Source organism: Mangifera indica, chromosome 18, assembly GCF_011075055.1.
Source record: "Mangifera indica cultivar Alphonso chromosome 18, CATAS_Mindica_2.1, whole genome shotgun sequence".
Taxonomy (NCBI): Eukaryota; Viridiplantae; Streptophyta; class Magnoliopsida; order Sapindales; family Anacardiaceae; genus Mangifera; species Mangifera indica.
Window position 1 is genome coordinate 10596157 of NC_058154.1, and position 71612 is coordinate 10667768.

The window sequence follows — 71612 nt, forward strand, 5'->3', positions numbered from 1 at the left end:
AGCCCGGCCCATCAACACCTCTATTCAGAGACATAGCGAATTTTGCTATGCCTTACCTTGATCTAGTTAATTTAGAAGCATTAATAGCACCATTGCAAGAAGAAGAGAAAAATGATCTTTTGACAGGATTATCTGTATTTGTAGATGGAGCTATAAAATTACATGTTCCATGAAAACTCTTTAGAAGAGGAAATTTTGGGCAACTCTTCAAAAGAGGATGGATCGATGCAATGGAAATTGACGTAAAGGAAGCATTGGTGGACCGTCATATACTAGACATTGTAAAACAAACATTGTGTGTTTTAGAGACATTCTCTCAAACTTGTGTTCTCTCAAATAATTTGAAGAACTTATCAAGGTACTCTTAAATCTCTTCCAATTATATTATGATCATCTGGAGTGGTTAGGAGTAAAAAGGTTATTTGATGTGGTTTATAAAGCGTTACAACAAGGGGTTACACAGATACTTCAATTTTACATATCATGTATCGAATATCATATCGTATAATACAACTTTTAAAAAATTAAAAAAATATAATTGACACATCATCATTTTGAAAAATATCACAAACACCTTTGAAAATTTAAAATTTCTTGTTTGCATTCATACTACATCATCATTTTTCTCTAAAAGACATATCGATCTATATCGATAATATATATCATATCGTACAATACATTTCATATCATATAGTACATTCACTATATCGTATTATTTACGATATACTTCATAATATATATCATTTTTTATTGATATCATATCGTATAATATATATTATGTATTATAAAATTAACTATACAATCACCATGAACATACAAAAAACTACAATGTAATTGCCTTTCTCTAAATATTATTGAAGCAATCACAACCCAACACTTAAATCGTTCTTCATGCGAGCTCCATGACCGGGATTTCATCAACAAACCAGAAGAAGTTTTGTGCTGAACTCTCTTTCTCCTTTTCACCACATTGCAAAATATATATATAGCCCCTATAAAGCTACATTCAGATTCACGCAAAGCACTGAAGTTTGCAAAAATGGCTCCAACACAGAAATTTACCTCCACTTGTTTCTTCTTGTTGCTATGCTTGAGCTTCAGTTTTGCTCACAGGGTTCTCTTGAAGGACACCAACAATGATAAAATAAAACAAGATGGTGTTGTTGGTGGCATAAATAATGATACAGAAAAGATAGATGGTTTTGATTTGATGATGGAGAAAGCAATTGGAAATGGGTCAGCTGGAGGCATGTGTACTGTTGCAGGTAGATGTAATGAAACTGGTACCGGTTCTGGTATGGGTAATGCCTCCATAATCGAAATTGACACAGCACAGCTGAAAAATGCAGGGGAGATTCAACTACAGCCGATGCCTTAAAAACCCGGTTCAACCTGATCAAACTCGCCGTGAGGCGAGGATAGATCTCATGTTTAAGACCATCTCCAATTCAAGGAACATTTAGTTCTATAAATAATCTGTACCTCTTTTATAAGTTGAAATAAACAACCCACTCAGGTTCAGCTTTCATTTACCGCCAAAAATAATTCCAGTCTCAACATTGCACCTCATATTTTGCCACCAATTTGACTTAAATCAAAGATGGAATGATAAACAAATCTAAGAATCTATATAATTAACACTACATGTTACAATTCAGTATTTGCAAGATTGTACTTACAGCTTACATCCTATGAGTATTCTAAGGGAAAGCGGGAGAGAGGAAAATTGTTGAGTGCATTAGAATAAGCTATTTCAATCTTTTTACTTTCTCTATGCCTGCTGCTTTCCCGGTTGAGTTTAAAGCTTAAGAACACAAATATTGTATCATTCTCTTCTAGTAGGCATGGAGTATGATCTTGAAATACCTTTGGTTAGAAAATCTGGAGGTGTGTTTGTTGAAGAAATAGATGCGGAGGGTCGAAGGAGAGGTGTGCTCATTCTGTTTGATGTCTCATTTGCAACTGGGGGCATTGCAGAATCGTTGTGTGGTTGTAACTCAATTTCAATCCCGGTCCCATTGGCAGTTTCAGGTATATCGATCAATTGATGATCGCATTCCTCTAACGACATTACTGTGCTTCTGTCAGTATGTATAGTTGAATCATCGAGGAAAAGACTCTGCCTTCGCTTCCTCCTAGCTGAATTCTTCCATCCATGAATTGTCTCCCTGATTCTCTGCGGAATCAATGCCGCCTTGTAGTTTGTTCCCATCTGAAAGATTTGCCAATACGTTGTTCAACAACATTACAAAATCCATATGATAGGCTTCCAGGCAGTAGATTGAACGGAAGTTCTTGCTTATGATGCATTTTAAGGAGAACTTGCTTTCGTATTAATCTTAATACCTGTGTAACCAATGCATAGAGAGGCAGGGTGCTGTAGCTGCAGAAGAACTGCCCCGCAAGTCTGCAAGATAAGAGCATGTAATGTAAGGTCCATAACTGCTGATTTCTATAGCAAATTATGGCTGTCCAGAATCAAATCATACCCCAAAATAAGCCGTGAGTAGACCAACAAATGGTCCTGAATAAAGCATGAATTATAGCCAAACTGCCACTGCAGAAGTATCAACAAAATGACAGCTTAGTCAAAATTCACATATCTTACATCCTCGCATACTTATTTTATCAGAAAGAGGTTAAAGAGCAACGCTATGTATACTTAGTTTTGAACTTTTGAGTACTTAATTGGATACTTAAATGATGCATCTCCTGTGATTAAGTGTTGTTTCATCTTCTATTTAATATCATCTAATTACATGATAACACATCATTTAAATATCTAATTAGATACTTAAAACTGGATACACATGTATCCTAAAAATTATCTGCAACAGATCATATAATACAAATAAAATCACGGAAGAGGACATACCCAAAACCAGAAAAATGAAGCCAGCTCAAATGCATTCTGCCAAAACAAGGGTGTCAATTTCACCATGCAGATAGTAAGGAAAATGTTACAAATTAAATTACTTCAACAACCTGGAAGAGAATGAAATGAATCAAGGACAACAATAGTTCTGGCTTGTTGAACCAGAAAAGTTCATCTCTTGGTTTCAGCTTTGCTCTGGGAAAGAATCCGGTTATGCCAGCATTCTCCAATGCCAAGGTCGCAATAACATGCTGCAGCTTTGTGCCCACAAGGAGAACAAGCTGCACACATGCATACCAAATCAGAATAACAAAGCATGGGAAATCATGAAGCCATCAAAAAAGTTTTTAGCTGGGTCAATTTCTCTTTCTGAGTCATTCTAGCTAGAATAGAGGTGTGTATATTTCAATTTAAAAATTACAGTTTGGTTTGGGTTGTTAAACTTTTTAAAATAATTTTCAGTTTAGGGGATCTTCAAGCCGAATCGAACCATAAACCGTATTTTTTTAAAATACATATATATAACTATATTTGACATAATTTTCAATAAGCAATTAGGTATACAACTTGTTGGTTTATATTTATTTTGTTGTTTTCTTTAAATATATATTATACATATATTTCATAGTTATTTTACATGCTTATATTATATTCTAAAAAACAATCATTCAATTAATTTTGTTAAATAATATATTTTTATAAGTGAATAATAGGTTCAAACTGTATTTTTTCAGTTTGGTTTGAAATCTAAAATAGTTTGGTTTAGAAATTTTTCAAATTGTTTTTTTTAAATTTGGTTTTAAAAAACTCTCAAACTCCATCAAACCGAATTGTGCACACCCCTGAGCTGGAAGACTGTAAAAATATAGTCTAACTCATATACTTACAGTGATAGGAGTGATGGCAATCCAAAAATAGAGATTAGACCCTGCAGTATGGTTTAAAACCAGGTTAAAAGATGACCAAATATAATCTGATCATACAACAGAATAAGTATGATATACAATAAAATGGGAACTGCAATTTCTATATCCAGATATTACTGCAGCTCATATCTGTGGTCATACTCACAGTGACCGGCAGACCGAAGCAATTCGAAAAAAAAAAATAGCGACATAATTATCCTTATGAAGCTACAATAATTATTCAACAATTATATCAAGCATATTAGAAAATTTTCTAATGTGGGCTTAATAAAACAGTAATTGAATAATCCAACGACAGCATTAGTGTAGACTTTAAGGTTTATTATCTATATATTGTCTTGATGATCCAATGGCAGCATTAGTGTGAACCTTAAGGTTTATTATCTATATATTGCCTAGGTATTTCTCCAAAACCCACACAGCTTTACTCGTTAAAAAGTTTTCATTCAGAGAAGTTTCAAGAGCAGAAAACATGTCACATCAATACAGATAATCTTGGGAGCTCTACAACAGATTTAAATTGCAAAATGTTCCAGGTATTTTTATAACCCTAACGAATTTTAATTCAGCATTTTATAACATTTGTGTAGATCCTATAGATTATGATTGAATGATTTTATGTTTGTTCATGTATAAAATCTTACAAAGGAAATATAACAAATAATCTCATAGCCTAATTTTACATTGCTAATGCATACCTTTAACATTGAGCAGCATGAAAGCAACAACAAAACCCCACAGGGGGGCGCTGCAAGAGAATGAAACAAAGAGGCATTACTGGGAGGAAAATGTAAAAGATAGAGACTTAAGAAACACATATGTTGGTCATAATACCATACCAAAGATAATAAAAATATTTTAATGTGCTCATTACCTCACACCAACTATCCTTTGAAATTCTTCTTCCATAGAGCGAATCATATAGCTGTGAAAATCATATTTTGGACTGAGGTTGTGATTCTGACAAAAAAATTTAATACAAAAGAGTAAATATTCATAGACCAATGATGTTGCTAGTAATAAAAGTCAAAATCCATAATTCTAAAGGCATATATCGCCTGCAAGTGAGCAAACTACACACCATAATGAAGCCCTTGCGAAGAGTAAGGTAATCAGCACGAACCACTGAACGCCCCAATTGCCGGAAGAAGCAGGTCTGCAAGTCAAAAAAAAACATCAATTTCAGTAAAACTCACAATACCAATGCAAACACTTTATGTTGGACAGGGTAAGAGATGAGAAGAAAAATATATTATACTCCTCACATCCTTAAGAACGTAGTTTAATTCTGAAAGTTAATTAGATTGACTACTGTCACTGTGTATGCAAATCTGCATTCACATTACTGTGTAAATCCAAGCATGTTATTCCCCTCATTTAACCCATCAAACAAACAATTCTAACATATCTGGTTGGTAGTGAAAATCTATTTGCAGGATGCATGAAGTTTACAGAATTTAATAACACTATATGTGTCGAAGATTTCCATCTACTTCTAATATCCTAGAGGCAAATTCCTATTCTTCTTTTCTCAATCATCTCTACATGCTATACAGTTTTTTTAGCTGACTCTCAACAAGGAAAAAATTCTTAATTGTAGGCTGCCCAGTGAACCCCAAAATGTTTTCCTGCAAATGCCTCCATTTCAATTTACTGATGAAATGAGTGCAAGTAAATTAGAACTGAATACTATTGGCGGTTCAGGGTGTTAGAAAATTTCCTTACGTGATTTAACATTAATTATAATTTTAGTTTAATAAAATGAGTAATTGAATAATTTAATAATAATTAAGTGATCGATGAAGATAATACCAATACACTTAAAGTTATGGTATGTGTAGACAACAAATATGTGAATCGTAATGTTTATCGAATCTTTGATAGGGTCAATAACCTATTATATATTAGTTAGATCATTATTTAAAACCCATACAACATAGTTTTATTCATTAAAAATAGTCATTTAGAGATGCTTCAAAAGTAGAAGACTAATCACTCAATGCAAGTAATCTCGATAGTTTTATGGCGAATTACGGATTGCATTGTGTTTTAGATATTCTTATAACCCTAAAATTTTAATTCAGTATTTTATAATCTATCTGTAAATCTTATAGGACGAGGATTAAATTTTTGTGCAATTCATGTAAATGAAATCTTACACAAGACTGAAAGGATACATAATGAATATGCTACAAAATTAAACAAAGTCAAAGTAAACGAGAAGAGAACTCAAGTATGCACGTACCACCCAGATAAGTAAACCATTCCTGACAAAAGGATTTGATGTATGATATCTGACAAAGGCTGTTTGCCTACGCAATGTCAAATCTCTGATTTCTGTTCCAGAAAAGAATGTAAGTGATTAATATGATCAAGCAATGTCATATTCCAAATTCTTGTACAGTTGTAGTTATCTTAAAAAGCATAAATTAAAAACATGGGTCTCAAGCAAGCTGACTGTTTTATAGTTTACAAGCTCACCATTTAAACAATCATGCTGATCCATATGAGCCTCTTCCTCAAAAACTTTCCAACTGTGAATCTGGTCAAATAAAACATGATTGAACTGTTAATTTAAATGATAAAATAAATAAACACAAGGATTCTGATTTCCAACTTTAAGTAAACAAAGATTTGACATTTTAAAATACAATAATAAAACATAAAATCAAAACAAAACAAAGCAAAGAATATTTGCAACTGTAAATTAAAAATTCTTAGCTAGTTTCACTCTGAACATAGTACATAAATCTAACCTTCACAATTGCCAACAACATAGTTAAGCAGCTGTAAGATACATGTGTGACTGCCATGACGAAGATGAAGCGGTGCAATTGCTCAAGACCTTCATATGAAACAAATGGCTCGTGCCCCTGCAGAAAAAACAAGTTTATAATTACCATAAATTATTGTCCAATCTAAGGAGAAACATCTATAAACTTCCTTTTGTATCATCTTCATCATCGCCTTAGAACCTAAAACACTCATTTGATTTAAGGCCAAAACGAGTTTAGGTAATTCCATTGATAAAGTTTTTTTAACAATTTATTTTCACAAAGACAACTGTTGAAGGATGAATCACTGCATCTAAAGAGTTTGTGATTTTGGTTTTTATGAATAAGTCACATGCCTCTTTGCAGGTGTTCTGATTTAACCCATTCAAAATTCTCCGAAATGGATGAGGAAAAAGAAAACTCATCAACAGTTTACGGCCGTCAAAAGATATATCTTCAGTTTCTTTATCTATCTCAGCCCTGAAGCATGGAGCAAATGGACTATCATAAAACTTTGATGGAATGCAGATATTTGCTATTGTGCTTGAACTGGCCGCCAAAAGAAGTGAAATGAATCCAAGCAGCATCATCTCTGAAGATAGAAATTCACCAAATCTAAGTTTTTATAAAAGAATATTAATATAAATACCAAAGTCCTCTTACAAAGATATATATACAAGTCAATGCAACATACCTTCTTTCATTTTCTCCACAGCTGAAAGTAAAGGCTTTCGATTAGTTTTCTGCAGCCACTGCAACAGACAAATAATGCAATATCAAATAACAATGGACACAACAAATTTCCAATTTGGTAGCATTACGAGTACAACAGTGAAACAAATGCAACTATCCAAGGTTTATAATAATGGAGAAAACTTATTGAAAACCACAACTTTTCAGGATAATCCAGCCCAAAAGTATGCGTTCAACAGTAATAAATCAAACCGGAAATTTTCCAACATGAAGAAACCCAAAAGTATAACCAGCAGTTTCCAATCCAAGTAGAACAATACACAAATTCCACAGGGAAAGAAAGCGGTTAAACATTGTCATAAATTTTGACAGCCCAGATTATATCAAAAACCTAACAAACACTTCAAAATATAATTTATTATGCAACAAATAAATAAAGAAATTTATAGCGACTCTGACTCTAGTTTGACAAAACACTCTTCTAGCCTAAAAACGGTGAAGGATAGCACAAAAGTTCACAGTTCTAAAACGGAGAATTAGAACACAGAGCAAACAAAAGGAAATAAAACAAGATTCAATGATTAAACCAAATATAAACAACAAAGTAAAGCTGTAAAAATTGAAATGATCAAATTCAAGAAAGACCCTCCAGCTCCACAGAGAAGTCAACAGGTCAACAAAACAAAGCGAGCCCACTTCAGATTCTCAACAATGAAAAAATATAACAAAAAAATAACAAACTTAACCATAAACACATGGTTAAGGGATATAAATAAAACTACTTACATTGCTAAGGCGGTGGATTGAGCGCTCCACAAGCAAAGAAACAACAACAAAGATGGTCAGCACCGTAGCAACAGACCATGTTGGCGTTAAAGCCAATGAACGCATATCGTTTTTATTATCCTCTTCCATTTTAAGCAAACACTACTAAGAGAAAACACTATTTTTCCTCTAAACCCACCAAAAATTTCACTCTTTTAATACAGAACCAAGCAAGGAAGGTAGCTTTTCAAAATGAAATATGTGAGCTTGACCGCCGAAAGAAATTTGAAACGCGTTGACTGCAAGAGAAAACGCGCTAAAACGACTTCACCTATCTTCTGGGAAATTAACTTCGACCTGTGCACTATTGACTACCACTATTCACTCTTTCTCTTCTGGTCTTCAAAATATTAAACAGCCATCTGGTGCTTCCCTCAAGACAGCTCTTTTCTACAATTCTCGAACATGAACTCACGCTTATGTAAGCTTGAAGCTTTTAAACTCACATCAGCTTGGTCTCGAAACTTGGAACAAGACAGAAATGAGACTCAAAGATGAAAGGTTCTAGCTTCAAAAACAGAGCACGGTTGTTTGAAGAACATGTTGGAGAGTTTCTCTAAATTTATGTATTATTTAATTAAAAAAGACAAAAATTGAAAGCACAGTGAATCTTCACTGGAAGGGCCTCAAAGTTCATTTTTTAAAAACAAAAATACTAATTTCTGGGGCAAGGCAGAGTTGCAGAGATCTGTTTCCACTTGTTCACACATACAACGTAACTGACAAATAATAATAAAACGAAATTGACAGGGACAATGAATAACGACGTCGTTTCGAGGGATTTGTGGCCGCCAGACCGGCTGTCGTTTTGTTTGTATTCTTTTGGTAGGAAGATGCAGTGACACTGACGCACGCACTAGAATCTCACAAGATTCAAACAAACATTAATTATTAAATTTTTTTATTTTGTACAAAATTTAATATTTGAATGAAATTCAGATCCAATATTTTAATTTTAAATAACTCAAAACATTATATTCATCAAAGGTTGGGTGTAACTTTAAATTTTGTCTTCTTAATTTTAAAAAATTAAATATTTATTTATATATTAAATTTTATTATTATTATCAAAAGATAAAATTTTTATTTAGATATTTTATTTTTTAAAAAAATTATTTCTTTTTTTTATCTTAATTTTTAGAACTCACGATTTCTTTCTAACTGCATATTTTTTAAATTTAAAAACTAACTTTTCCCCCTAAATGTAGTGTTTGCAACCTTCATATTTTCCGCATTCATAGTGGCCCTCACAAATCTCAATTTCAACATTTTTTCATTTTCAACTTTCTACATATTCTAACAACCTTCTTCGGTCAACTCTTTTGCCTAAAACTATGCCTCTCTTCCCCTTCAGTGTTAGCCTAACCTCTCTTTTTGGCAGACTCTCTTTCCCTCGGTGAGATAACTTTCCTTGTTGTTGCACAACTTTCATCTGTCACCTACGAGCACATTGCATTTGTTCCTTTCTAGTAGCCACTTGCATCTCTTAATCGGCTCTTGAGATTTCTAGACGCACCTTCCTCGATGACAAAGGCAATGTATTCATCTCTAAAGACGAAAACTTTAGTGGGGAGATTATGCACATTCTAATTAAATTCTTCAATTGACTCCTTTGTTCAAGAGCCCAACCTCTCTCTCCCACAAATTCTCTTTCCCTCAACGTGACAACACTCCCTGTTGTAGTGCAACTTTTGTCCATTACTAGCAAGCACATGGCCTACGTTCCCTTCTAGTAACTACTCGCGTCTCCTCGTCAGCCCTTAAGATCTCTAAATGCATTCCCTCAATATGCCTTCATTAACAATAAAGACAATGTCTTCGTCTCCAGAGATGAAGATGTTAGGTGAGAGAGAAATGTGAAGGAGATAGACACCAATAGTATGGACTAGATAGAGGAGATGTCAGAGATGAAAAGAGAAGGTTGCCTGCGACAATCTAGAAATTGAATTTGAAGTAGGGTGAAATTGAGATTTTTTAGAAGGGTGGGAGGTGGTTGTGAATGGAAAAAATATAGAGAATGCAAAACCTACACTTGGGGGAAAAAAATCAGTTTTTAAACTTAAAAAATATGTGGTTAAAGGAAAAATATGTGGTTAAGGGGGAATTATAAATTTTCAAAACTAAGATAGAAAAGAGAAGATAAATTTTTTAATAAAATATTTAAATGACGTTTTACCCTTTACAGTAATAATAAAATTTAACAAACAGGTGAATATTTGAGTTTTTGAAAGTTAACAGATGGGACTTTAAGTATTATGTGATCGGATAATTTTAAATAAAAGATAAAGTAACACTCAATCATATTATAACACATCTTCTATATATTCAAATTATATAAAAAAAATATGTACATATAATATTGTTTAAATATATTGCTAATCAATTTTATGTATCAATTTGAAATAAATAAAAATAAAGGTCAACTGACTATCTTCCGAACAAGATTAGATCACTCTTCAAATTCTCAGCCATGATCTTTTTTTATCAATTAATTATATTTGGTTTTTTTCAGAATAATTATTTTATTTTTATGAAAATTATAAATTATTATTAATATTTAATATGAATATTAAATTATTAATATATTCTAATCAATTTAAACTTTTAAAAAATATCAAAACTTTGGTCAATTTTAAAATGATACATTTTTTTGTGATTAAAATTTTTTAATTTTTAAAAACACTCCAAAATTTTCTTAAATATTTTTTATATTTTTATTATATTAATTAAAATAAATATATTTCATTATTATAAAAAAATTAAAAATAATTTAATAATTAAAATAGAGATGATACATATCACATCACTTTAATGCTGCTGTCTAATCAAATCTTTTCTTTTTGCTGTGCCAAAAGACTTATAGTCACCCAAAGTTTAACTCATATCCAAAAGCGCGTCTGAAAGACTTTAAAAATCTAAATATCCAACTATAAATTATTAAACTGGACTAAAATTATTAATTATATAAAATAAAATTATTATTTTATCATTAATATTAAAAAATTAAGATTATATCATTTTTTCTTTTAGTTATAAAAATTAATAATTTTTTCTCATCCAAAAGTTTGAAAAATTGTATTTTCTCTTACCGAGGTTTTATTTTTCCCCGTTACACTTTTTGATGACTAATCGATTCTGACATTAATTGGTCTTCTATGTGTCTCCCTCCTTGATAGTTTCTCGACATGGAAGCCATCTAAAATCCAATAGAGATGGTTGGACGATGTCGCACAAACCGCACGTTCTTAATGGTTTGTATGTTGGTCGAACGACCCACAAACATATGTGTCATCATCTATGTGTCATCTGACTAACGTACAAACAATTAAATGATATACAGATCTATGATACATCGTTTAACCATTTCAATAAAATTTTAGATGATTTTCACATCAAAAAACCACTGAAGAGGGAAACACACAAAAAACTGGTTGACATTGAAACCGATTGGTTTCCAAAAAGTGTGATAGAAAAAATAAACCCTAATAGGAGAAAAAAGTAAAATTTTTAAACTTTTAAATAGAAAGATTTTGTTTATTTTTTAAACTAAAAAAATAAGATAAAATTTTAGGATTTTAAAATTTAATAATAAAATAATTATCTTATCTCTTATAATTAATATTTTTTTATTAAATTTAATAATTTATAAATGAATTTTTATATTTTTAAACCTTTATAACAATAGGTAAGATAATTGATTCAACCTTAGCTTGAAATAAGTCTCTTGGCCTTGACATTATGCCAGACATAGGTGACCCACTTGGCTAATTAAAGCGAGTTTTTACTTTTTACTATGTTTTTATTTTTATAATTTTATCTTTTACTGTATATTTCTGGATGATCTCCATTAAAGCCTCCTTAAACTTTAATAATTGATCTTAAATGACCCTACAACGTGACAATTGACAACAACACATTACCAACCGCTCACATGCAAAGCTTAACACGTGAATCCTCATCACAGACAGACCGACCATCATGTAAACTTATCTGAACCGTTCATTTTGAATCACCATGCCTCCAATTATTTGTCTTGTCCCTCCTCGTTCCTTTGAAAAATTTAGTGGAACGATGTCCATCAAAACATTAATTAGATAAACTTGTACATATATCAAATACAAAGTTACAATTGATTGAATGATACGATTAGTGTTGAAATTGAATTGAGGTAACTCAGTTAGAAAATTGACCCAATTCAATTTAATTTATAATTTAATTTAAATTATAATAAATAATTATTAAACGATATCGTTTTATCAATGAATTACAAATTCGAATAATAAATCTAAACTATATTCAAACCATAAACTTAAACTATAAGTTTAGGCTAAACTCAAATCATTTATATTATTGACTCATTGAACTCGAATTGAACTATTTTTCATTCAAACTGAAGTCAAATTAAAAGATGTTCAGACTCAACTCAACTCATATCCACCCTTAAATGCGATTATTTAGTTTTTCTTTCACTTCAAAATCACTTAATCAGATACTATCACACGAGATTGTATTAATTAATTTATACAATTTGTTTATATATTAATACTCTCATTAAATATCATATCAAGTGAATCAGGACTGTCGAATTGAAATACTTTATATATTCTCAATTTCACTTTAAAATCCCTTACGCAGATATTATAGGTTCTATGAATAAATTTGTATAATTTGTTTACATTCGTATTATTACATTCATCAAATATCATATCAAGTGAATCAGAGCTCTCGAATTGAAATACTCAGCGAGCATAAACAAACTCACTTGGCATACTAGCAATTCCAATTGACTGAAAATTAAATATTAAACAAGAAAAGATTATAAAACTGAATTTCCAAAATTTCTTTTCCATGTAAAAAACCCTTTTTTGAAAAAAAGATCTAAGAGTCACTTGTTGAAGGCTGACCTTCATCAGTTTCACTGTCAGAAGATGAAAGCCGGTCAGCTGTCTCATTGTCATCGTCGCTGGCTTCAGGATGATTTGTTGTCTCAACGTTCAATTCATCCTCACTGAAGAGATCCTTTTGAACAGGAACACTTTTCTGCTGCTGGGACATCATCACAGTATTGATGACTTTGAGGGCCGCAGATGCTTGATTACTATCTGAGATTGCCTCATCGGTTATCCCATATGAATTGGGTTCCTCAGAAGAATCGTCTTGTCGTGGAGGCGGCACAAAGAATGGAATCCTACCTCTCTGCCAGTCATGAAGGATCATCTTTGCTGCTGTCATTACATCAGGCTCGCCACCCTGGACACCCGTATAGAAAATATGAACTAAAGCCAGTGAATATGCTAATGGTTTTACACGATACATAATCTTCTAGTTATATTTTTTTGTGACAAAAACTTTAGGAAAAGGGAGACAGAGAAACCGGAGACTCCCTTAGATGCAATCTTAGTCAAGGGTTTAACCAAAACTTTCAGATGGTACAATCATAAATTCTGAAATCAATATCTAGATTAAGGAAGGGAAAACTACCTTCAAAAGTTTGCCAGTTGATTTGCAGAGCTGAAGTAGAAAATCATTTTCGTCTTCCCTGACAAAAGAAGCAAACAAAGGTATAGTTTTCTATATTGCAATTTGCAAGTCTTCAAAAGATTAAATCAAATGAAAATCGTAATTATGGTTCAGACAAACCAAGACCATTTACAAACTTGCAATTAGCAAACTATTACAGAGAAAACACGTTAAGAAAAGTACTGGGCCAGCTTTCGCACATATCATTACAAGGTTTAGTTTCATTACTTGCAATCAAGTTTCAACAAAATGTGTACATCTAATGCATCAAAGAAAACACAAGGAAAAGCCTTAATGCTCTAGAAGTTTCATGAAGAATGAAACAAAAATAATAATAACACCAATCATAGACAAAAGAGCAGCTTACCAGTCTGCTATTTTATATGCTCTCTTGAGGTGCTCCTTCTTGACACGTTTTAAGACTTCTCCTATGTGTTCAGCAGCATCTTCCAAGTTTGTTACACGGACCTGAAAATTGTCCAATATTAAATACCCATAACTTATACAACACGAAACACTTCAACAAAACAAGCAAGCAAACAAGGCAGACTACATATTTAATTTGATTATATTAAACAAATACAAGAAGGGACCGTACCACTCCCTTTAGTACAATATCTGTTTCAGTGTCTTTGTTCTGATAAACAACTCCAGGACAATCAATCAAGAAGATCCGTTTTGTGAGTGTTATATATTGCCACACCTTAGTCTCCCCTGGAATGGGAGCAACCTTGCATACCTTGTAAAAAGATTAATAAAGAAACAAATCTATCAGTAATAGAACCAAACAACCATCACACACATGAAATCTCCATTGAACAGAATAACAAGCTATTTCCACAACTACAAACATTAATACATCAAAAGCTTTAGAAGACTGTTACATTCTTTGTACGCAGTGTGTTGATAACTGATGACTTTCCAACATTGGGATACCCAATAAAACCAACAGATATAGCTTGCTTGTCACTCTTCAAGCGTGCAAATTGTCTCAAGACTGACAGCAGAGCACCCTGAACAAACAAATGTTAAAAATTTGGAGAGCAACAAAAAAGATGGGAAGCAACACTGTAAGGACTAACATTGAGCTACAAGCGTGCATTTGGTGCAAAGTCTTCACCCTTCAATTTCGCATTCAATTCTCAATGGGATATAGAATTGAATGCAAATTCAAAAAAGGGTGACATGATCGCCACATGGATGCTTGGAATGACAGTAATCACAGTATTCCAAGAGCTAAAAGGACATGGGAGATTCTGTTAGAATCCCAAGTGCAAGATATGAGACTTGGATCCCACATTGGAAAGTATGGGCAACTAGTGTGGGGTTTATATGGCCTTGGGCTCTCCCATCTCAATAGCTAGCTTTTGAGATGTAGTTCTCCTAAGGTTCGTATTATTTAGTATCAGAGCCATCACCATGTCTCCCAATTGCAATCGTGCGGCGCGGGTGGTGACGTCGACATTGCAGTGTTCGCCCGGAGCTAGCAGGGAGCTAGCGCACAGCCAGCCCACGTGGGCATCGGGGCTGCGGAGTGTGGTGGTATGTTAGGATCTCAAGTACAAGGTATGAGACTTGGATCCCACATTGGAAAGTATGGGCAACTAGTGTGGGGTTTATATGGTCTTGGACTCTCCCATCTCAATAGCTAGCTTTTGAGGTGTGGTTCTCCTAAGGTTCGTATCAGATTCCCATATAATAGTAGCAGTAGTGTGATTTGTCTACATCTACATTAAATTAATAGATTCAATTTACCTTGCCAAAAGACTTATTGATGCTAGCATGGAATGCTAAACTTGGATATTCCTTCGATAATACTCTAAGCCATCCTTTCGTAGCCCAAGCAGGAACAAGATCACACTGTGAGAAGAATTTTTTAAGAAAAAATAAAGGAAAAAAAATAATAATGAGAATCTCAAATGACCATGAAATTTGCAACTGACCTTGTTTAATAGAAGAATCATGTGCTTATGCTTGCAATGCTCTTTCAAATGCCTCTCTAAATGATAACATCTTGTACCTTGAGGATCTCTGGCATCCAAAACCTGCAACAGAAAATTTTTTTTAAAAAAATGAAAAAGAGGTTTCATATAAACTTGTGATCTTTTGTAGCTACAGCAGAAAAATTCTAGTTGCTCATCCATTCATCATCTGATGGATCAACTTGGGAAATATCTAATTATTTTGATTTTCTAGCTAGAACTGGTAAAGTTGTTCAAATGGGTGAACAAATATTCTCACCTACTGGTAGCAATATCTTCTACAAGATAAAATTGCACCTATTGCATATCTTGAATTCACAGAAAAAACCAAAACGACCTTCAAAGTTTAGAATCATGTCCTAAGAGATTGCAAGTTAATGCACTTATGTAACGTGCACAAATAATTTACCTTCTTTCTCTTTTTTTAAAATCATTATTTAAAAAAAAAAAAAGCAAAAGAAACACTGACCTGAACAACAACGTCTGATGAATCTATTACTTTGTACAATTCACCCCATATACGTTTACTTTGACCCTTCTCAAACATTGTATGCCGAACCAGATCCCTAAACCCATCTCCCTCATTTCCTTCTGCAGATGTACTGGCAGCATACTTCTGCTCAAAGGCATCTACAGAGTTAAAAAGACCAGCCTCATGAAGCGCAAAATAATTTAAGCTCAAACTCAAGAAAATGAAAAGAAACACCACCGTGATAGTAGCAACAATGATTTACCTTGAGATCCATCGGCTCTCTTAACTAAAGACTCATAATCTGTTGCCAATAGCTTTGGTCGCTTTCTCTTTCCTTTAGGTCCAAATGCATCTTGAAAGGGTTCAGTATCAAGAAGGTGAACTCTAGCTTGCTGCACATATAAATTAAGAAGGAAAGAAAAAAAGCAAATGATTAAAAAAACCTTTCAAACTTTGCTCTGTACACGCTAACATTAGATATTTTCTGACTGCCAACTTAAACGTACTAGCTTCTCATACATGACACGAGAACTCTTAAATCATGAACCATGAAAGATGGAAAATTATGTATAAACCACATTTAGAAAAGACAAAAAAATGCTAAAAAAACACTATAAATTAAAATCACAGAAGTAAACAAATAGTGCATATATTGCAAAGCTTTGTAAATTATAAGACAAGTTCCATCTCCTACAACATTTATACATTTCAAACACGAACAGAAAACGGGCTATGGTGTAGAAAACAAGATACCAGAAGGGCTATGATTCAGAAGGAACTTCCAGTATAAGATATTTGTACCTTCTGGTGATCGTTTAGGAGAGAAAATGGCAACTTTTTCTCCCTCAGAATGACATTATAGCTACTTGACATTCGGCTTTGGAGCTCCTCGCGAAAGAATTCAAGTTCTTTCTGATTCACAACTCGTGTATTCCCTAAACAAGGGGGAAATGGATTTTAAAACAATTCGTAATCAGCTTTCAACCAACTTAAAATCCGAAGCATTTAGGGAAGTTAGCATTGAAATTAGCATTTCGGACTGCTTTTAAAGCCATTAGAAGAGCTTTCAAACATCCAATTTTTACTGCCGAGCTGCTATGCATAAATTTGGAAGCAACTTTCGCATATGAACTGAGTGCTTTTTTTTTTTTCAGAAACCTTAAGCATCCAAAAGCACTTCGGTAAAAAGCAGTCTTTGAATGGAGAACTGACACCATAGTGTAATGGAACTTACCAAACCAACGGCGGTCGGGTTGTATGCGAGTGTTGGGCAACTCTTTAGATTGCAACTCATGCTTCAAAATCTTGCCTTTACGGTCGCGTTTTGGCCTCGAATTGTACATCTTGAGACGGCGCACCGTAGCGGCGCTACGGCTGCCGCTTTTCCCATCCGTCCGGTTCGCATCAAGCGAGTGCTTTGGCTTGCCCGACACATTCACCTTCTTCTCTTTCGTCTTCACCATTTTTGCTTACTTTTACCCACAACTTACAAAAGCTAGGGGTTTTAAGCAGAGAGATGGCACTGTTCGGGGCATCTCATTTGTATAGGGTAAAACGGTTTTGGGTCGGTTGAATTTGGCCCAATTCCTTAATTTGGACTTCAAAATGGGCTTTTCAGTTTTTATTCAATTTATCAGGTCGGGGCATATGATCCGATACTCAGGCATCGAGGCTACAAAATTCAATTTTTATATTTTAAAAAAATAATATTATGTATATAAATAAATTATACAAATTTATCTACATAGACTGAGGTGATAGTATTTTATTGGGCGATTTACTAATTTTTAAGTAAGAAAAAAAATGTGTACAATAATTTTATTCTAAAAAAATTTCTTCAATTTCTCAGTTCAAAAACTTATTCAATTTTTTTTTTATTTTACCTCTTTTATAAAAAGAATAAATTAAATCCTTTATTTTTTCTCTTCCTCTTTAAAAAAAATTAAAATTAATATTTTTATAACAAAATTCACAATTGAGAGCAAAAAAGCCATGAATTTGAGACTTTAACCAAATAAAATAAATATTGTTTAAAAGTCTTATATATAGTAATTTAATAAACAATAAATCCATGTGTATCCTCTTCTCAACCTTTTTCCTTCCATTCGGTTGGCTCTCCGTGCAATAAAGAGATTCTCTTCGTCAATACAGACAAATCATCATCGTCTCTTCTTCAATAAAAAAATTCATCTCTCTGTCGTATAAAGAATTGTCTAAACGTTCTGATCATTAGACACAACCGAATAGAAGAAAAATGGTGGGAAGAAGAAGTCATCAGAGACAGAATGATAGTCGAAAAGAAAAGAAAAAAACTTAGGTTTGGAGAGAAAATAGTCACTTTTTAAAATGTTTACGTAAAAATGAAGTTGTTAGTTTTTAAAATATAGAATATAAAATTATATATATTTTAACAAAAATTGGATAACGAATGAGTATTTTAATTTTCAAAATGTTATAAGTGTGAGTTTGTATTTACGCTAAACCTCGGATTCTAATAAGTCTTTCGGCCTTTCAAATATAAAGTAGGTGTTGAAATGGTTGTGAAATGGCTAGCAGCCATAAAACGAAGCATGCATTTTCTTTCTGTCAATTCCATTAAGGCCAGTAAAAAATCGTAGACTTTATTTACGTTTTAAGGAAGAAGAAGATTGGCCAAATACACCAATATTTGGTTGCTTGCTGAATTTATTTTGCCTGTATTATCAAAGCAAAACTGCGTTTTGTTCAAAACACGTATTTTCTTCCCAAAAAAAGGTTGGTTTCAGACAATTTTATAAAAGTTGTCTGAATTTGACATTAATTGATGTTTCACTTAGCTCCCCTAGGACATGTCTATGGGCTCGGCTGGGTCCAGCTTAGCCCATTGGGCCTATAAGTTGGGCCAAGCTTTAGATCTACATAGTGATGACCCTTTCCACATGCCCGTTGCGTTCACTTGAAAGCAACTATGCCAAACCAATCACACGCTGGTGACAGTAGCCATCAAGCATACGGATGCATCGAGTAAGGACACCCTAGCACTGCAAGATGCGAAAAAGAGCACTGTAAAACCAACGACGCCCTATCTCAAGCGCATGGATAACGTCCCTATCTGAGACCAAGTCAACTCATTTAAACAAAATTTTTAAAAAGTTTTAATTACAAAAATTTAAATATAAATTATTTTTCAATTATTAAAACTAAGAATATCTCAAACATTTTATTTATAATCTCTGTACTTGTGACAGAGAAATATCATGATTATATGATGAAAAATATTATAAGTTTATAATATAATACAAATAAGTTAATTTATATATTGTATAATTACAAATATAAATAAAATATATATATCATTTTATTTATCTACTTATCGTCAATGTCTAAATTTTTGAATTCATTTTAGATTCATTTGTAATATTTTGTGATGATAAAATTGAAATGAAAATGAAATTATAAACATAAAGAATTATTATTTGCTAATTCAAATAGTTTCCAAAAGAAAATTGATGAGAGAAAATAAAATATAATAAAAAAATTGAGATTAAAAGATTTATAAATAAAATTATAAATTGAGAAGATTTGAATTGATTTATATAAGAAAAATAAAAAAGATTAAAAATAAAAAATAAAACAACTGTTACCGACCGGACGCCAATAGCTGTTGAAGGCTTACACCATTACATATATATATATATATATGTATATATATGTATATATATATATATATATATATATATATATATATATTTATATATTTTTTTTAATTTTTAATTTTTCAAGCATGTCAAGCTAGGCTGGGTTGGTTTATACGCCTAATCAGAAAGCTTATGGGTTAGGTTTGACATGTTACAAGGTCAAGTTGGATCAAATCGAGCTTCCATTTGATTCGATCCAATTTATTTGTCTAGGTCCCCTTAAATAAGTTCTATTTGACTATTTAAGGAGAATTAAACTTTAATTCGAAACAAAAAATAATTAAAATGATATCGTTTTAATAAATACATATTAAATTAATATCATTTTAGTTAATTTGTATTGAAATTTTTTATATTCATATACTTGCTTAAATTTGAAATTATCTAACTCACAAATTTGAATTTAAATTTGAATTCACTTATATCAAACCCATTCAAAACTAATATAACTCAAACCTATATTCATCCTTGAATTAGATATCCTCAAATCTAACTGTTATTCTTTGTGGTAAAATATAATATAAGTAAATTATATTAAATGACCAAAATTAAGGGTGTTTAAGTGAAGTTGGTGTCAATTCTAAAATTTTGTCTTACACTATCATAATTTTTTTCCGATTGACTAAACGTACTGAATAAAATTAATCTCATAATTATTAAATTAAGTAAACATACTGAATAAGATTAACCTCATAATTATTAAATTAAATAGGTTAAAAATTTAATTTTAATATATTATTAAATAAAATTTAAACTTATTTTTTTATATTTAATTTTTTTTTTGTCTTTGAAACTAGAAATTTTTTTGATTTAATTGCTGCTTTAAAATCATTTTTTAGATTTATACAAATTTTCATAAATTTATTAAAAATAAAAAATTATTTATTCAGATAGATTGAGTGAAAGGACGGCTCATCTGCTGTCTATTATTATTAGTTGGGACAAGTGAGTGAGTTCACTAGAATCGATCAGATTGTCCTTCCTGCAGATCTGGAATCGAGTGAATACAATTTAATGCTCCGTATCGGAGAATCGGAAGCAAACGGAGAATGGACCGGATATTGAAAGCTGCACGAACCTCTGGTTCTCTCAACTTATCGAATCGCTCCCTCAGGCAACTATCAATCTTCATTTTCTTTTCCATTTCAGCTTATCATTCCACATAATATTCATAAACTTACTTTATCATCTTAACATGCATATTGCAAGGCAGTGAAGTGAGTTATAATGATGGAAATTTGACCTTTTATAATGTCTCCATTTTGAATCCTTTCAGTAGTTTCTAAACCTACATTAGACTTGATTATACTGTTGAATTTTATATATTAGTGGTTGAAATTTTAATGTTTATGATCTACTCATTTTTTAACTGATGTTTTTGTAATTTTTGTTTTATTTGTCAGGGATGTGCCGAATGAGGTATATCAAGGTTTGGATACTGCTGGAGAGGGTGGCAAGTGGTGGGAGGTATTTGTTACATATTCGTATGTTTTTTTGTTTTGTTTTAATATTGCTATGTGAAATAAAGGTTTTCATGCTTTGGTTTCTTTGGTTAGATTAAGTTTTGTGGTCAAATTTGATCTTTATAGAAAGGAGAGTAATGGTTGTATTGGTTATTTGTAGGCTGTGGATTTGCAGAAGCTGATATTGGCTCATAATAGTATTGAAGTATTGAGGGAGGACCTGAGAAATTTGCCTCAACTTACTGTGCTGAATGTTAGCCACAATAAACTTTCTGAACTTCCGACTGCAATAGGAGGGTGAGTTATCTTGAAGCTTGTTTAATGGTTTTACATGTTGAAAAGGCTATGCTGGATTAAATATTGGCTGAATGTCTAATGTTTGATTTCTCTTCTGTATATTGGACAGACTTCACTTTCTTAAATCCTTAGATGTTTCCTTTAACTCAATTCATAAAATACCTGAGGAGATCGGATCTGCAACTTCACTTGTCAAGTATGCAATATCCTTTTTTCCTTCCTTCGATTGGTTATCTATTTTCAGTGTAAATGATTGAAAGAAATCTAGCAGGACTCCAAAACGTTATTTCTGTATTACTACGGGTACTTTTATATGGAATTGTATACTAAAAATTCTGTTATGTAAGCTTAAAAGATATTTGATTACTTTGATAGAAACATCTGTGTAATGTGTCTTTGGGTTTCAAGAAGATTTAATATTTTGGCTTTGTTGCAAATTGAATGCTCAAACCAGTGTGTTATCACTGACCAGAAAAGGAGAGACAGTTGTTAAATGTTGAAAAATTTTGAGGACTTCTTAGGCATTGAAATTGATGTGGTGTTCTGTTAAGTTGCAATGGTATGTGGTGTTCTGTTAAGTTGCAATGGTTTTTTGTTTTAGTAACTTATAGCACTTAAAATTTTTTTTTTTCTCTGTTTATACTTTTAATCTGTTTTCAGGCCTCAAATCAATGAACATAGTGTTGGATTTTTAACATTAGTGTTTGATTGGTTCAATTTTATATGATCTCTAGGTTTGATTGTTCGAGCAATCAGCTTAAAGAACTACCAAGCTCTCTTGGAAGATGCTCAGATTTATCAGATTTCAAGGTAATGTGTATCAGGATGGAGTGATGAATGTGAGGTGATCTGATGTTAATGGGCTGTTCTATTAATTTTTTTTTATGTTGAATCTTGGTATGTAGTTAGAAATGGAAAAAATATATCATGCTTGTTTTTAAGAGTCACGGGGATACTGATGTGCTGTGTTACTTTTTTCCCAGGCATCAAACAATGTTATAACCAGCTTGCCAGAAGATCTAGCGAACTGTAAGAAATTGACAAAACTGGATTTAGAGGTATTATCGAGATCTATTTGTAGCTCCTACCTTTGTCTATCCCTTATCTTTTTCTTATTGCTAGTTAATCATGTTTTGATGTGCTTTGGGCTCAAATGTGTAATCTATGATATAAGATTATGAAGTGCTTGTTCTTTTGTATGTCAGGGGAACAAACTAACAACTTTACCTGGCAATTTGATTGCATCCTGGACCATGCTCACAGAACTCAATGCTTGTAATTAACTGCAACTTTGCTACTTTGTTATATGATTCAATAAGAACCTGTTCCTATTTTTGCACCAAAAGAAATTTTGAAATGGTTGCTACCTGTGCAGCAAAAAATTTGCTGATTGGTATTCCAGAAACCATTGGGATGCTTTCGAGGCTCATTCGTCTTGATCTTCACCAGAACAGTCAGTAAATGAAACCAATTTGCTTAACATTCATATATGAATATGTTAACTTATTTCCTTCAAACCTCCTAATAAGTCTTCATCTATGAGTTATGCAGGAATTTCTTCAATCCCAACTTCAATATCTGGCTGTAGTGCCCTTATGGAATTATATATGGGGTTATGTTCTCAACCATCATTTCAAAGACATGTTTAGATTTTTGAGGATAAGAATATTCTCTTATAAATGTTCACCCATGACATTCATTTTGCATTTGTGACCTCAAATTTTCAGGAATAACACATTGTCTACATTACCAGCAGAGATAGGGTTGCTTTCAAAGTTGGGGACATTAGACCTTCATTCAAACCAGGTATCCAGTACTTTTTTTTTTTTCTGAAATGTCTTTTTGACAACCCTAACTGCATGAGACTGGAACTGGGTGCTGATCCAACCAAGGGATTTGTCAATGGTTAAGTGTTTTGGTTGATGAACCTATGGTTAGGTATATGAATTAGGTTGAATATATGAGTCTTTGTTTCTAGATTAGAATGTGTACACAGAGAATATATAGAATTAGAAAACTAAGTGAAGGAGATTGGTAATAATAATTTTTCTAAAACTTATCGTAATAATAATTTTTCTAAAACTTGTTGTGGTAATGATTTTTCTAAAATTTATTGTGATAATGATTTAAAGTTAAATAGAATAAATACTTGTAGACTAATTTTTGACTGTTTGCGCTTGATTGCTTCTATGGTAATACTAATGTTTCAAGTGTGGGATTTCTAAACTTTCTCTTGGAATCTGAGGGAAAACCTATGAAATAAAAGATGAATCAGTAGGCAGAAGTTAATTTTTAGATCTAAAAATTTACTGATGCAACAGGTCAACTGGTTGGGGTTTTTCATTCCTAACGGTTTACCATGATTTGATTGAGTCAGTAAGATCCCATATAAAATCAAACAGAATTCTGTATTTATGCTTATGACTCTTCAAGTTTAGGAACATGCTTGACCTCATTAAGAGCTTATTGTACCCATAGTTGTTCCAGGTGCACCGTAGGCGCGCTTTGGAAAGGTTTTACTCAAGGCAATGTGGCCATCACCTTGAGTATGGTCACCCGTGATCCAAAGGCAATTGGCTTTAGCCTTTTTTTTTTTTTTGTGCCTTTGGAGAAGCTTTAGATGTCAAAAAAGCACACTTTATTATCACACAAGCCTTTAGTGATGTCTAAGATAATATTGAGGCTTATCAACAAGTTTCAAGGTTGTCATAGAAGTTGCCAAGGAGTTCTAAGGTTGCCAAAGAGGTCATTGGAGATATTATTGGAGAGATTTAAGGTTGTTGGAAAGATCATCGACGAGTTTTGAGGTTTTCGTAGAGGTCACTAGAGAGATGGTGACCAAATAATAATATTTAATATATAATTTTTTCCTTAATAAATTTTTACACCTGCCACATTAAATGCAGCCACCTACCAACTTTTTGTTTACCAATTTTTCTTCTCTTTGGCTTAACTCCTTGCTCCATTTTCTTGTTCACTCACCTTCCCTTTTAATTTTTTTAATCACCTTTGGCCCAAAGACAATGCCTTCGCCCTACTTTTTTCTCCTAGAGGATAGGACCTCTCATTGCCTTTAAGTGCTTTTTGCTTTTAACAACTATGATTTTACCAAAATCTGGTATTAATTTGTTTTCTTGTTCACTACTAATATTTTCATTTTGGAGGAAGTGTTAAGCAAACATATCTATGCAGTTGAAGGAGTATCCAGCAGAGGCATGCCAATTGCGACTTTCAGTCCTGGATCTTTCTAATAATTCATTTACTGGGTTGCCAGCTGAGCTTGGTAAGGTTAGCAAGTTAATGTAGGAATCTCTATGTTGATATTATATGTGTATAACTTACATTCATTAGCCTAACAAATAGATGACAAATTGTTTATGATTTCCATGATAAATATGTAATGAGTAATTTATTCATAATGTAGGCAAGATGACTAGTCTGCGGAAACTGTTGCTTATAGGCAATCCTTTGAGAACTCTGAGAAGGTGTGTAGCATTGTTTGTCTTTTGTTATGTTAGATATTTCTGTTAGTATCTATTTTCCCAACTGACAACTCTGAACTCCCTAGTTCATTGGTTTCTGGACCTACACCTGCTTTACTGAAGTATCTTCGAAGTAGACTTTCGGAGAGTGAAGGTATATTTGTTTTATCTAAAAGTCTCATCCTATCTATGTTGTCTTCCTCATTATCTTGATCATGCATCAACATTTTTTGCACTTTTATCTTATTTGTAGTAATTAATTTTTATTTGATTATAAGTTCAAGCCTCTTCTGCAGATTCGGAAGCCAGTACAGCTAAAGATGTGATCACCATGGCAACTCGATTGTCTATTACCTCAAAGGTATTAGTCATTGTAATTTGAGGTTTGCAAGATCCTTCTGTTTGTTATTATTTTTTTCCCTGGATTTCCTTTTTCCTAAAGCTCACTGTTATATTGTCACATGTTGTAAGCGAAATCCGAGTTGTTTTTGTGGGTTTGAGTAGAACATTATTCATGACTACGCTGGGTAAAATTAACAAAGTCAACCAAATATGACCTTTTGGGAAGATTATTATCACTTGCCACTCACCTATATCAGAGTATCTTTGGCTTTGGTTTGGTGTTCAGTGGTATAAATGGACGTGGTAGTTGGTGTAGATCCTAAATCTAATGTTGCATGGCACTAAAGAAAATATTCATTCTTTATTTGATTTTATTTTACCGCCCAGTATCATGAATTATGTTGACATCCATAGCACACTGTTCATGGTATTTGAAGCTGTGTTAAATTGGATGTAGTGGCTTATTTCACTTTGAGTATGTAATATGGCTGGGCACCCAAAGTTCCATTTAAGTTCTATTGTTGAGTTCTGCTGATTATGTGTAACATTCCTCTTCCTCCATATTTAATATAACTGTTATCTTGGTTGACAGCTCAATCTGCACTTTGCATTGAATATTTATATCTGTAAATTGAGGTTATGAATTTTATGCATCCAGGAACTTTCTTTGGAAGGGATGAATTTGAGTGCTGTCCCATCAGAAGTTTGGGAATCAGGTGAAATCATAAAACTTGATCTTTCTCGGAATTCCATTCAAGAGCTGCCACCTGAACTTTCTTCGTGTGTCTCCCTTCAGGTTATTTTTTTATCTAGTTACTGTTTTCTTTCCTTGGTATGGGTCTGAATACTGTTTCAGAGACTGCTATCTCTGTTGGTTTAGTGGAAATTTCTAGTAATTTGTAGGTTAACTCTAGAAAGCCATGATATTGTCAAACTCCTTTATTTAAGCCTTTTTTTTAGTACTATACTGTTAGGATCTTTTTCTAAGCTTTAATAATTTTTTAAAACATTATTTGTTTAGTTTTTAATATGATAGGATGGTAAAAATGCAATTGGGAAGCTGTTTTGGTTTGATGTCTAGAGTATTTGAAAATAAAAGCATCTACTTCACCATACCGATTAGATAAACTTGCAGGGCTTTTTCAATGTTTAACAAACTCCGATTCTTAATAATATAGGTGTGAGCAATTGGTTAATTCTTTTTTGTTACCAAATATTGTCTTCTTTTGTTAAAGACTAATTGTAGAGGTATTTGCACGTAGTGAAATAATTCTTTGTTTATTATCTATTGCAACATATATCTAAATTTGGTACTCAAGTCATTAAGAATCAATAACTGACAGCCGTTGGCTGGGGATTGAGTCAGGCAAGTGTTTCTATACTGTAACAAACCTTCTGATGATCTGCAACCACCACTTAATCCAAATTGATATTTATGCGGACGTGCAGACTTTAATTTTATCTCGGAACAAAATTAAAGATTGGCCTGGCACAATTTTGAAGTCACTTTCTAAACTTTCATGTTTGAAGCTGGACAATAATCCTCTGAGACAGGTAAAGTAGATCTGATTGATGATTCTTTCTTATAGCAAGTAAAACAAATGATGCAGTCAAAAAAATGTACTGGCAGGTTGCTTGATCTCTGCCTTTCTTTGCAATTTTAAATGTTCCACCAAACTTGATGGGCCTTGTAAATTACAAATTCTTATGAGACCAATCTTTCAATGAGAAATTTAGAACTGGAGCAATCGCTCTTCATATTGTGCTTATGTTTCTTCAACTCATTCAATGTTTAGGCAACTTTCACATAGAATAGGCATCTTTTTGTCAAATTGAGGACAGAACTCAAATCGATTCCTGATACTTATGCATGTAATTTGAAGCATCTTTCTTCTACTGATTTTGTTACGGTGTTGCTACTTGATATATAGATTCCGGCAGATGGATTTAAAACAGTTCCTATGCTTCAGATTTTGGATCTGAGTTATAACGTAGCTTCATTGCCAGAGAATCCAGCATTTTCAAGCTTACCGCACTTGCAGGAGCTTTTCCTGAGGTCCGTAAGCTGCAAATTATAGCCTGTATATTTGCCATACATCTCCAATTTTTATGGTATTTATATGCTCTCATGACTTAACAGACGAGTCCAGCTTCATGAAGTTCCATCAGATATATTGAACTTACAGCAACTGCGGATCCTCAACTTGAGTCAAAATTCCCTTCAGTCTATTCCTCAGGTAACATAACTTACCTGTTCAAAGATCTTTCAACTGTTTCATTTTGTGCTTCTTAAAAGGCATCAAGAATTGGTTCTTTCAGTTCACTCAAGTCAATTTTTAGTGATTTTATTGTGTGTTATGGCCACCCCTTCAATCTATTCCTCAGGTAACATAACTTACCTGTTCAAAGATCTTTCAACTGTTTCATTTGTGCTTCTTAAAAAGCGTCAAGAATTGGTTCTTTCAGTTCACTCAAGTCATTTTTAGTGATTTTATTGTGTGTTATGACTGCATACTCTAATATTCTGTATTTTAGGCTCTGTTTTGACCGTTTATTCTTGCAAATACTTTAAGTTCATAATCCTTTTCCTGAATGATCTCTTTCTTTCTTTCCATCTTTCTTTTTGGGGTACAGAACACCATTGGAATGAAATGTTTGTTGAATTTTTTTTTCAGGGTTTCAAAAACCTTACTTCGCTTACTGAGCTTGACCTGTCTGACAATAACATTGCTGCACTTCCTCCAGAGCTGGTTAGCATATGGAATTTCTCACTTTATTTTGAATTACTGGTTATAGAAAAAAGTTGGTTGATATTATGTAAAATGGCGAGTGTCACTGCACTGACCCAGAAAGAGTGAGGGAATGTATTCACATAATGGGGCATCTGATAATAACTTGGCAAAACAGGAACTGTTATAACTGGTGTAATGCAACGATTATTGTTCTCACAACCCACATTGAAACCTTGTAATAGGAGACATGTTGCTTTATTAGTGATGGGAAGTTGATCTTCACGTCTTGCAAACTGTAATAAAATGAAAGCCATTACAGGCCCTATAAAGCCCCTGGACCTGCAATTTAAACTCTGCTTTCTTTTTCTTCTTTTTTTTTATGGGATATCAAAACACTCTGCATTCTCATATGTCAAAAGATATGGTACGGTTGGTAGTATGGCAGTTGGTTTAGTTTACTTGACTCTTTATGAGCAGTTGATTACTTGAAAGATTTTCTGTTTATGTTAATCAAACTTGAACTTATTGCCTTCTGCATCTTCTAATGTGTTAAAAACTTGTGCAATATAATTTGAAGAATATCTTGTGGTGGATTATCTGCTAGTTCACACAATATTTTGTGCATATTCTATATTGTTAAATATGCTAAATATTTCCTTGGCTCTCTCACTGTCTTTTTTCTATTTTATTCTTTCACCAGGGTTTACTTGAACCCAGCCTACAGGCTTTGAGACTTGATGGAAATCCACTGAGAAGGTACGCAACCAATCGCCTTTATATTTTATTCTGTTAGAGTGCTCATGAAAATGAGATTGTACATTTTATCTCTAGTGTCATTGGACCTTTTGATGTGTAGACCAACCTTTTATATTCAATTTATTTGTTTCATTAGAAAGATCAGAAGGAAGCAAAAACATATTGGAAAACATCATAAAGATTAATGGCCATAGTTACTGATTTCATAGAATTAATGTCCAAGTAATAGTACATGTACAAACATCGTGAATTTGTTATCATCTTTTGGTCTTTTTTGCAGCATCCGGAGGACGATTTTGGACAGAGGCACCAAAGCGATTCTCAAATACTTGAAGGACAAACTTCCAGAGCAGTAGTCTGTTCACATTTCTCTCTTCTCTTTGGTTGTTTGGGTGATTGAACTTTGATTTGAGACACACCTTATGCTTGTGTCACTTGAGTGACATATACTTGTTGGTTTCACAGGTATGCCCTCCTTTGTTCTTATTAAATCCAATCTTCTTTCCCTTCCTGGGGATTTCTGGTTTTATTTCAGACTCTTTAATTCATCACTTGATAATTATTCGGGGTGAAATCTTAATTATATGGGTTGAAATTCAGAGTTCTTTTTAATTATTTCGGGTGAAATTGGTGGGACTGGTCGTAAAAATGTTTACTAATTTGAACTTGGATTCTTGGTTCTGCTTTTCTATTCCTATTGATACTATATAATAAATTTAGAGCAATATTATATTCACGCAGTTTTAAGTATTTAATTAATTATTCAGATAATGTGTCATTATGTAATTAAGTGTTATTTTATTTTAAATTTTAAATTTCTCAATCGAGCCGCTTGACTTGGCTCGTTTCCACTCCAATGAAAAACATGATTTATGCATTAAGAAATGAAAATGTATTTTTAGGTCAAACTTGAGTGAGAAAATTTTAATCCACTAATTTCAATTATTTTTAGGCCAACTTTGTTGAGAAGGAAACTTCCAATTTTTCAAGTTTAAAAAATCCAATTTTTCACCTGATTCACCGGAGAAAGTTAAAATGTTAATTTACCTAAAGAAAATTGAAAAACATTGAGATTGTTAGAAAAAGAGAGAGGAGAAATTTCAGTGTTAATTGTCAAGGCTCATCTCACTAGGATCTGTCTGTTGCAACTCAAATTGAATCCCGTCCAGTTCCCTTTTGAATCTGTCTTCAACATAGTTATTAGTATTAGATGGTAGATGATACATATTTTATAATATAATATAATATAATATAAAATAAAACTAAGGGTGTTCAAAACCAGTTAATTGAACTGGTTTGCTAAATTTTTTAACTGAACTGAATTTTCAGTTTAAAAAATATATGATCCGAAGTCGGACCGATATAAAGATTAACTAATTTTGAATTAAATAGAAAATACTAATTAATCGAATTGATTTTTTGGTTATTCAATCTTTTAACTAAATTTTAAAAAATTATTATATTTTATTATTTTTCTAATTTTTTTGAAAAAATATTTAATATTTTATTAAATTTTTATTCAACTTTTTAAGAACTAGTTTGGTTTGATTGATCGATTTTGAAAATTAGATAAACTGGTAACTGAACCTAAAAATCAGTTTTTCTATATTTCTGAATTGGTGTAGAGCTAGTTTTTCAAATAACATATTTTTTTTATTCGGTTTTCGATTCAAAAATCAGTTCAATTCAGTAATTAGATAATTTTGAATATCCCTATATGAAATTATACGTATTTTAAGATATATTGAATTAATAAGATACAATGAATATGTCATATAATATGATATGTATCTTATGATATGACACAAATTATTGATACGAATTAATATACTTTTTTAAAGAAAATGATTATATAATAAGATTGTATATGAAAAATTTTAAAATTTTAAAGGTATTTGTAATTTTTTTCAGAACGATGGTTTATAAATTAGGTTTTTTTAATTATTTTATTAATATTTCATCAGTTTATTTTTTAAAAAAGCACATATTATATATCATATATAATACAAAAAATTAAATTTTCAATATATGAGAAGATAGGTGAGTCAATAACCTTGGTCTCCAAGGCTACCAAGTCTCTCTACCAGGACATGCTAGTTCCTTTTCGCTTTCGGTTCCAGAAATTTCAGCTTACATATACATCATCTACAGCCATTCCAGATGCATGGAGACTGTTATTTGCCTGAAGACTGTTTAATATTTTGAGCACTTTTCAAATGTTCAACCTGAAAATGCAAAAATAAGAGTGGAAATTCATAGAAAGGAGACTGAAAAGACCACGTTGATCACTGGTATTTTATCAATAAAAGAAGATCGAAAGAGGACAAATTATACTGTCGCATTGCCCTAATAACGTTCTTGTGTAACACTTAACTCATGATAAATGTTAGAGGTGAAGAATTGAGGTTTCACACTAAACAAATATAATCTCATAAGTCCAAAATTTGATTTTAAAATATTATCAAAAAAAAATTAAAATTTTATTTTTATATTTAGAATTTCTCTTTTTTGTTATTATAATTAGAGTTAGACTCGAATCGAATCTGTTTGAGTTCAAACTCGATTTGAACGAGTCTAAAACAAGTCAATCCTATACGAACTAGGTCAAGCTCTAGCTTAAGCTATTCGCTAAATTTTTCAATTAAAAATTTTTATATAAAATGATGTTATTTTAATCAATATATATTAAAACGACATCGTTTTAATAATGAAAAACGAGTCGAGTTTAAATTTGGTTTTCACAAGCTCAAGCTCAAACTTGAGCTTAGCTATATATAACCAAACTGTGCCTTGAGCTTAGCTATATATAACCAAACTGTGCTTAAACTTGATTCGATTCGAATTTAACCCTAATTATAACTACCCTTTGGGCCATACAATAGGCTATTTATGCCACAAGTTGTTAAAAATATTTGTTTGAGATATCTTGATACATCTTAATAAAACTCCTATAAAAGTTTATCCCAACCGACCAACATTGTGTATCAGACACTACAAAATTGAGATTGATGGCAAGAAATATATTGTTGCATCAATCTATTTGGCTTGTATTAAGATAGTCCATGAAACTAAATGGTCGTGACTCATAACCGTAGTTAGTAAATACAAAAATGAAAAAAAAGAGTATGCAAATTATACGGATATAATACAGTAAATAATAAAAAATATGTTTGTAAAAAACACCCCTAAAATTTTTATATTGAAAAAGTACGAAACTTGTATATACAGGTTTAATACGACACATTGTCAATAATATGTTTCTAAAAATACGACAATATCATAATTATTATAGTATTTTTCACAAATCTCTTATTAAAAATCAATATAATAATTCAAATTAAAGTGTTTAATTAACTATTAAATCTAATATAACATAATACATAATCAAAATTTTTTGTATAATAAATAACATACAAGTTAGTTGGAAAAAATAAAAAAATGAATAAGTTTAAATTTCAGATTTCAGATCATAGTAAATTTTTGTACAAGCAACGCAAAAGAAAACATAAAATTAGGACTAGGAATTAAGAAAGAAATGTTGTTGAAATTTTTTTTTTATATAACAATTATATTTTCGTAAATAATTAAAAATAAAATAGACAATAAAATAACTTACAGGTGTTTTCAGCAAACTTCGGGTGGGAAATAGTAATTTCACCTAATTTTTATTTCATAATTAATAAAAAAATTAAAAGATTCTGACACGCGCAAAATCTTCAACAGCATAAGCCACGTCACTTGACATTCCAAATCGCGAGTAGAGAACTTTTCTATACTTGCACGATTGCTCTTCTCTTTCAGTCCTTGAAACAGTCGTCTGTGACTTAACTGTCCTTTTTATTCGCCACGTGTCGCTCCATTCTCTGACAGAACACAGTGAAGAAGACAGCAAACAAACAAAACGACAAGTCGTCGAATTAACCAAACACGCTAAGAGAGCTTCTGTCACAGAAACTCACTAAAATCTACACAGATTCCTTCTTGCCTGCCAATTCAAAAATCAGCTGATAATCTCTAGACCCAAACTTTTTCAATTTGAATTCCCAATTTTTAATCTCCATTTCCGATTTTTCGGTGAAAGCAAGGACTAAAAAGCTGAGATAGGCGCCGAAAAGTTTACAATTATTGCTTTTGTTGGTAAAGTTTCGACTTTTTTGTTAATTTGAATTACTGTAAGAGCTGTATTAATATGTGATTGATTGATTTATTTATGCTGAATTTGCAGGGGAGTGGCTGAATTTGGTTGAATTTACGATAATTTTTGGGGATTCGGTTGGGAATTGCGATCGGTCTCTTCTGATGATTTGTTATTTCCGATCAGTGTGCCAATTGAGCTCAATTTTGTATAATTTTCTGCCCGCGGATGTGTTCTTTATTTGTTGTTTAAATTGCCTTAGATTTCGTCTAAAAATTTAATATTTTGACTTCTAGTTGTTGTCTGCAACTGTATTATCTTGGCCTCAAATTTATTTATTTTGGGTCTGTAACTCGTTTGAAATTTGGAGCTCATTTAAGCATATTATCTGTCAAGTTTGGAGTTTGAAGGTAAAAAGTATTAGCGGTTATTGTGTGGAGTTGAGTGAAAGTCTGTGACAAATGGCTGATCGGTTTAGGTCTGCTTCAATTGAGGAATTGCCCTCTCATTTGATTTTTGAGATTTTGATTACTGGTCGGCTTAGTGCAGTTGATCTAGTATGTCTAGAGTTGAGTTCTAAACTTTTTGGAGGGAGGGATGAGTTGTACCCCCATAAATTCCGGTCGCTGGTGGATTTTGCAGCATTTCATCTTTGTGCATCACATAGCATATATGCAGAGATGAGTTCGAAAGTACAGAAAGAGCTCTTTTATCGATGTAATGAAAATTGGAAGCATGTTTTGAGATTCTTGCAGTCTGTGGAGCATTCTTCTGGCATGGTCAAAACCTCAGCAGGCAATGTACTATTTCTTTGATATTTGCTTATGTTTTCCTGATTTAATATATATGAAGTATGAATTATTGAAGTTTATTTTATAATTTATATCCTTTTATTTTTAGGATTGAAGTTATAATTATGAAAACTCAATTAATAAAGGGGAATTTTCCGTTTATAGTCTTACATATTTGTTCCCGTTTTGTGTTAGGAAGTAACTAATAAGCTACTACTCGCTCTCAAAAACTTGTATCCTACCTTTGTGGTATTCATAATAAGGGATATTGTAATCATATTCTTGGTTAGAATAAAAGTAAAGGGAATTTATTAAGAAGGAAAAGAAGAAGAAGAAGAAAGATTGTTGAATAATCAACTTGATAATTTATCAATCCAATTACGGAAGTCGAAAACAGAAGTTGCAAAAATAGAACTACGTTATCTATTAAGAAAGTATTTTGTAGCTGTTTACTCGAAAATATATCCCACAGGTTTCAAGATAGGAGAGCCCTTTTTCTTTTTTCTAATCTTATGATCCACATCAATCAGATGTTTAATTTTTTTGTGCCTCCCCCCAAAACAAAATAAAAAAGGCCAATGAATTGAAGTTTTACCACTATTGATAGATGGTTACTGAAAGTTATAACACATTGTTACTTTTTATCAGCAGATGCAGATAACAACTGAAAGGTATCACACATTGCTGATCAGCAATTCCTCAGTTTACTCTTGTGGTTCCAATTTATGTGGTGTTCTTGGTCATGGTCCTGAAACAACACAGTGTGGAGCATTGACACGGATTAATTTTCCATATGCAGCACATGTGGTCCAAGTTTCAGCCACCCAAAATCATGCTGCTTTTGTTCTCCAGTCTGGAGAGGTTTGTAACTCATTTTTCAACCAATGTTTTTAAGGATATAGTCAACTGCGGTGGTTCCATGTGAATATTTTAAAGCATAAATTAAGTTAATTCTTTGTTGTTGTTCTTATGCTGAATTCTTTTGCTGATATTGTCTTTTGTGCTGCATTTGCTATAGTTTGACAAAGTTTGTGTCAAATAGAACCTCACTCCTATCATATGTACATCCCATTTCTGACACAGGTTTTCACATGTGGAGATAATTCATCATATTGCTGTGGTCATAGAGATACAAGCCGTCCCATATTTAGGCCTAGGCTTGTTGATGCTCTGAAGGGAGTTCCTTGCAAGCAGGTAGTGTTCATATCAGTACTGTTTTATTGTAGATGGTATTGGTTACATTTTATTACAGTTTGAAAATTGTAGATGACATGCATGTTGGTTCCGTCTTTATGTGGATTGCAGATGTTTTTTTACATTTTCTTGCTTCTCTATGTAGACTAATAAGAGAAAATGGTGGGAATTGTTAACCTATATATAGTATAATGAGTGTGTTATGTCCTTATTTAATGACCATGTTTAGGCCTTTAGGGTTTAGGGTTTAGGGTTTTTTCATTATCTTTAATTAATTCTGTATATTCTTAGCTTTGTCCTAGTGGTTGTCAGCCTGTAGGCTTGAAAAGCCACATCTTTTAATGATACATTGAAATATTTTAAGCCCTTTTTGATTTATCCTGTTGTATACCTCTTTTTTCATACTAAAGATGTGAATAGAAGCGGGACTAAATTTTTTATTATGATTTTATGGTGGATTTTAGGCCTTCCTCAGTTAGCGGCTCTCTTTCTCCCTAGAGTACAGAATTTAGTTTCTCTATTAGTTTTTTTAGGGGACATGATATTACCTAACTTGTTTTTTTCCCTCTACTAAAAGCTAGAAGTTCTTTCAGGTTGCTGCAGGGCTTAATTTTACTGTGTTCCTAACAAGACAAAGTCATGTCTACACATGTGGGTCCAACATATACGGCCAGCTTGGTCATGGTGACACTGTAGACAGGCCAACACCCAGAAGTATTACATTACTTGAGGCAGTTGGCTCTGTCGTTCAGATTGCTGCTGGTCCAAGTTATGTCCTGGCAGTAACAGGAAATGGGGAAGTTTACTCATTTGGTTCTGGTTCCAATTTCTGTCTTGGACATGGAGAACAGCATAATGAGTTCCAACCGCGTGTGATCCAGACATTTAGGAGAAAGGGCATTCATGTAGTTTGTGTCTCTGCTGGTGACGAGCATGCAGTGGCACTTGATTCCAGTGGATTTGTTAGTCTCTTCCCTGAGAATTTTCTTTTCTTTAGTTTGCTAGGATTTGGTGAATTTCTAACTTTAGTTTATGGTGGTTGCAGGTATATACTTGGGGCAAAGGTTACTGTGGTGCTCTTGGCCATGGTGATGAGATTGATAAGACTATTCCAGAACTCTTGAGCAGCCTTAAGAGCCGCCTAGCTATCCAGGTTAGGTTCATTATTCCACTATATCATTCTTGATGAAAGAGCATACCTAGTGGCTTTCCTGCATGTTGTTTATTAACCCAAATGCAATATTCTAGTGGTTATAATAGGACAAACTTAATTTCATAGGAATTAGGTCAAGAATCAGAATTATGTTTTCATTCCTTCCAGTTTCAGTGTCAAATGCGATGGGAGGGGCCTTTTTCCTTCCAGCATCAGGTTCCCTCAAAATGTGGGTTTCTCAGTCTCCACTAGTGTGTTTGATATATTCTCTTTATTTGTTACTGTTGGTCCACCTCTTTGTGCTTCCATTATCTTATCAAATATCAAGCAGACCAATGTCTGCTGCATTTATCTGACCAAGTTCTGATTCCTATATTATTAGTTCTGTGTTCTTTTAAATATCATAATTGAAGTCCTTTACCAATTTCTTGTTTTGATTATAAAATTAAACCACTGGATCAGAAAAAAGCATAGCTGTGAAAATTTTGTATAACTGTTGATCCTAGAATTGGAATCAGGTAAACATCATAATTGAACTATCCTTTACCAATATCTTATCATGATTGTAGAATAGGACTCTGGGTCAGAAAATGCATTGTTATCAGATTTTTAAAAAATCTCTATATAATTGGTTTGTTATAAAGAAGAATTCTGTCCATAGAGGAATTAGAAGATTTCCTTTAATGCCACTTTATTGAGGTCAAACTGCTTATTGCTGGCATTTTTTTTTTAATTCATTAGGTCTGTGCTAGAAAGAGGAAAACTTTTGTTCTGGTTGATAATGGTTCGGTTTATGGCTTTGGGTGGATGGGGTTTGGTAGCCTTGGGCTTACATATGATAAAGTGATGAAGCCACGGATCCTCGACAGCTTAAGAGGTCTTCATGTTTCTCAAATTAGCACTGGTCTGTACCACACTGTTGTAGTCACTCAACAAGGACGACTATTTGGTTTTGGAGATAATGAGCGAGCCCAACTCGGACTCGATGAGTTAAGAGGAAGCCTTCAACCGACTGAAATTTTTCTTCGGAAAACTGAAGACGAGGCTGATGTTGTTTCCCAGAGTGCATGACCTACATGGTATTTCTTTTACCTGTTTTCTGTAGAGTGTTAAGGTATTATTTATTTATGAACAATAATGGATGTTTTCCCTTAAGATTTCTTATAGAATTTCATGAAACTGTAACTGTGAATTCAGGGTAAATCAGTGTTGTATTGAAACAAGTTGTAGTATGCAGTAACTCTTGCTTTTAGTGGTTTTTTTGTTTAAAAAAAAAAAAAATCTGTCATACAATTTGAAAGTTTTAATACATTTCTGAAATTGCTTTTGCTGCCTCTATTTAGTATCTCTCAATCTCTCTCATTATAATGAGTGTATTTGTTACCACAATATTATCATCTATAATTTTTATTAGAAAATTTTCTAAAACGGCTATTTATGGGATAAGTCCAAACGGTTAATTAGCTGACCGTCAATTGGTTAACACCTTAATTGCTACATGAGTGAAGAGTCGAGAGTGAGTAGTGAAACACCACTTTTGAGGTCAGGGGCACTACTCCCCACACTCCACCCACTCATTGGAGAGTCGAGGCTCTGTCCATTGACCAAGCAACGAAACCCATGAATATGTTGTCATAGTGCCTAATTTCAAAGTGGTTGCCAATCCCAAAGAATTAAGTCTTATAGCTTGAATGAGCGAGAAAGGAAGGATGTTTGTAGTTGAGATATTCCATCCTTTTCGTGTCTATTTGAGAGTTATATTTTCAATTTAATCGAATTTGAATTGATCACATTAAATAGATGAAATCCTGAATCTAGTGATTAATACCACAACTTTTGTTTGAATATTTTCACTTTTACTATTCAAGCTATTGTTTAGATTGGTTGAAATTTATCCGTTGCCTAAACTATTTTACCTTTTGTGTAGGTTATAGATTGTAACTTATCCAACTATGGAAATATTGTATTTTAGGCCCACTATATTGTTACGATTGCCATTCATTAGGGCTTTCATTCTAAGGTTTAACACTTAATCATATAATGAAATATCATCTAAGTATCTAATTAGATACTCAAAATTATATATACATAACATTACTAAAAAAAGTTTGTATTGTAGGAATATTGTCTATTGGCTCTCCTTGGAACTAGGGTGGTACTGTTACCACAATCCAAATTTACTCAAAGGCTTGGACCAATCTTGTAGAAACCAACAGAAGAAAGAAACGGTAAGAGCTTCATTGCTTTATATATGCAAAGCCAGCCTGGGAATTTTTTTCTTAGAGAAAGTGAACGAAATGCCTTCTTTAATTACCCTTCTTGGGAATCACCCATCACTGAATAGAAATTTCTCATAGAAATATATAATTTGAGAAATTCAGTATGTTTATTCCTAAAGGAGCTTCATTTATTGACCAATGTTGGAATGAAGCTCCTTTCTGCATTTTCCGTAAACAACATTAGTTGAGTGTTTCCATTTTCTCGGCTGAACTCATTCTTCCCTTGCCAATAAGGTGGTTCTTTGCGTTCTCCAAGTGTAGTGACCGGTCTCACAATTACTATACCAATCATTAGGTAAATCAAGAGTTTAATCTTGAAATATTATTTTTGAACCCTTCCTTTCATTCTTGTAATCTTTCTTTTTGGTCACTCAAACTACCTTTTAAAGCTTCTTTGTATTCTTTCTTACCCATGAATTTCGTTTTTTGTCTGGTCATTGACAGTGACCAAATTCTTCAACTGAAGGGGCAACCATATCTCCCGGAACCCAATTCATTCACTGAGTTCATCTGTTTAGAGATCTTCACATGTGAAACATTCCTTTCCCATTTCTGGGTTTCTTTGTTTGAACTGGATGTCAGACCTAATGGTCATCAACAAACATAAATACACTTCAAAACAGTCTGATATTAACACCCTTCAATTGGAGGAGGCTTTTAGAATAAGCACTCCAACTTTCTGCTTCTCAAAACCTGATCAGTAAATGATCTTTTCTGCGTGAATAAGTGCTTCTCTAATAAGCATTCCAACTTTCTGCTTTTCAAAACGTGATCAGTAGAGGGTCTTTTCTGCATATGCCAATTCATGTTCTGTTTTTAGCTTAAAAGACAAAACACAAGTAGGCCTATCAGTTAAACATGTTTTTCAATGACACTGGATTTGTTTTAAAATACCCTCCAGCTGGTTTGGTAGGTACATACTTTCTGCCAGCACCAGATATTGACCCTTTGGACTCTTCTCAATCTCTGTAACAGTTTGAATGCAGCTGGACTGAATCAATTTATGATTCCAACTTGTTTGATTTCACAAACAAAGCTAGCTGTTTGAAAGACAATTTAGTGTTATAAAATATCAGAAGCAAATTCAATGTTTGTTTCAGGATCAGATTTATTTAATGTATCAGTTGGCATAACATTGAACCACTCGTTAAATTTTCTGAGCAGAGATTCTCCTTCTGGGATTATCTTCAGGAACTTTTTAAAACAGTTTCTAAACAAAAAAAATCAAAGAGTCAGTTGCCAAAAAATAAAGTTTAAACTGTATAGTAAAACTTAGTGTGATTGGTTTAATCTCCAATAATCAACCAACTTAAGTTAAGTTTCTTCGTCTTATCTTACTTTTATGCTTTAATATAGTATTTAACCAACTTCATAGAGCATAAAATACTTTCTTTTTTTAAACAAACAATTCTATTTAGCTAAGATTATTTTTTTGAGATCAAACTAATCATATCGAACAAGTAAAACTCATAACCGTTGTATTAGATAAGTAAAAGAATTTGAATTCATATCTTTTTATGTATGAAACTTTTTCATTATTACCCAAATTATCCTTTGATGACACTCAAAATAAAGTTCATTTTTTTATTATGGGGCATGCCACTACTATTTCACATGGCCATAATCATGTGTTGCAATAGGGATGGGAACAAGGAGGGGTGGGAAGGGAATCTCAATTCCCCTTTCTGTTATGGGGATGACAAGGAAAGAAAAATTCCCTCGACATCCCCTTTTTGTCTCCAGAAGAAAAAAATCTTATTTTCATAACTTTTAAATATAATATAAATATATTAAATAAAATTAAAATCGATCTCTTATTTCAAATATCATAAATATCATATATTAATCATTTTAATATCTACACTAAAAACTTAAATAAATTTAAAAAATATAAATAATCTGAAACTATAAATATATTAGTATTTTAAATAAATAATTAATATAAAAGAACTAGGATAGGAAAGGAGATGGGGGCAGCGTAAGGCAGAAATGGGACACATTTTTTCATCCTTAATTACGAAAGTTTTCTTTGTTTTTTTTTTTTATAGAATCCTCTTGTTCATAGAGTCAAAAAGATCCAAACCCATAAATTTAAAACAAAATTACCATCTTAAATAAGTAAAACTCATAACTATTATATTAAATAAGTAAAAAAAAATTAATTTCACACCTACTTGTATAGTCAACTTTCCCATTATCATCAACCGACCTCTCAAAGACAGTATCACAGAATCAAGTTCCATTTTTTATTATGGGGCAAGCCACTGCCATTTCACATGGCCATAATCAAGTGTTGAAGCCCGTAATCTCAGACAACCAACAGATGTTTGCCACGTCCCTCTTAATCTCTGTCAGATACCCAAGTTGTTGGTCAAAATTACATACAAATATAATCCAACAAACATTAGCTGTCACCATGATCCAGTCCCTACAATCATCATCACAAGGAGACAAGAAATGTAAAATCTTCTTCTGTTTCCACCAACTCTACCAGAAATATGTTAACAGGATTGGGATCAACACAAATTATCCAACTGTCAATTACATTTTCCGACCCAATGTTTGGCTTAAAGACCCTTTTTCCTCCTATAAATATTTTTTTTTTTAACTACATTTACAATAAATTAAATTATTATATTATTTTAAATTAACAAAATTATAATATCCCCTTTTTAAATATCAAATTTATGAAAACATTTCCATCTTATCAAGACTATTATTGTTGTCATCTTCAACCCTAATCATCTCCATCGCCTCTTACCATTATTGGTTTCTTCTTTTCCATCATCTTTCACCTCTCTATCATATGCACGATCAATCCCACATCACTATTATTTCTTCTTTTTCTCCACCCACCATCCATTATCTGCCGTTGGTGAAGTCTTAGTGAGATTCTCACGAGGTTTATATAGTGGCAGCAAAGGTTCTCAAAATTGTTAGAATTATTACATTTTTATGCTTAAAAAACATTAAGATAAGACTTGTAAAAAGATTTTATATAAATTTTTTTTCTAAATATACGGATAATGGAAGTAGTATTTTACTTTAAAAAAAGTATATTTAAGGTAACCAAACAGTACAAATCATGCTAACCAAACTTAGAATTCCGCAACCCAAATGATTAAAACCAAAAAGAAGCTTCATTCAAACAACTCTAGCCAATTATTTTTAATCCATCTTCTCTATCAACTTGGCTTCACTTACAGGACCCTTCAGATGATAAGCCAAAACTTCACAAACAAGCTTCCTCATCTTTCAGGCCATGCTCTCTAAACGTTCCCTGAAAACTTTCAACATATCATTAAAGGTTACAATTCCAACCAAGCTACAATCCTCCTCTATAACCCAAACATAATTCACTCTATGTGCAACTGCCTGAATCATCACTGCAACAAGAGAACTCTTTGTGTGGCAAACAATGGCTTCTGCCCGCCTCACCATTCTTGCTGAATAGCTCATTGACCTGCTAAACTTTCCTGATCTTGCTACCTTTGTCATTGATTCCTCATCTGAGGAAGAACTTGCAGTTAAATATGGCAGCAAATTGGAGTCCACATTGAATTGTTGCAACATTCCTTCTAGGCCTTTTTCTTTGAGCCTGTCTTTCACCACCCTGACAAGGTCCTCCGGGGGTCCTCCACAGTCAATATATGCCATAAGGTCCCCAGAGGAGAGTGTTATGATGGCGGCAGCCGTCGTCTCATCGCAGCAAGCAAGCGTCAAGGGTGAGATCTCACCTATCAGAATGCCATCAGTGTCAACTACGGCCACTGAGGTTTGATCAATGAGTGACTGAGAGATTGCTTCAAGGGCCATTGTGGCAGGGGAGTCATAGTCCACAGCAATGATATTACTACTGATAATGCCGAGATCATCAATGGAACGTGTCGAAATTGGAGAGAAAAGGCCAATGGAGCTGAGGATAAATCTAATTATATCTTCTTGGGTTAACCAACAGAATTCTCTGCTATTGTGGCTTGTTGGGCTGCTGGGTGAGAGCTTTTGAAGCTGTTTTCTTCTTGTGCTCAGTCTGTTCTTGATTGGCACTATCAGATTTTGTGCCCCTTCAAGGATAAGATCAATTGCTTCCAGTAAACTGCAATTAGAAACTAAAATTAAGATTAATTGAATCACAATAAACACCAAAACCAAAAAGTTAAACAATTTTTAAGTTACAAACTTGATATCAAATTGAATTCTTTCGACACATTAAATAAACATGATGAAAATACTGAAACGTTAGCAGATTTTTTCCCCTTTTTCCAGATTCAAAATGGGATTTTTTTTTTTTTCACTTTTTACCATGTTACCATTTCTTCCTGCAACAATCAAAACACAAAAATGATAACCCAATTCTTCAAGAACATGAAAGCTCTGAAACTAAACTGAAAATCAACAAAAATCCCACATTGAAAATGGCGATTTGATTACCTGCAAGATGGTTCCACATGCATAACGAGACCAGGGATCCTAGGGAGAAGCACAGAGACAGATGCCTTCAAAGCATCAGAAGGAGATAGCAAGTTTTCTTCTTTACAAAGATAACAAATCACATCCACCATACAGATTTTGCCAACGCATCGACAGAAAGAGGTAGCACCACTTTCGTGCACCTTGCTGTGGTCACAATCCCAGACGCTGATGAAGCTATCCTCGGAGTTTTTCAGCACGAAAAGAGCATCGGCAATGGAGGCGGTCACCGAAAGAGCCCTCAGCGCCGGCTTGCCGAGACAGAGGTCAGATACCACATGTGCCAAGAGGGTCACTGCCATGCAAAAACTGAGGAAAAAGTTGAGAACTTTCGAGAGAAGAGCCAAAAGGGTCTCTGGTTTTGGAGATTATGAAGAGTTTTGTTAAAGTTTTGCTTCAAAAATGGTGGCGGTGGTTGTGGCAGTAATAGCAGAGCTATGAAGATTGGTGATGATGTAAATGAGTGCAAATGAGGTTATTTATAGGAGAGTAAAACCATAAAGGTCCAATTTTTATCTCTCTTTTTTTTTTTTTTTTTTAAGATTTTGTAATATTATTATTAATAAAATTATATGTATATATTTTAAATAAATAAAATAAAAGTATAAATGATATATTATCATGTGTTTAGATTATTTTGAATTAAAGATAAAATAATATATTTATATGATAATATATTATTTATATACCTATTTTATATACTAAAAATATGCGTATATAACATTATTTTATTATTAATTTGATATATTTGGTGATGTGTTATGTCTATTAATCGTATAATAACGTATAATCATTTATTATATGTTTATTAACATATAATAACACTATTTATTATGCTTTGGGTTTTATTTTTTATTTAATTTTATAAGGATTATTAATTTATTAATTTTTAATAATTATTATTATTATGGTTTTTTTATTTTGCAAATTATTATATAAGAATAAAGTAATATTCAATCGTATAATAATATATTATTTGAGTATCTATTTTGTGCATACAAAATAATATTGCTTTTATTTAATTGTAATTTTAATTAGGGAAGAAAATTAATAAATGATTAAATTAATTAAATTGTTTAGATTTATTTTCAATAAACAAACCAATTCAAAAATGGTAATCAAATTATAACAAATCTACCATATAAATTCACTTGTTAGACATATTATGGTGTTTTATTTAAGAATAATTTTTATTTCCATCCAAGGCTCAGAGAAACATCTTTTGCCCCTAGGAATTTAAAAAATTATAAATGCCACCCAAAATTTATCTCCATCAATGGAAAGGAGTCTTAAAACAATATCAAATAGGTAAAATATCATATTACCCTTAATTGTTTCACTTTTATAGAATTATCATATTGTCCTTGATAGGATCTCCAACAATCTAGTCCAATACGAGAGTTAGAATCATATTGGGTTGGTGCATTCTTATCAGATATGATCAAATTTCACCTTTCTAGTGTAATTCTGACAGTTGTTTGATGTGTTTTGACTGTTGAAATCATATTTAAGGTTCAATCTCACTGGATAACACTTTGTCTAGTATAATTTGATTTGTATTGCATTCGAGCCATGGGAATTGTTAGAATTAAACCTTTTTGGGTGCACCTATCTAATGCATTTATAGCTGAAATTACATTCAAAGATATGCGATCATGTCAATTGCAATTGTTGGTGTGATTTTGACCAAATTGTACCTTTCCTAATGCAAGCCTCTCATCCAAAACATTTTTTTTTTTTGGAATTTTTGTAAGTGAAAATAACATTTATGTCCTTTTATTGTTGTTTCTTTCTAATAGAGTTGAGTTTTATATGATTTTTCATAGTTTCTGATTTTCAGAACTTGTTTTCCCCGTATCTGGGTTGGGAAATGTATTACTTTTTAACAAAATATATAAATTTTCTATAGCTTGTCACAAAGAGTAATACTATAAATATCCACTTTAGGTATACAACTGTATATATATATTTATATTTGTCATTACATGATTCAATATTATTTTATATTTAATTTAAAATCATCCAATCATGTAATGAAACATATAAATTGATATATATTTATGTACCAAAAGTAGGTACATATAATTTTATTATGTCACAAAACAATTAAAAGAGAATGTAGCTCCCAAAATTCATATATATATATATATATATATATATATATATATATATATATATATATATATATATATATATATAAAATAAATGGCATGACACATTGATTAAAAACTTTTACCATACATAAAATAGAATTCTACATTCTACATTGACCCAATTCAATTTACTTAATATTAACCTAAAATAATATAGCCATAATAGTGGATTGTCTAGTGGTCCTTCTTATAGTATCAGGATCTTATAACACATAATTTGTATTTTATGATATAATATAATATAGGTAAAAAATAATATATATTTTATAATATAATATATATTATCAATACTAATCAATATATTAAAAAAAAACAAAAATATGGTACGAGTATATATAAACAATTTTAAATTATTAAAAATGTGTGATATTTTTTTAAAACAATAACATATTAATTATAATATTTTATTAATTTATTTTTCAATGATATAAATATAATATATACTATATAATAAAAAGATAATTTTTAATATATAATATAATATGCGTTAAAATACAAAACTTTACCTTTGAAAAATTAAAAAATGAAACGGGAAAAGTGAAAAAGATACTTTAAATTCAACTTTTTTCAAAAAGAAAATTTTATGATATTAACAAAATTACCCTATTGTAGGGTTTTAAAGTGTGTCCATTAATTTTCTCAAATAAATCAAATGATTTTATTTTGATTGAGTGAGATTGACCAGACATTGACGAGGATTGATGATGTTGATGCAGAAAATTTTCAGCCATAAATTTTGAAACTGTTTTTCCCTTTTTTTGGGGAAAAACTAAGAACCTATGAAACATATTGGATAATTAAGTCCACTGATAAAAATAAATAAAAAAATATTTTTTAAATAATTTATATATAAAAATAATATATCATTATATAATTAAATAAATTTAAATTAAATATAAAATAATATCTAATTATATGATAATTATTATCATATTTTTTAATAAAAATTAATGACAATTTAATTTTTTCTTCTAACGGAATAAAAAATTCAATTGAAACTTGTGTAATTTATGCTTGTCATATGTTCTAAAAATAAATTCAAACTTCATCGAATTTATATTGTATTTTAGGCCTTATTTATAACTATTCAAACTTTAAAATTATTTTATTTTTTTAACCTTAAAATATCAATCAATTGTAAATATTATGGTATTGGGGTAGCTCAAAATCTCTACCAAGATTTTTTTTTTTTTATAATGTTATTTTCAAATTAGAATAAATAAAAAAATATCATCAAATTTAGAGCCTTCTTTTGTCACGTGAGAAGATTTACGGAAAGTACTCTCAAATAGTAGTTTAAATGACAAAAAAATGAGATTATATGTATAAAAAAGTATAAATCTCTTTTAATGATATATCAATATTAAACTTTTGACTTATTTGATTTAGTGATTGTAAGATCGATTATTGGACTAAGAGTTTATCCTGTTTAATATAATTGATTTGGTTTCGAAAATAATAATTTTATTCGAATGAGATTCATTGTCAAAAAAAAATCTATCGAAAGTTTGAAGAATAGTTCGCTAAGAAATCGTTTTAAAAGTTAGACTAAACTCCCTTAGTTAGTAATTTAATCTAATAAAAACTTGAGTCAAACTTAATTACTGATGTTAAATGAAAAAAATTAATCTTATAAAAATATTATTAAAAGGATTTAAATTTATAATTTTATTAATTAATATAAAAAATATATTATCAAATTAAATTTATTTTTTAATATTTATCTAAATAGTTCTCCTTTGTCGGGTCAGTACACTAAAATTATTGGCTTAAAGAGTAATTAATTTATAATTTATTGAAAACAATATTTATCTTGAATCTTTATTCATTATAATATTATAAAAAAAGAAATTGGTCATTGTTTTCGATCCCTCAATAGCGTTCAAGAAAGCATCAAATCATCTTTTTTTTTTCTTTTAATGTTTTTTTGTAAAAAGAAATTAAAAAAAAAAAAAGAGATATATAGGGGCAGGGGAGCAAAAATTTTCTTTGAATTTATACAATAAAACAGTTAAAGAATTCTGTGAAAAAAAAGAAAATTTTCTTTGTTTAGATATAAGGGTAATTTGGTCATTTCATAAAAATAAAATATTTTTATTTAAATCTGATTATTTTAGATAATTTCTTTAAAGTCCCTTAATTTTGGTCCTTTCAGATAATTTTCCTATAAGAAATGTGGTCCTACCACGTGGAGGTTGGAAGGATTCTAAGTGTAATGGCCCACAACCCGTAACACTACCCGAAACCCAAAGTACTCCGAACTGAAACACTTCCTTGCTAATCGTACGGTAACAAAATAAACTTTTCGTACACACTTGAATCGGCAGAATTATGAAAGATAATGGATAATTATCCATTGAGAAATGTTAAAGCGGCCAAAAGGTCTATTTCCCACTCCAGGATTAGCTTTAATTTTACAAGCATATTATAGGTAAAAAATTTGAATATTTATTTATTTTTAAATATAAAAATAAAATTATTATTTAATAATAATAATAATAAATATATAATTTTTTTTTATATTTTTAAGTTTTAAAAATTAATATTTTATTTTATATCTTTACTTTAAAAAGTGATTTTTTTCTTACAAATCCTTAAGTTTTTTTTTTTCACTTCTTTCTCAGGTTACCAATGATGGCTGGAGATCCTGAATTTTGCTGGACGATGCTCATCATTCATATCTCTAGACAACAAAACATCATCTTAGAATGACATACATCATCTATATCTGGAATGGATGAAGATGGTATTTAGGTGAATATTTGAATTTTTTATTTATTACACACACACGTGTGTGTGTGTATATATATATATATATGTATTTATCATGTATTTATCATTTTATCAAAACTTTGAAGGGGCAAGAGGCAATTTCCTCTTTTTAGGTGTGAGGTGACTAACAGAGCCCTTTTTCTGTTTTCCCCTAAATTCATTTTTACATATTGATTAAGTGGTAAAAGAAGATTTTATATATAAAAGAGTATGAATTTAAGTTTTTTTTATCGATATATTAAAATTAAATTATTAACTTATCTGATTTTATAATTATGATAATCAAATTCAAAATTTACCCTATTTAATATAATTGATTTATCCGTGAAAAGATAATTTAACTCAGATAAAATCTCTTATTATCAAAAAAAAAAAAATTAATTAATTTTGATTAGACTCAACTTCAATGGATAATTTGACTAGTTAAGTGTCAAGTCTTTAAATAATCTCAAACGAGTTTGGGTTCGAAACTAGGAGGCATGTAATTGGTTTGATCTCGAAGATAAAATCCAATTTGAATGAGCTTATTCGGTTTAAAAAAAAAAAAAAACTTGCTCATTATATAATTGCTATATTATGTTATATTATTCCACTGTATCAAATACATGACAACATATACATCTTCCCATAGTCATTTGCCTTATCACCCTTAATTTTCAAATCAAATTTCAAAGATTTAGTCAAATAAATATTGATACCAAAACACCTTATAAGGGTAATAAATCAATAAAAATTACTTGTATAAATAATGAAAACAAATTTATATATAAATAATGATATATTATTATATAATTAGATAATTTTAAATTAGAAATAAAATAATATACAATCTTATGATAACATGATATCATTTATGAACGAATTTGTATTTATTATTTGTGTATATAATATTATTTTAATTAGATTATTTTCCATTCAAACTGATAAAAAAGGGTGGATTTTAGTCAAGCTGAGCTCGAACATCTTTTGACTCGAGTTTGATTCGAAAAGAAAATGGTCCAACTCGAGTTTGTCAAGCCAAAATTAAATCTAGTTCGAGTTCGGTTTGAAAAAAAAATGGCTTCGCTCAGCTCTGTTCAAGTTTGACTAGATTTCTTAACTCGAATCAATGTTCAAATTCGTAGCTCAGGTTGGCTCGAATTAATTATTTGAATTTATGGCTCAGAGTCGTGACTTGAATTCATGGTTCATTAACAAAATGACTTTGTTTTATCCAAATAATATTTAAAATTTTTTATTCAAACCTAACCGATTCATAAATTTGAATTGTCAATTTGAACTATTAAATTTGAGCTAATACGAGTCGAATTAAGTCGTAAATTTGAACTATTAATTTGAGTCAAATTCTAGGCTAACCGAGCCAAATATCCCTTAGTTTAAGTTTGGTTCGAATTAAAAAAAGGCCAAATTTTTAAATTCGAATTTGGTCCAAATTTAAATAAAATAAATTTGAACTGAGTTAAATTAACTTTTGAAACTTAACCGGTTTGGATAGTATCCACTCCTACCAATAGGTGGTTGGGCTCAACCACTTAGGGTATCCGTATCTACCCTTAATTATAATTAATTAGTTCACTGGATTTGATATGATAGTAATCGGCTGAAAAAATCCTAAGGTTAAATAAGGTAATGTTGCCATTGTGAACCGTCAAATCGAGAGCAGATTTGGCCTTCCATACGTGAAGATATTGCCTCTCTTTGGTTACCGAGAAAATGATAAGAGAAGGAAGTGGTGGACAAGGGAAAATTGTCGCCAAACTGGAAAACGATCGAGAAAATAGAAAGAGTTATGTGAGAGAGAGAGAGAGACAGAGACACACACATCACGTTCTGTCTTAATCTCCATTGAAAATTGATGTTTCATCTAACTATCTTCTGTTAATTGTCTGAACTGATTAAGGTAGAATATTTTTGTGTCTATCTAATTAAATTTATAAATGGGACATTAATCCATTTATAGGAAAATAAATATTATCGATTTAGGTAATAATATTATTAAAATAATTAAAAAAAACCAAAATTTCAAATCCTTTAATTTGATAAGCTACTTCATTATGAATTTGATTAATTAGGGTTCTTTATATGACAAGCTCTTTGAGTAGAAATAAAGTAATGCGGGGGCTAACCTAAAAGTAGGGATAGATACAAACCAAACTAAGTTCGAATACCATTTGATTCAAGTTTGACTCGAATTTGTTTAGTCAATATTAAAGGTGTTTCAAGTTTAATTCAAGTTTAACTTGAATTTATAGTTTAAATTTATGGTTCGAATATATAGTTCAGATTTATAGTTTGAATTCGTGACTCATTAATAAAACAATGTCATCAAACAATTACTTAACATAATTTGAATCGAGTCACAAGTAAAGTTAAAACCGAATCAAGTCATCTATCTAGCTCGCATTCTGTTTGATTTCAAAATGAGTCGAACCTCCTAACTCGATCTCAATTCAAATTTAAACTAAATGAATTCGAATCGAGTTAAATCGAATTAAACTAGCTTTTGAGGCCAAACTAGCTCGATTCGGGTCCAACATTACCAAAGGCCAAGTTATTTCTATGAGAGTGCTAAGATGACATCCTTATACCTCCAAGAGGTAGTTTGGATAATAAAAGATGTATAAACCTCAAGAGGGAGGGTTTGAGTTTGAGATTCATTGGCGGTATACCAAAATCGAATTCTTGATTTTAACCAGTGTAATGGACTTAAGATTTTACTTATTCGATATGATTGATTCGATCTCAAATAAATGATTTGATTGTAAAAGAAAGTGTTTAGGTAGACGTACGATATTACATCACATTACTTTATTCTTGAGAGCCGAAGGATGATTACAACAAGAGGAAAAGTTCTCCCTCTATAGGGGAGAACTTATCATATTACATGTCAATCGTTAAAAAAGCAAAGCAATTTATCTAAAAAATCACACATGCTACACATTTGGGAGACCACACTTAATAATAATGCGAAAGTGGAGTGCCCAAATCCACCTAGGGAGAAAGGACTGATAAATTTGAAATACTGTCCCAGCACGTCTAATTGTTGAAAAAATGTCATTAATGTTCGTCTAGAAATCATTCGGATAATTTTGTAATAGTGTAATATCCAGACTGCAAGGCCATAATAATCTTGAAAATATTGGAATTAAGGATAGACACAGATCAGGCTGAGTCTGAAATTTTTTTAACTCAAGTTTGATTCGAACAGAAAATGATCTGACTCAAGTTATCGAGCCAAAATTAACTCTAACTCAAGTTTGGTTCAGATGAAAAATCGTTTAGTTTGATTTGGTTTGATAGTTCGAATCAATAATTTGAATTTATAACTCAGTTTGGTTAAAATTAATAGTTTCAATTTATAACTTATTGACAAAACGACATCATTTTATTTAAATAATATTTAAAATTTTTTATTTGAGTTAAACCAAACCACAGATTCAAATCATCAATTCGAACTATGAATATAAACTAAATAAAGTCACAAATTTAAATTACTGGTTTTAGCCAAACATCTCTTAAATCAAATTTGTCTTAATTTAAAAAACAAGTTAAATTTTTCTATTCAAATGTGAGTTGAACTAAATTAAATCAAACTAATTTTTGAAATTGAGTTGGCTCGAATCATATCCAACCCTAATTGAAATGATTCTTTCGACGGTCCTGCAGAGTCGAATGAGTTTGATTAGTTAGCATCTGGTGTTGAGGCGAAAGCTCCAACTTCAAGCAAATAGGTGTGGCGTCTAGGCGATGGACTGGTTGAACAATGATGGGGCCTCGATATGCCAAGTACGCACTAATGTCTTCTTAAAAGTGTCTTTGGAAAAGTTGTAGGGAACAATTCTCATGGAGCTTATAATGAGGATGGATGACATATTTCGAGTGGTATATATGGTACTATTAGATTCTACTTGAAATTGCTTCTTTTGAATTGTATGAACAAAGATTCTATGTGGTAATCATTGAATTATAGATTAAACTGATAATTCAAATTTATGATTTATCGATAAAACGAAGATAATTTCGTCTAATAACAAACAAAACGTTGTTGTTATAATAATTATTTAAAATAATTTGAATTGAGTTACAAGTCAAATTTAAATCAAATCGAGTTATTCACCTGACAAGTGAGTCAAACCAGTTTAACTTGGTATAAACAACGAACCAAATTTTCTGATTCAAATTTAATTCAAATTTAAAATAAGTGAATTTAAACCAAACCGAACCATGCTAAACCAACTTGGTTCAGGTCCAAATTAATGTAAGGCAAATAATATTGCTTGTATCTTAATGAATGCCTAGATACGGAGATATAGAAAAACACCCACGAAGAAGTTTTTATATAATATCAAATCCGATATGCTATGAGACAAAGACGAAAAAGGCAGGAAGAGATCAAGAGGGAGAGAAAACACTAACAACTGGAGAAGAGAATGTCGACAAAGAGTTGCCATGGAAACCTTAGGATGAAAATGATGATTTTTCAAACCTTGGGTGAGGGGTTGAGGGGGGAATTGATAATTTTTAACCCTAAGGAGGAAATATGATTAAATTTTTAGTTTTTTTAAATATTTTTATTAAATGACGATTTTACCTTTGATACTAACGATAAAAATTAACAGATAAATAAATATTTAAGTTTTTCAAAATTAACGGATGAAAACTTTAAAAAACACAAATCTTTGGGTGGAAATAAGTCCGTGGACCTTCTAGAAAACAATATTCTCACATGTTTTTTTTTTTAAATACTTTTCAAAGTGTTCAATAATAATTAAATTTCGAACAACTTTATATATAATATTTTCATTCATGTTAATTACTATTATATATTGCTTTTTCATGTTTAATTCATAATTATTCCCACTTGTTTTTACTTTTTAGTCACTGCATCTGTTGACCTTATGTTTTCAATATCTTAATGTCATGACACACACGACTCAAAATATAATTGTAGTTGGTGAAAATATTTTATGATTATATTAAAAAAGTATTAATTTTCCTTTTTCAATTTGATCTACATAATAATCTGTTATGTTTGACCTAGGGTTTTTTTTCTTCCTGGCCACTATCTCTATCTCTAATAATCTCCTTTTTCCACCTAAACTCTTAGTTGACTCTCTCTTTCTGTCAACAGATGGAGAGGCATTAACATAGAGATGAAAGATTCGTCTCTTCGTCTGCTGACGAAGAGACAATCTTTGTCTTTTCATTTGTCGATGAAGAGAAATGAATCTTCTTCATTTCTCTTTGTCAACGAAGAAAGATAAATTGTCCTCGTCTCTCTATCAATAGATGAAGAGACGAATCTTTCATTTTTTCGTCGATAGAGTTAGCTAAGGGTTCAAGTGTGAAGAGAAAGTTATTAGAGACAGAGATGGTGGTAAGAGAACAAAGGAAAAAAACCCTAAATGATTTGGGGTCAGCGGAAGAGGGGGAGTCGTTTTTTAAAATTGAAAAAATTTAGTTAATCTGGGAAAAAAATAATAAAATTATATATTTTTTAATATCATTATTAAAATGATATTTTTATGATGAAATTTAACAGAAGTTTAACAATAAAAAGATATTTAAGTTTTTAAAATTTTACAAACGAGAATTTGAAAATACAGTAAACCTAGGTTGAAAATAAGTCTTTTGCCCAATTATAGAATCAATCAAGCAAGATATTCCCCAAGAGAAAAATGTGCCAAATACAATAACTTGAGGAGACATTGATGACACAATTAGGTTGGCATAAAACCATAAAGTTTGAAACATCATGAGACAAGTAGGTGGAAAATTTTGACCATAATAAAAAATAATTACTTAAAATGATAACTTGCTAGTTGTTTTTTTATTATATAGTTTATTTTATTTATTTTTGGACTCATATTTACTTATTATAAAATAATGGTCAAAAGACTTTCTTTTCACCCAAGTTTGTTGCCTTCTTAAATTAGTATTAGTTAATTATTAAAAATTTCCATACTTATTAGTAGGTGATTATAATTAATATTTTTATTTGAAGATAATATAAAAAAAACTTTTAAAAAATAATATTTTAAAATTTAATTATAAAAAAATTATTAATTTTTTAAATATAAAAAAAGATAATATTTTATTATTTTTAATATATTACTAGTTAAACGATGATTTTATTACTAAAACTTAATTGGTTATATTAATATTTTTGCTAATTGAGACTTTGTCTGACGATTTTACCCTTACAGTTTAACTAATTTTGTTATTTTTTTTGTAACAGAGGATTTTTTCTTTATAATTTATGTATCAAATAAGTTAAAGTTTTACAAATATGACAGAAATTCAAATATAAACTTTTAGCTTAAAAGTGATAATCTTTTATTAGCTTTACTAACTTTTAAGATTAATAACATAAATTCTATTAATTTTAATAATTTATAAATAAATATTTAAGGTTTTAATAATTAACGAATCCAATTTTAAAATACACCCTATCTTGGGTGGGAATAAGTCCATGGCCTAAAATAAATAATAAAAAATAAATAATAATGTTATTTTGAACATAATTTCTGCCAAGAGAGAGAAAACAGAAGAATTCAAAGGGAATTTGATAACTTATAACTAAAAAACAAAAGAAGAAATTAATAAACAGCCGAAACGGCACAGTTTCCGAAAATCAGGCGCACGTAGAGGATTCCATTTACGGACAAAGTCAAAACAAAAGTCAGAAAAGCACGTGATCCAGTGCGACTGCAGGATTAAAATAGTGATGTATGAGCTGTCAGGGGCCGTAGGTAGGTGTCACTGGCAAAGTAGAAAAACGTGGTGTATGTGATGTGATGTGACGGAGGTGTGAAATGAAAAGACAGGTTGCTTATCGATGGAGTGTCGCAGACACATGAAAAAAGCTGGTCCCGGAATTGGCTTATTGAATTGAATTATTGATAATTAGTGTGATTGTCCACGTTCGTACTTATTTATATACGGCTACAGCCTCACGTGGGTGACAAGAGGCAAGGGTCAACTTGTAATTTACCAAAGTGGTTGTTGTATATATACCCATCTACAAATTATCGAATCATATGATAATATATATATAGAAATATATATATTTATATACTTAAAATAAATATACATAATTTTATTATAATTATATAACTTTTACAAATTAATTAAAAAAACCCTATTCTCTTTCTACTCGTCAATGCTCTCATTTTCTCCCTTTCTCTTTCATTGTTTTTTCTATACCCGGCAAAAATCAAATTGTCTTAATATTGTTTTTCGTTTTACTCATGTTAGTCTCTGCAAGTAGTAGGATAAAATTATATATATAATTTTTGTATATAATTTTATACATAAATAACGATATTTATTATGTGATTAAATATTATTTAATTTTTAATTTTTAATTTTTATTTATATAATAATATATCATTATTTACACACAAAAATTATACATATAACACTAGTTATAGTAAAAAAAGGTCGTAGTAAAAAGAAAAACTCATACTTTCTTGTGCTTTCCTATTTCGGAAGAATTCATTTAAAAACAAAAAAAAAATGTTTGATAGGTAAGGTTTTCTAGCACTTGATGCTACGGGTGATGTTAAGATTCGAGCATGTCAAATTCGATTAAAAAATTTTTAAGTTTAATTTGTTTGAAAGAAGTTAAAGAAGTTAAGTTTGAATTAAGTTTAAAGCTCAATTCGATATTAAAACGATATCATTTTAATATATATTAATCAAAATAACATCATTTTAATTAATTCATATCAAATTTTTTTAAACTCATGAGTTTTTTTAACCAAATGCTTAGAAAGCTCACGGTCAAATTCGAAAATATTAAACTGTTATATTTAAACTTGATTTTGTTTTAAACTCGTTCAAACTAAATTTGAATAAGTTTAACTGGAATCTAACCCTAATTGATGCAATAATTATATCATCAACATTGAAGAGAACGAAAGTACTTTATTTATTGACCGGGATCGACAAATAGAAAAATGTTAACATCCTCTCTTATAATTTTAATAAATATCTTTGTTATCCGGTATAATAGTCGAATTTTATATTATATCGTATATAAAAAATTTAATTTTGTTTATTATACAATGTGTCTTTTTAATAATAATATAAAATTTAAATATCATATCATTATATTAAAAAATAGCATAAATACTTTTTAATATTTTAAGACTTTTAGATACATTTTTATGATTTTATCATTTTTCCAAAAAAATGTGTTGATCTGTATTAATAATATATATAATATCGTATAATATATTTATTGTATTGTGTCAATTTTATATATCTTAAGATACGTATTACTTTTTATTTGTATCATATTATATGATATAATATATAGCGTGTATCATAAAATATTAATAAGTCTGTATCCAACACAACTTGTTCCCAATGAATATAACCTCCTCACATTTTCTTTTCTCTAGATTTGCTTGAAATAGAGGGGATACAAAGTGAGTATTAATAGGAGTTATGGACAAATGCTTTTGTAACCTTCTTTTGGAGTGGAGAACTAGAACTTTCAGGGATAATGTCTAGGTTCGACTCTATCCAATATAGTGATTATGAGTGAGGTTATTGTGTGCTGGAGTTTACCCGTCTAACTAATTCGAACAAGTCCCCAATTAACCAAAAAGAAAAACCTTCTTTTTGCTCCAGGACACATGAAATACATGATGCAGCTTAGGATACTTTGCCATCTTTAACTTGTAGGCCACAACACCGATTTTTTTACTGTAATCTCAAATGGTCCACATACCTCGCTGATATCTTGGGATTTCTTCGAAGTGGTGAAGACATCTGCTCGTATGGTCGCAACTTGAGATAAACATGGTCTCCGACTTTGAATTTCTTCTTAATTACTTCTTTGAACATCATAAAATTTCATCATGTGTCAATGGACTAAACTTAGTTGGCTTAGTAACTCCTTTGATAACTAGGTCTCTACCCTGCAATTTTTATAACTAGGTTAGCTGCTCTTAAAATAAAACATTTTTGACATCAAGTTAACAGAATGACCAATTATATATGGTGGTGAGGGCAAGAATGGTACAACCATTAGTCAGCTTGACAACTGAACTAAAATTATTTTCAAAATCCACGTCAGTCTACTGATGAAAACCACCCTTGGAAACTATTAGAGTTTTGTACCACTCAATAGACCATTAACTTGATGTTTAACCTGGTAAACCCAATGACAACCAACCAAAGTTTGCTAAGGAGATGAGAGAAGAAGAAGAACCTAAGGGTGCATTTGGTTGAAGGTTTTTAAAATTACCTTGGTAATCTATCTTTTATTCCCTTGTTTGGTTTGTCAGTAATAAAAGATTACAGTAATCTTCTATTATCAATGCTGACGTGACATGTAATATAAGTGGTAATCTGATTATCACCTTCACCTTAGGTATTTAAAGATTACTGGGGTAATCTTGAATTTATTATAGAAAAATTATTATGTATTAATTTTTTGAGATCAAAATAAATTTATTTTTAATTAATATGACAAATAATATAAAAAAATATTTAAAAATAATTATATTCAAGGGCATTTAAGTAAAATAATTTACTAGTAATCTTTTATTACCTTTAACCAAACACAATAATTATTTATACCTATAAAATTTTATCAAACATAGTAATCATTTATACCCAATAATCTTCTAAGTAATCTATCTTCAAGGTAATCTTTCTATTTTAGTAATCAAACATTACTCAAACCAAACGCCCCCTAAGTGTTATTTTGCATAAGAGCATCATACTCTTCACTCATCGTTTGTCGCCACTAAGGAAAGAACTGTGTTCGCTTGAAAGTGGTGGATTCATGCAATACGAGAATCAAGAGTCTTATCAGCGAGAGCATGAAGAAGCACATAAGATGAGGAATGCTGGAATTTCTTATGTGGGCATGCATTGATTATGGTTTTATTTGATTAAATCAATTTGTTAGGTATCATGTGATTATATTGTGCAGACTAATTACCTTTCATATTGTGCTTTTTTAATTTGAGTGATAAGTGTAGACTGTTATAGTCTATTAAGTTTTTAATGAGTGAATTTAATAAATTTATTATAAAAGAGTTAGATCTTCTTCCCAAAACAAACAGAAACGATATACGAACCTTATCCAAGTTATTACACTTTAGTTCTAACTATTATTAGACAGGAAAACTAATTTCACAAATTGATAATCGATCAGATTCGAAGTTGACTCGACATCAACTATAGTATAGCAGGTTTATCTAAATTCTTAAATCTTTCAATTTCAAGTATTCTATAACTTATATGTTAACTGTGGTTTAATTTGTGCATTTGCTTAATTAATTCTACAAGGAAGTCATGTTAGCATTGATGCTACAAAACTTTGGATGGAGTGGCGATGTTTCTAAAATCAATCGTCATACTTTTGTAATAATAATCTTTTAAATGTATAAAGAAAGCTCAGTATGTTTAAAATGCTCTTCATATGATTTGATGAAAGTTAAAATATCATGAAAAAACCAAAACAAACTTTCAAAGCTAAGGCTTAAATACTTCATTCATCAAAGATGAAAGATGAACGTGCATTTGTGAGGCTAAACGAAAGTACTAGGAACTCATAGGGACATTGATGAGTTTTGAATGTAATTTTTGGAACTTTATCCTTATGCATATGAATTTGGTGAAATGTATCGTTAGAGAAGAAGATGATGAGTCCCTGAAGAAGAAGGAAAAGAAGGAAGTTCGGATCTCCCCTTGTTGTTTATAACAGCAAGACGGGTACTGTCTTTGCTGCACTGGTATGTAAATGTCATGATAGAAATTGGAATTTGAAAGAGAGAGGAATCAGTAGTGAGTGACCTTATTATTAAATTGTTGCAGGGTTCCGATGGTGGAGTAAAACTCTACAGGGGCATTGCAGCTGATGGCTCTGTGGTGATTTCTGATGATTTAGAGGTCGTTAAAGCTGGCTGTGCAAAGTCATTTGCTGCTTTTCCCCTCAGTTACTGATGAAAAAACATTTGTCAGCATGATTTTTTTTTTTTTTTTTAACAATGAGAAACTCTTCTCAAGCCAGACCTCCCCTTGTTGTATTGACCATACCAAACAGGTCAGACTAATCAACCCCAAATTGTGATATGAGTTTAGGTTAAAATGAAAAATGATGAAGTGGGCCGGATACGTGTGTTGGTGGTAATGATGCAGGATTCATGTTTCACAGTGCGGGAGGATTGCTGAGCTTTGAGCATCCAATGAACAAGATCAGGGCAATGCAGAGGATTGATAGTGAAGGAGTGGTTGATGTTTACACAGCATATGAGTAGTGTAAGTCTCACATTAACCCTCATTTTTATATGAATAAAACTATATGTATAAACAATATTAAGGAACCTAGGATTCTTGTTATCCGCCAGCCTTGTCTGTCCAAATTGAAAAAGGAATGGCCTGTACCACTGTTTTTCTAAAGAAAAAATATTAACCCTTCAGGCGTTTGGTTGTAAGTTTATAAAATTACTTTGATAATCTATTTTTTATTCTCTTGTTTAGTTTGTCAACAATAAAAGATTACAGTAACATATAATATAGGTGATAATCTGATTACCATCTTTACCTTAGGTATTTAAAGATTACTAGGAAATCTTGAGTTTATTATAATTATATTATTATTTATTAATTTTTTGAGATAAAAATAAATTTATTTTTAATTAATATGACAAATAATATAAAAAATATTTAAAAATAATTATATTCAAGAATATTTAAATAAAATAATTTACTAGTAATTTTTTATTACCTTTAACAAAACACAATAATTATTTATACCTATCAAATTTTATCAAACATAATAATCATTTATACCCAGTAATCTATCTTCAAGGTAATTTTTCTATTTTGGTAATAAAATATTACCCACACCAAACGTCCCCTTAATTCTACATCAACAAGAATAAGAATCAAATTCAGATGATGCCACAATGATCAGCAGCATAGTTAATTTATATTACAAAAAGGCAATCAATCGAGGGCAATATAACAAAAATGGCAAGAAAAACTGAAAAATTTTCCATTTTATGCTTGGTACAATGTCATTTATAAGTGTAATCGATTTCTTCCATCATTGAAAAGGTCATGATAAATTTTATTCTTTCCACGTATCAGCAAATTCATCAGGCTCCAAGGGATTTGCAAGCTGGTGCATCTTTCTCCCGGTTTTAGCTTTAAACTTTCTTTGCATACTTCCCAGCCCTTTGCTTTTTCTCCAAAGCTCGAATCTGAAAATATCAAAATGAAAAGAAAATGCATTAATATCGGCAGTGATTTACATAATGTACAACAAGGTGAGATGCAGGGAGGTTGAAATATTGAACAAGAACCTTCAAACTCAGAAAATAAAAGACACCAAATGGTGTCTAGATGTAACATCTCTAAGGTGATGACCTTATACTTGAAAGAATCCCTGATACTTCGGAGTATTATTTAAACAAGTAGAAATTTAATAGATTAAATACTGAAAAATGAAAATCAGTTAACCTGATTTGGAGATACGTAAAATGGATTCTCATACAGTGTTGGGCCTCCAAAGCTGCGACCGAATATCTTGATTGGATTCAACCAAAATCTTGGACCAACCTGTGTGAGAACATTTTCCAGATTAACCCACCATACTCAAGCAAACATATTCCTCAAAGGGCATAAAGCAAGAAATACCTCGACAAGAGTTATTTTATCAAGGCCTCCACAAGCCACTTTATCTGATTCATTATGAGGAACAGTTATCTGTAAACAAAAGAAAAGAGAACAATTATACCATGAGAAACAATTTCGGAAAAAAAAGAAAGCTTCATAACTTTGAGGGATTAAGGAAACAAATTGCTAATAGCTTTTACAAAAGTTCAATCTTATCATTTTCAACATGTGGGCAAAGAAGTGGCTCATCTGAACAAGAAAAATCGACTAAAAAAACCATGTATAATCTTCAATATACAATAATATCAACCTATACACGATCATCAACAATGGAAAAAGCAAACACATGATCATAATAAGGATTAGATTTCCTGTGTTCCTTTGGAGTTCCAAATATCTAAACAAGAAAAGGAAGTGTCAGCATATATTCAGATTTATATAGAAATACCACAAAAAACTATCTCACAGATAATAACTGTATTTGACTGACAATGATTCAGAACAATTTAATAGCAGAAAATATAGATCAGTTTCACACCCATGATACAATGTTTAGTAAATTGGCTTTCACGCAGGAAGCATGCCACCAAGTGTCAAGCATCAAATGAACCATAATCAAACAGTGACCCAAAATATGAGTTAAATATTAGTCAGAAAAAACTTGGTCATACCATCCAGCTAACGAACAAGAATACAAATTTATGTTGTTGGTGAAACATGGGTATAAATTTTGGTGTTACAAAAGTTCAATCTTATCATTTTCAACATGTAGGCAAAGAAGTGGCTCATCTCAACAAGAAAAATCGACTAAAAAAACCATGTATAATCTTCAATATACAATAATACCAACCTATACACGATCATCAACAATGGAAAAAGCAAACACATGATCATAATAAGGATTAGATTTCCTGTGTTCCTTTGGAGTTCCAAATATCTAAACAAGAAAAGGAAGTGTCAGCATATATTCAGATTTATATAGAAATACCACAAAAAACTATCTCACAGATAATAACTGTATTTGACTGACAATGATTCAGAACAATTTAATAGCAGAAAATATAGATCAGTTTCACACCCATGATACAATGTTTAGTAAATTGGCTTTCATGCAGGAAGCATGCCACCAAGTGTCAAACATCAAATGAACCATGTATCAAGTGTCAAACATCAAATGAACCATGTATCAAACAGTGACCCAAAATATGAGTTAAATATTAGTCATAGAAAAAACTTGGTCATACCATCCAGCTAACGAACAAGAATACAAATTTATGTTGTTGGTGAAACATGGGTATAAATTTTGGTGAGAAAGTGTAAAAAGCATCACATTAATATGGATTTTATGTATACTGAGTGGGAGAAAAAAAAAAAAGGAAGATCACTATAATAATAGTATCAAAGGAAATTAAGTCAATTTATCCATAAGTGAACAACAATCGACAACAACCAAAGTACCTGAATGATCATCTCCTTTATAAGCTTCCAGTGAGCATCATTTTCAAAATTGGCTGAGACAGTCAAGAGAGGATGTGATCCTTTAAGATGGTTTCCAGTAAGCTTCAGTTCCCCCATGGTTTGCACTAAAATGGCAAAACAATGTTTATTGACTAGCTCACAGTTTCACATAATAAGAAGTACACAGACTAAAACATAGCTGAAAAATGGGATATGTCAAATTATCTGGAAAAGCAAGAATTTATGGCCATGATATGCAAATATTGATTATAAATGCAAGAGGTTATTCCTGTAATGCAGTCAGACGCTCTGATGATAATATCATCACATTCAAATATATATTATGACAAATTTACCCCACATGTTTCAACTTTAAATATCAAGCATTAACTCAAGGTCAGAATAGAATGGTTAGATCTCTTGCACTGAAGCTCAAAGAGCCCCTCATTATAGTGTTGTCAAGATCCATATAGTATTTGTTTTGGCATGGGAAAAGGGGGGTTGGGAGGCGCGGCTTATATGCCCAAAAAGTAGCAATCAAAATTAAAACCTGAATGATCAATCTGAAAATACATATTTTTACCTGAATTATAATACAATGACTTGTATCAAAATATATGGAAATTTCTATAAGCTAAAAATCTACACCATATCTAAGCCAGCATTAAGCTTCAGTAGTTCCTTACAAATATAGACCACAAACGGGACAATTATCATAAATCTATGCTGAGAAATAAAATTAACATCCAATACAAGCACTTCCTTTTGTGGTGTTTAACCTAATTACGTAGTAAAAGCCTTCAAGTAAAATATCCCAACAAAAATTGCAACTCACAACACGAAAACGAAATTCATAAGAGCATAAATTTACCTCAAAAAAAAAAAAAAAAAGGCAGGAAGACCAGCTCTTAAGCTCAACAACCTCATTCAAAGTAGCACCTTTACTACTTTTAGATTCAACCTTGTTATCTTCTTGCAATGAGGCAAAAGCGACACCACATTCAACATTAAATGCCTATACCTACAAAACAACCCAAATTGAAACAATCCCATTAATTATTTCCTTCCTCACAAAAAAATGAGTTTCTTAAATTCAATACCCAGAAAAAAAAAAGATAAAAAGCTCTCACCTGAACTTGATTCTGCGGGAACAAGTTACCAAAACCTTTTCATTGTTTCTAAAGACACCTGGTACATCAGTTTCTTTGCCTTCAGGCTTATCTTTCCAGCCCAAAAGCGTTCTTTCGGGTCGCTCTTCGTGAGTAGTATCAAGCTAACATAAGTTGTGTCAAAATTTTTACATTCGGATTGGTTCGACTCATTTGATACCTCTACTTGGGATGAGACCCGAGGTCACCTTATTGGTCTTTGCAGCATTTGGGTCACTTTCAAGGCCCAACATAGTTTTTGAAGAAAAATAATTGATAAAATTTGAAGAATTAAGAGACAAAGTCAACAAACCTAAATAAAATAAAAATGAAACTAACTAAACTATATAAGTGCTATAAATTTGGAATTCTTCTATTAGTTAAGAAAAATTTCCGAAAAATATGATACATTACTTTTATTTGTCATTATGTGGACAATGAAACTCTAATTTCCATGCCTCTTGTTATGTGCAATATATGTCGAATTGTGTTGGTCGACTAACAACCAGTTTCATTGTTATTCAGTCGTTTGGGAGGCATAATGCCAACAAAGATGAGAGGTCAGTCAGCTCTAATCGTCAGAGAGAGAAGAGAAAAAATATAAATTCTAACAGGAAAAAAAGTAAAGTTTTCAAAATTTAGATAAGAGGAAAATTTAGAGAGAAAATAAGATGAAATTATTTTTTTTTTAATGTTAAATAACAATTATGTCTTTCAAATTAATAATTTTTGTTATTTAATAGTTTATGAGTGAATATTTGAGTTTTTAAAACTTAACGTGTAAGGCTTTAGAAATTCAGTCAAACTTGGGTTAGAATATATCTTTTGGCCAATAAAAAATAATTATTTCCTTGCTCAAAAGAAATTTTGGTAGTATGTAAAGTTAATGAACCGGATTAGGATGTCATAGAAATAAGAAAATTTAAGTGTTATACGGGTATAGCATGTTGGTCGAATTATATATTAAACACCTAATTTTATGTATTATATATCAAGAATCATATTATATTGTATGATACAGCTTTTAAGAAATAAAATAATAAAAAAATGTTATAAACACGTCGTCATTTTAAAAAATATCACAAATATCTATAAAAATTTAAAATTTCTCATATACACTTTTACTACATCATTTTATTTAAAAAATATATCGATCTGTATTGGTAATACATATTGTTTCTATCTCTTTGCTTGGTTTTAGTAGAACTTTAATTTTTTTTAGCAAGGAACCGTTTCACTCAGTGGACAATCGAATGATCAAAACAAGATGCTTTGATATCTTTCAAACATCGTAGGATACTGATAATTATGAGTTATAAAAAAATGCATGAAGATTAGCATCAAAAGAAAAGAGAATGAGTCTTAACGTTCTAATTATTTCTGTTATTGGCAGAAACTCTATCTCATTTATACAAGATAAACTGGCTTTGCAGCTCTTTCAGCCTTGAGGAAGTCCCTGCAGGCCAGAATTGCATGCCATTTTCCCGTTTCAGTGCCTTATTAGCTGTGGCTAAACCCAATCCCAGAAGAGGCGCCAGTGATCACAACACTGCCTTTTCTTAGAGTTTTCTTAGTAGCTACATTGAGTGTTGGAGTGGCAGTAGGCGTTGTTTGTTGGTCCTATTTAAGGCAATTCACAATATCTAAGACAAAATCCAAAAGGGAACTGAATTTTCTAACTAGGAAACTGCCTTGCATCTCAATGCAGAAAGCTGAAGGCAGCTTTGCCGTGGCCTGAAAGTGAAACTCCAAAAAGGCTCTAGACCTTGAAAGGTGCACCAGTCTTCACCTTCCTGCAACACATTCTGAATAGTTTGAATGATAATAAAAGAAATTTCAAATATAAGAGAGCAAGTGTTCAAATTCACTCGGATGATGTTACAAAGATTAAACCTTGTTTCCACTTTGAAAAGGTCTTTTCAATTTAATGCTATGCTTTGTGACAAAAAAGAGAAATGTAACTGGACATGAGAGGCAGAGACGATAAGATTCTTTGCAGAACAAGTACCAGACACATCAATTTTAGGCCACCAATGAGGTTTCAAGTTTTGGAATTCCAGATTTTCGATACTGTATTTTACTGCTTTAGTATCTGGGTTGGTCATTGGTGGGGCTTGAGAGAGACTCTGATTCATTCCCAAAATAATAAAATTATTTGATTATATAATTTTAAATTAAAAATAAAATAAATTTAATTATATAAAATATATTATTTATATGTTTAATCATGTACTTGTAAAATATTTTACTCTTTATAATTTGAGCTTGAGAGTATGAAAATGTTAAAATGTAAGGAGAGCATTTGGGCACGTGGTAACTTCTTTTTTTTTTTATCATAAAAAACCAATTTGAATTTAATTGTAAAAAAAAACTATTTATTTTGTACCAAAACCACTCATACCCAATAATAAAAGGAAAGTCATTGGTAAAATATTGAATATGATGAATATTTTTGAGATTGAGATAGCCAATCCGTCTATTTTGTCAAGATAACTAAGACGTATTCTAGTTTAACTCGTTCTTGCCAAGAAAAAAAATGCAACGCTAATAAATTCAGGAGAAATTATTTGTAAAATTGTTTCATTGAGTCCCGTATTGGTTATCAACTCAATTCCTATAATTATAAAACCCACTTTTAAAATTGCATTATATCTACTATCATTGACCAAGAAAAAAATATAGAATAAATATGTGATTATAATTCCATATTGATTTGAATCAACATATATGTTCCCATTCTTAAGCCCTACAAATATGTAAGTAAAGAGTCTTATATTGGGTTATCATTAGAGGACTTTGAACCCAAGTTTTTCACTTTGAAACCCTTTACCATCCAAGCCATCCCGCTTCTATCTTGTCTTAGGCTATTTGGGTCAAAACTAGCCTGGCTAAGGCTGTTACGGTCAAAACTCAGTACTGAGTTCTGGCAGCCTGGCTAAAGGGCAAAGCTTTTGTCTTTGCAGATTTGCTAAAGACTTGGTAGGTTGACAGGTGAAGTACAATATTTTCATGGATAATTTTTTGCATAATTTTTTATATAAATAATAATTATTATTATATAATTAAATACTTAAAAATAAAATAATATCTAATTATATAATAATATATCATTATTTATACCCAAAATTATATACATAATATTATGATTTCATATACATACCCCAAAGCACTTTTACTATTCAGACAATATTGCTCCGAAAAGTTAATTTGAATGGCAAAGATAAAGCTGCCCAAGCGAAAGACGGTTCAAAGCTCACTAAAGACTGCTACAATAACTGTAGAACCAATCACAATCCAACTCAGATTCAAATAAAGGTTTCTCGTTACAAAGCAATGTGAAAACCAAAAATCCCAGATCTGCCTCTCTTCTTTTATACCAATTTGATTTTTCGTTAGATGTCGTTCACCCTGCATTTTGTTCATTCTTACACTAAATTTGGTGCCAATTAGGTAAAGCACAAGTTCTCAAATTCTGGGTTACTCTAATATTTCCCCACAAAAATACCAAGTAAAAGAAAATGAATATAAAAGACTTCCAAATTGCAGGCTTAACCTTCAAATTCAATAGCTTTTGCCAAGCACAAAGACTTAACAAGAATGACAAGAATGAATAATAAAAGAATTTCATTTAAATTCAATAGCTTTTGCCATGCTCATAGCTCTACAATTCCTGATAACAGAAATACATCGGCTTCTAAAATTCACGGTGCATTTTTTTTTTTCTTTTAACAAATCTATATTTTCTCAATGCTCAACCAAAATGGCTATCCATCAGTTACTACTCTGAGGACAACAAGCACAGAGAAAGAAGAAATGGAACTTGCTAATATTACAAATCTTACCCGATATCTCTCTGTACACATTTAACCTCCAGGAAATGGACAGTAATGATTATTATCGTCTAATTTCCCCCACACCCAGCCTCCTGTCATTTTCTCTTTTTTTTTCTTTTCTTTTTCTTTCTGTTTTTCACCCATTATAACCGAACAGGCAATCCAAAATTTTGAAATGTTCTAATTTCCCCTCGAAGGGTAGCGGTCACAACCACCATACCCCATGCTGACATGTTTGAACTTAACCCGTTTGCAAAATCCACACTGGCGCGAGGACTCCGATTCCTAGCAGCCAAATAAAGTCTTTCTTCTGGCCATGTAGCTGATATTCTATCAAAGAAGTAGCTGTCGGTTGCACTGGAAATGGTTCCATTAAGTGGACTGTTGGTGCAACCAGATGCAGATTGTGAACCCTCAATACTGTTGATCTCTTCAACAGGTGTAGGAGGATGATTAGCCATTGAAAACTCATCAAAATTATTGTCAACCCCAGATTGATCACCTGAATATGTATCTTGTAGACCACATAAGTCACCCATGCCAGGCCAGGGAACGGCCACTGATACATCTTGACAATGGAAATGCTCATACGAATGTGTCACAGTAACACCTTTCTTTCTGCTAAATCGGGATTCAGCTTCATGTTTCCACACATATACATAAGAATCCTCACTAGCAGATACCACATATCTTCCATTAGCTGTGAAGGAGGCACATATTTGGCTATTTGTGTTACGAAACCCTGTCACGGAAAGAATAACTTGATTGTGAAAATGGTCAACATCAAGACACTTGTCAATATACCAAAAAGCAACTTGTTTTTTAGTACATTATTATAGAAAGTTGAAAAGAAATATAATTCTCACAGAGCTATGTAATCCAGCAACACTCAAAACTGAAACCTTCAACATATAATTCATGTCCTACCGTGCATGACTCAGAGATCCAATATTACATAATAATTGTTAAAACAAGATTTCAAGCAAAACTGTTTAAAGTTGATCCACTAGAAAACACAAAACTTGTTTACCCAACTCGGTTTAGAAAGACCAAATTCTTACTGGAGGTACCCAAATAAATATATTGGCATATGGGAAATGAAAGGTCAACCCTGCATTATACTTATACTGAACTACTATATATCATTGGCATTAACTTCTATGCCACCACTGGCTTAACCAGTCAGGTTTCAAAAGTGCAAGGATGAAGTGTCACTCAAGATTCTGGATCTAAAAGAAAAGGACAACATATGTTGTACAAATTCTTACCTTTAAACTTGTGCACTAGGTCAACACCATCAACAACCCGAACCCTTGAATCTGCAGATGTGATGAGCACTTCGGATGAGCTTCCTGGTGCAAACTGGTTTATGCAGATAATTAGCAGCTAACAAGGATCGAGGGAACAAGTGGCAATATATATGGGGACAGGAATGGAATAGCTTTATACATCATCTCAAGAAATCTATACAATACAAGGACAAGCAAATTACTTGAAAACCAGTGACTTTCTTCTGCTGGGATTTCTTCTTGCTTTGTAGATTGATTGGACTTTTCTCTTGCAACTTATTATCTGAAAAGATATATATATATATAAGGATCATCATTAATTTCCAACTATGTAAGAGATTAAAAATGAAACAGATTACACATAAACACAAACATGCACAAAGTCTCTAAATCACACAAATGGAGCCAGAGAGATTTATCTTCATGTACCAGAGGTATCATACAAATGGCAGCTTCCCTTGCAAGAACCAACTAGTGCACCCTTCAATATGGGGTAAAACTTCAATGAGTTCCAGAGTTTTCCTCAAAGTTGTAAATATAAATTGAAAACAACATGAGTAGATCACCCAACCTGACCATCTGGTGTATAGCAGGCAGCAGTGACCATCTCATGCAGATCATTCCAATCAACAACTTGACGATCAGGAATGCTCCATATGCGAACCTTAGCATCTAGGGATCCACTAATGAAATATCTATCATCAACAGGATTAAACTGGATGCAAGTTACTGTGTCAAGGCAGATTCAAAAATTGAGTTTAATTAGAATTACATAAGCTAGTGAAATGAACAAGTCAACCAGAGAAAAAAAAAAAAAAAAAAACTTTGCTAATTCAACCAACCAGGTTCTTAAAATTGATAATAGAATTAAAAGAAGTTCAAAATTCTTAAAGGGAGCAGAATGTTGTACTTGATGCTTCTGACACATAAGAAAAGTACAGGAAAAAGCAAATTTATAGCAGAGTATTTGACTGATTAAAGATTAATGCTTTAGTGTGAGTGGGAATCAAACATTAATGAAAAAGGGTTAAGAGAACTTACCATAATCACTGTGGGAGAATATTCTCAAACAAGTCTTGCTTAACAAGTGCCACAACCGCACAGTTTTGTCCATTGAAGAAGAAAGCAGATGCTGGAGAAGATTCAAAAAAAATTGATCTAAGTTAAACATACAAGAATAACTAATCACTTTCAGACATCTACCAGAAAACTTAATGGTCTAATAGGTAAAAATAGCAAAAAATAAAAGGAGAGGAGCATAAATTCATGAGTACAACAAAGAAAACAATGATTAAAGGAACAATCACAACTACTTAAAATGAGTAACAAAGAAAAATTAACTAACCGTTACAGCCAGTTCTAAACTAATTAAGTGGTATGTTAACAAGTGTACACTAGACATAATTCTCATCATATAAACTTTAATATGAATTGAATACACCAAACTTATTATTAAAATCTAATGAGATTTGTATTTGCAATAAATATAGACCAATAACTATTCACCACTTTAAAAAAAAAAAAAATCATGGCAACATATTGAATCATCCACATTTGTCACTGATTTACGTTATCTAGGGCACAACTAGATCACTTAAACTATTTAATTCTCTTTGACATCAAGAATATTGGTTGATTTTTGGTGGCAATTTTTATTTGCATACTTATAAAGGAATATCCCTTCAAATGCCCAGCAAGAAATATCCACGTCAGCTACTGATTTTAAACTTGCATATGACCTTTACATACGGTCCAAGAGTTGCAGAAAAAAATTCAATTAAAACATTTTGAAGAGAGCTTAGGAAATTTATATCCAACACAACCAATTATAAAAATTTATAAGAATCAAATAAAACATGTGGCAAGAAGAAATAGACAACCTTCATCACCAGGCACAAATAATATATATTTTTTGAAAAAGAAAATAAATTTAAAAAAAGCAAAAAGGCACATGTTTTATACACTGATCACACACAGCGTATTTCAAGGACAAAGCTCTCTAACAAACTAATATAGGGAAATCGTTAAATTGCTCAAGGCATACATATTCATAGGCACATATATCACGTCCTATAATGAGGAAGTCAATCCAAAACTAAAGCCAGAGTGGTAATGTTTGACCAAGTTTGTATAATGAACTTTAATGAGCCTTTCTCTCCACCATAAACTGAAACACAATCTTATATTACTCATCACTATAAAAATGCTAATTTACTGCATTCAAAAACCTTAATACGGGACACCTTCAATGTTGTTAAACCTTCTCTATCTTGACCAAATCCAAACTTATCCAAAACAGAAACATCTATATATTTACTAGGCTACCATGCAGAAGGGTTAATTATATAAATTGATTTAATATAAGAAAAATAAAATTTATCACTTAAACCACACAACAAGAGGATATCACATCATACAAGTATATCTACCATAATCCTTCATACTATAGCATTTGAAAAACAAATGAAGACTAACTAATCATGCCAAAACATAAAAGCAGAGGCAACAAAAGCATGTTTAATAGAATTGAACAGAAACTCCAAAATGATAACTGACCTGAGATTTGGACCACGATAGATCAAGCACATCATCAAGATGTCCTTGGAATGAACAAATGGGTTTTTCAGAGAGACCAAACACGGTCTCTGGTACCACGATGTGGTCCATGCTCAATGACTTTCGGCTCATAGGCCTTCCTCTTCTCTTCTTCTCAAGTAGGTCATCCACATGTTTTGGGGACAATGAATTTGGGTCAGGTGAACCATTAGCCAGCAGCAACAGATTCAAATTTCCTTCTTCGGGTTTCTCAAGCAGTTCTCCCTTCCTTTCTGACTCAACAACTTGCCAAACATGAATAACACAATCCTCACCTGCACTTGCAAGATACCTTCCATCCAAACTAAACTTAATGCTCCAAATAGACCCATTGTGTGCCTGTATCTCCTGGCTCTTATAGAGTGCAGTAAGCTCCTTACATGACTTCCCATATTGGCGCACCCTCACTCGCTCTGGTCCATGAAATGAGACATCCTGGCTGTCATCTGTGGCAGAACTTGACCGCCGCCCACCCTTCTCTGACGAAGTATCCCTATCCCTCTCATCACTACTACGTTTCTCTTTGTGCCCAGTCACAGTACTAGCCACGGTCCTTATACTCTTCAGCCAACTCCCTTTTTTCTTCAACTTGCCCCCACCAGCACAATTCCCACTCATGGCCAAATCAAAATTATCCTTATTACCCTCCTCCACGTTCTGCCTTCTCATCAATTCTTGAACAAGTGGAGAATGCCCCACACTCATTTCAAACTCTTCCATGGTCAACTGCCTGCCAGTCCCTACTTCCTTCACCTTGTTCCACATCCCGTCCTCCCTAATCTCATTCACCACAAATTCTTTACCATTATCAAGATTCCTAATCAAACACACTTGTTTGTCAGCCGCCACAATCCCATTAGAATCCAAATGCTCAACAACCT

General features: G+C 31.6%; 6 protein-coding genes, 1 long non-coding RNA gene and 1 pseudogene across 12 annotated transcripts in view; 3 read left to right on the forward strand and 5 right to left on the reverse strand.

The window, feature by feature from the left end:
- Nucleotides 1-1606: 1606 nt before the first annotated feature.
- On the reverse strand, nt 1607-8808 carry LOC123202325 (MLO-like protein 11). Of its 3 annotated transcripts, none has more exons than XM_044618199.1 (15): nt 8055-8808; nt 7270-7327; nt 6932-7167; nt 6558-6674; nt 6283-6343; nt 6047-6138; nt 4883-4957; nt 4676-4761; nt 4500-4549; nt 3763-3803; nt 2986-3099; nt 2876-2911; nt 2490-2557; nt 2347-2407; nt 1607-2212 (listed from the first exon to the last, which is right to left on the reverse strand). In XM_044618199.1, the coding sequence occupies exons 1-15, from the start codon at nt 8181-8183 to the stop codon at nt 1826-1828; spliced, it is 1611 nt and encodes a 536-aa protein (XP_044474134.1). In that variant the 5' UTR covers nt 8184-8808; the 3' UTR covers nt 1607-1825. The 3 variants fall into 3 exon arrangements, with proteins under 3 accessions (XP_044474134.1, XP_044474131.1, XP_044474132.1); XM_044618196.1 differs by having other exon boundaries at nt 2986-3156; nt 8055-8806; XM_044618197.1 differs by lacking the exon at nt 2876-2911 and having other exon boundaries at nt 2490-2551; nt 2986-3156; nt 8055-8807.
- A 3926-nt stretch (nt 8809-12734) lies between these two features.
- Nucleotides 12735-17562, reverse strand: LOC123201420 (nuclear/nucleolar GTPase 2-like). Its single transcript, XM_044616917.1, has 11 exons — nt 17302-17562; nt 16869-17002; nt 16330-16459; nt 16065-16225; nt 15557-15658; nt 15369-15473; nt 14498-14626; nt 14212-14352; nt 13981-14081; nt 13575-13632; nt 12735-13343 (listed from the first exon to the last, which is right to left on the reverse strand). The coding sequence occupies exons 1-11, from the start codon at nt 17528-17530 to the stop codon at nt 12972-12974; spliced, it is 1662 nt and encodes a 553-aa protein (XP_044472852.1). The 5' UTR covers nt 17531-17562; the 3' UTR covers nt 12735-12971.
- Nucleotides 17563-20650: 3088 nt separating this feature from the next.
- Nucleotides 20651-29550, forward strand: LOC123202335 (plant intracellular Ras-group-related LRR protein 6). The gene is made up of 21 exons (XM_044618210.1): nt 20651-20858; nt 21148-21211; nt 21368-21504; nt 21614-21700; nt 22239-22314; nt 22488-22562; nt 22710-22779; nt 22880-22957; nt 23056-23116; nt 23232-23310; nt 24697-24787; nt 24929-24989; nt 25073-25140; nt 25283-25347; nt 25987-26124; nt 26778-26882; nt 27260-27384; nt 27469-27565; nt 28004-28078; nt 28761-28816; nt 29097-29550. Exons 1-21 carry the CDS (start codon nt 20794-20796, stop codon nt 29170-29172), a joined length of 1749 nt encoding a protein of 582 aa, XP_044474145.1. The 5' UTR covers nt 20651-20793; the 3' UTR covers nt 29173-29550.
- A 3186-nt stretch (nt 29551-32736) lies between these two features.
- LOC123202295 (PH, RCC1 and FYVE domains-containing protein 1-like) lies at nt 32737-37427 on the forward strand. Of its 3 annotated transcripts, none has more exons than XM_044618147.1 (7): nt 32737-32953; nt 33042-33751; nt 34391-34603; nt 34826-34936; nt 35530-35898; nt 35982-36089; nt 36258-36771. In XM_044618147.1, the coding sequence occupies exons 2-7, from the start codon at nt 33413-33415 to the stop codon at nt 36339-36341; spliced, it is 1224 nt and encodes a 407-aa protein (XP_044474082.1). In that variant the 5' UTR covers nt 32737-32953; nt 33042-33412; the 3' UTR covers nt 36342-36771. The 3 variants fall into 3 exon arrangements, with proteins under 3 accessions (XP_044474082.1, XP_044474080.1, XP_044474081.1); XM_044618145.1 differs by lacking the exon at nt 36258-36771 and adding an exon at nt 36831-37427 and having other exon boundaries at nt 32741-32953; XM_044618146.1 differs by lacking the exon at nt 36258-36771 and adding an exon at nt 36831-37427 and having other exon boundaries at nt 32742-32953; nt 34394-34603.
- A 751-nt stretch (nt 37428-38178) lies between these two features.
- Nucleotides 38179-39030, forward strand: LOC123202426. Its single transcript, XR_006498963.1, has 2 exons — nt 38179-38663; nt 38813-39030. It is a non-coding gene; the product is annotated as an uncharacterized LOC123202426 (long non-coding RNA).
- Nucleotides 39031-41406: 2376 nt separating this feature from the next.
- LOC123201340 (CBS domain-containing protein CBSX5-like) lies at nt 41407-43297 on the reverse strand. The gene is made up of 2 exons (XM_044616795.1): nt 42800-43297; nt 41407-42464 (listed from the first exon to the last, which is right to left on the reverse strand). The coding sequence occupies exons 1-2, from the start codon at nt 43138-43140 to the stop codon at nt 41624-41626; spliced, it is 1182 nt and encodes a 393-aa protein (XP_044472730.1). The 5' UTR covers nt 43141-43297; the 3' UTR covers nt 41407-41623.
- Nucleotides 43298-59627: 16330 nt separating this feature from the next.
- On the reverse strand, nt 59628-63178 carry LOC123201608 (annotated as a pseudogene).
- A 3443-nt stretch (nt 63179-66621) lies between these two features.
- LOC123202049 (WD repeat-containing protein 44-like) overlaps nt 66622-71612 on the reverse strand; it is a 6172-nt gene continuing 1181 nt past the window's right edge. Inside the window, exons 1-7 of one of the 2 annotated variants that reach the window (XM_044617767.1) lie at nt 70693-71612; nt 69178-69268; nt 68708-68865; nt 68566-68617; nt 68340-68419; nt 68116-68209; nt 66622-67589 (exon numbers count right to left, since the gene is read on the reverse strand). The exon at nt 70693-71612 is cut by the window's right edge and continues 1179 nt beyond it. In XM_044617767.1, coding sequence (XP_044473702.1) covers nt 66991-67589; nt 68116-68209; nt 68340-68419; nt 68566-68617; nt 68708-68865; nt 69178-69268; nt 70693-71612 — 1994 coding nt within the window. In that variant the 3' untranslated portion in view covers nt 66622-66990. The remainder of the gene's footprint in view (nt 67590-68115; nt 68210-68339; nt 68420-68565; nt 68618-68707; nt 68866-69177; nt 69269-70692) is intronic. The other variant, XM_044617768.1, reaches the window with a different exon arrangement.

Coding starts and splice junctions, on each gene's coding strand:
- LOC123202325 (XM_044618196.1), bottom strand. CDS start 8,183: ATGGAAGAGGATAATAAAAACGATATGCGTTCATTGGCTTTAACGCCA. Junction 4,762..4,882: donor TTCGCAAGGGCTTCATTATG/GTGTGTAGTTTG, acceptor TTTTTTTGTCAG/AATCACAACCTCAGTCCAAA. Junction 2,213..2,346: donor TCTATGCATTGGTTACACAG/GTATTAAGATTA, acceptor CAAATCTTTCAG/ATGGGAACAAACTACAAGGC.
- LOC123201420 (XM_044616917.1), bottom strand. CDS start 17,530: ATGGTGAAGACGAAAGAGAAGAAGGTGAATGTGTCGGGCAAGCCAAAG. Junction 16,226..16,329: donor GAGAGCCGATGGATCTCAAG/GTAAATCATTGT, acceptor TTAACTCTGTAG/ATGCCTTTGAGCAGAAGTAT. Junction 13,344..13,574: donor CAACTGGCAAACTTTTGAAG/GTAGTTTTCCCT, acceptor ACGGGTGTCCAG/GGTGGCGAGCCTGATGTAAT.
- LOC123202335 (XM_044618210.1), top strand. CDS start 20,794: ATGGACCGGATATTGAAAGCTGCACGAACCTCTGGTTCTCTCAACTTA. Junction 22,780..22,879: donor GCTCACAGAACTCAATGCTT/GTAATTAACTGC, acceptor CTACCTGTGCAG/CAAAAAATTTGCTGATTGGT. Junction 23,117..23,231: donor CTTATGGAATTATATATGGG/GTTATGTTCTCA, acceptor TCAAATTTTCAG/GAATAACACATTGTCTACAT.
- LOC123202295 (XM_044618145.1), top strand. CDS start 33,413: ATGGCTGATCGGTTTAGGTCTGCTTCAATTGAGGAATTGCCCTCTCAT. Junction 33,752..34,390: donor TCAAAACCTCAGCAGGCAAT/GTACTATTTCTT, acceptor ACTTTTTATCAG/CAGATGCAGATAACAACTGA. Junction 35,899..35,981: donor CACTTGATTCCAGTGGATTT/GTTAGTCTCTTC, acceptor TGGTGGTTGCAG/GTATATACTTGGGGCAAAGG.
- LOC123201340 (XM_044616795.1), bottom strand. CDS start 43,140: ATGGCAGTGACCCTCTTGGCACATGTGGTATCTGACCTCTGTCTCGGC. Junction 42,465..42,799: donor CATGTGGAACCATCTTGCAG/GTAATCAAATCG, acceptor TTCTAATTGCAG/TTTACTGGAAGCAATTGATC.